General features: G+C 38.9%; 2 protein-coding genes across 6 annotated transcripts; one reads left to right on the top strand and one right to left on the bottom strand.

The window, feature by feature from the left end:
- The first annotated feature begins 34,049 nt into the window (after positions 1-34,049).
- Positions 34,050-54,926, top strand: LOC107830101 (uncharacterized). 5 transcript variants are annotated; one of them, XM_016657593.2, is made up of 5 exons: positions 34,050-36,058; positions 36,374-36,481; positions 39,654-39,763; positions 39,829-39,908; positions 51,834-52,136. In XM_016657593.2, exon 1 carries the CDS (start codon positions 34,504-34,506, stop codon positions 36,037-36,039), a length of 1,536 nt encoding a protein of 511 aa, XP_016513079.2. In that variant the 5' UTR covers positions 34,050-34,503; the 3' UTR covers positions 36,040-36,058; positions 36,374-36,481; positions 39,654-39,763; positions 39,829-39,908; positions 51,834-52,136. The 5 variants fall into 5 exon arrangements, with proteins under 5 accessions (XP_016513079.2, XP_075082759.1, XP_075082757.1 ...); XM_075226658.1 differs by having other exon boundaries at positions 39,818-39,908; XM_075226656.1 differs by lacking the exons at positions 39,829-39,908; positions 51,834-52,136 and adding an exon at positions 54,320-54,926.
- A 4,477-nt stretch (positions 54,927-59,403) lies between these two features.
- Positions 59,404-61,337, bottom strand: LOC107830087 (proteasome subunit beta type-7-B-like). Its single transcript, XM_016657579.1, has 8 exons — positions 61,314-61,337; positions 60,848-60,989; positions 60,633-60,729; positions 60,468-60,537; positions 60,271-60,375; positions 60,079-60,177; positions 59,887-59,971; positions 59,404-59,670 (listed from the first exon to the last, which is right to left on the bottom strand). Exons 1-8 carry the CDS (start codon positions 61,320-61,322, stop codon positions 59,594-59,596), a joined length of 684 nt encoding a protein of 227 aa, XP_016513065.1. The 5' UTR covers positions 61,323-61,337; the 3' UTR covers positions 59,404-59,593.
- Positions 61,338-72,089: the final 10,752 nt, after the last annotated feature.

Raw genomic sequence — 72,089 nt, 5'->3', positions numbered from 1 at the left:
GATACTAACTCCACTCTCTCGATATAGTAAGTAAAATAGTTGTCCGGCCCTATAAGGCTCGGTACGTGTAACTACTCGACCGTAGCAGGCTCGCTCATAGGCGCTCAACCATACTAGGCCCGGTATCTCGGCCATGCTAGGCTCGCTCATAGGCTCTCGGCCATAGTAGGCTTGGTATATAACTTACCATGTGATCATAGGTTGCCCAATAAGGGCCTACCCACCGATTATAGCTCGATGGTGGTGAAAATAGTGTAATACTGTATATATATATATATATATATATATATATAGACCCTCTACTCTCTTGACCGGAAGAAGATAATACTTAACTGAATATAAAGTCCGAATAAGGGAGAATACTGTAACTTATGAGACTAGGATAATGTACGTAAATTCAAGAATACGAACTTCTCTTTATGTCTCATTATCAAACACATGTAGTTACGGGATCATGCCAAAATGAAGAAAAGGTTAAGCCTTAACATACCTTATCACAATCTTTCCAATAAGCACATTGAACTCGTCTCTTCATATCTTAATCTATAACAACGATAATAATACTATCATTGAGTTACGAAAGGTACAACTATCGCACAACGAACGACAAACTTCGGGCAGCATCTCCTCTATAATCTTTACTTCCTCCTAATTAGAGATAACACCAACAACACAAGAACACAACAATAACAACATATATACATTAATTTCCAACCTTATATACACCACAAAATACTACAAAACAGCCCAACACACCCCAATCTCTTTATACACAAAACGACTATCATAATAGTGTCAAACAGCCTGAAAATGTTACGATGAATGACCAGCCCACCACCCTACATTTATGTGGTATTTCTCCACACCCTTTATCCTCCAAAACTCCCTAAAATAGTATCAAAATACGCAATCCAATAGCAACACGAAATAGCCCACAAAATAGTCCACTACAAGTTGAATAACTCGAACTCACGGCTTCCGATCACCGTCTCGTGAGTACTTACAATTATAGAACGACTTTCCATACATTTCCACAAGAAAAAATGGATGAAAGAGAGCATTATAATTACCTTATTTGTTGAATATATCATCTCCTATCTTGGTTCTTCAAACCCTAGGTTTTCCTCTAACTAGAACTTGAAAAGAAGAGAAAATCAATTAGGGTTTATGTTCAATTTTTGGGAGGATTTTTGCGGGGGCTTATCTCTGGTTGTTTTGCTATATAATGAGTGTAATATTTGCAGGAGATAAGACCTTAAAAGGGCTCTTTGGACGACCCTAAATAGCCCCTTTTGGACATATTTAGTCCTCTCATTTAAGCAAGTAGGTGACACACCTACTTGTCACTTAGTAGCTTGCGCAGTCTCGCAAAGACGCATATATCTCTCTACTCCGATGTCTTATTGACAAACGGTTTAATGCATTAGAAAATAAATCATAGATCTTCAATTTGATGGGTGAATCACCCCCTAACTCTAAGTACATTGGGAGAAAATCGCAGTGACATTTGACTCAAATTTCAGTAAAACTTATGAACGTAACTTGTGATGACTTTCATCGACTTTTGTTCCACAACTAGCTTGACCTCAAAACATAGAACATGACTATCATAAGACGAAAATAAATCATAACATAACCATCTTATCATGTTATAACCCTAGTTTTACCCCAAAGGTACGGGTTATAACATTCTCATCTTGTCGACTTTCGGCGAAATATTATTTTCTTCAATTCCTTTAGCTTCTGAACCTTCCAACCCTCTTTGTACTTATTGTTCATGATCTTCAATATTTGTAACCGCCGAGGTGACATAATTACTAGGGGTGGGTATATTTCGGTCAGAACCGAAGAAACCGACTGAATCGAAAATATTTTTATTTCGGTTTCGGTTATTCGGTTTTTTCGGTCGATTTCGATTTAAAATTTTAAAATTTCAGTTTTTCGGTTCGGTTTTCGGTTATTAATTTATTTAGTTTGGTTAACCGAAAAACTGAATTATTAGCATATAGATTCTTTAAGTTATATATAGGCTAAACCCATAGGTAATAAATTAATACTATTAGGACCAATCCATCAAAGACCCAACCCAATTAAGTAAGTCCATTATCTACCCAATCTTAAAGATTTTCACTCTATTAAAACTTCCATAGCATAGTCATTTATGAAAGTTGTGCATTTGCTCATTTCGTGTCGTATAGATCATGCCAAAAGGAAAGAAGGGATAGCCTTAACATATCTGAGTCGATTCTCTTGACAATCCCTCTAACACACATCAATTGCGACAACACGTAACGGCAAGATCAGAGTAGGGAAAAATCTGTATGATGTTCTTAGAAAAGGTTGCACAGTACTCCTTTAGAACCGCAAAATTTTACGTTACTATGATTTTAAAAATTCTCGTTGGATTCCTTTTGGTTGCAAGAATTCATGTTGCTTAATGTAAGGGTTAGAATCTGATTTGGAGTGTTTGAAAATGAGAATTTGAAAATTTGTAGGAATTGACAAAAATGGCTAACGTTCTTATCTATTCACAACTTATAAAAATTGCTAATGAAATGTGTCTCTTCTTTATTTAATGAGTATGACTCATGCTCTTTAAGTCTTTCCACATAATCATAGTGACTTATGAGTCACAATCTTTAGATGGGTTTGCTGCCACGTTATGGATTTTGTCCAATAATTAACCACCAATTATCTTAATTAATTTGTTAATCTCCCATTAACCAATTACCCACATAATTAAGAATTATCTCAAATTACTTAAAATACTACTCATGTTAACAGACCTTATACATCAAACCATCGTGGTCATGTGGTACCTTATATGGTACTAGTCCATAAATACCGAGTATTTTAGCTCGGGCCATATTTTATCCCACATGTCAAACTTGGACGAAATTCATTTACTTTGACATGCTTCCCCTCTCACCTTTACGAATTTACTCATCACTTGTTTGCAATAGCATAATGCTTATAATCTCATAATAATCCCATTCCCGAACTTACGTTGATTAACTTACGATGAAATTTTAATGTACGAAAATGCGGGATGTAATATCTCATTCCCGAGCTTTCACCAATTTGCTTATGGCGTACTTTTACGTACGAAAATATGGGGTGTAATAAAACCGAAATTAAAAAACCGAACTGAACCGAACTTATTTCAGTTCGGTTTCGGTTACTACCTTTACAAAACTGAAAACCAAATAACCGAACCAAATTTCTTCAAACCGAACTGAACCGACCGAATGCCCACCCTTAATGATAACTTACTTTATATACTTTTAAAGATGATCTCATTTTTAGTCTTACATTAGTTTGCTTACGACGCACTTTTACGTACAAAAATATGGGATGTAACACAACGCTCCCTCAACCACCTCGCTTTCCTTCTTTGGATTCAATTCTTGACCACTTTCCTTCCACGTCACACCAAAACAACAATACCCCAACTTCAGTCCCCACCACTCAAGTCATACCTCCAGTAACCCCCGCAAACCCACCAAATCCCCCTATCCACACTCCCTACATACCACAGTACGTTTAAACACCACAAAACCTGCCTATCACCACCAACACAACTCACACCCCTCCTCGTGACGGAGTCACTTTTACCACTCACCCAAATTAGCACATACTTGTGGCACATACCTCCGCCCATGAGCGATATGTTCCTCTTGTATATGTAATTCCTGAACCTACCTTTATAGTGCATGTCACGGTCAGGGTGCCTTATGAGATTGACCAATACGCCGAGATGAAGAGGAAAGCTAGGCGAAAGGAAGAGGAGTCAGTATCTGAGAAGCTACAAATCTTAAGAAAACAAATGAAGAACCTCCAAGTCACCAGGGGAAGTGAAAGTTTGGACAACGAGGATCTGTGTATCCATCTGGATGTGGATATGCCAGTGGGATATAAGCCTCCAAAGTTCGATATCTTCGACGGGACGGGTGATCCCCACGCATATTTGAGGGCATATTGTGACAAGTTAGTCGGAGTGGGAAGGAACGAGAAGCTAAGAATGAAATTGTTCATAAGGATCCTAATGGGAGAAGCACTTACCTGGTATACTCGACAAGATATGCGAAACTGGAGAACCTGGCAAGATATGGTGGAAGCTTTTATGAATCATTTTTGATTCAACATAGAGATCACTCTCGATAGGTTCCCACTGGTAAACATGCAGAAAAATTCATCCAAGCCATTCCAAGAACATGCACGTTGGTAGAGGTCAGAAGCCGCCAGGGCACAACCTCCACTGCACGACAGTGAATTAACCAAGTATTTCATCAAGGCCCAGGAAGGGATATACTTTGAAACAATGATGGGAATGATGGGGTAGAAATTCCCCAAGTTGGTCAAGATGGGAGATTTCTTAGAAAAGGGTATAAAATCTGGTAAAGTACAATCCATGATTGCACTGCAAGCGGCCAACAAGGCAATCAAATCAGGGTCAATCGGTAGCCGAAAGAAGAAGAAAGAAGAGGTCTCAGTAGTCGTCTCTTACTATCAACCGAACCCACGTCACGGAAACACTTCCTATTCCCCGAACAACCATTCTCCACCACACTCTACAAATCAAGCTCTCTCAACAAACAGAGACATTTTCTCAGTGCAAAGCTCTACCAACAAGCGAAGATGCACTCTACAAGTCAAGCTCTCCCAACAAGCGGAGACACTTTTCAATGCTCCGATAGCTGAGGAACGGTACACAGCCCGGCTAACAAATCGAGTCAAGTTCAAGTATTCCATCATCCCGATCCCAAATAACGGCTCGTCGGCAACCATGCATCATCATTCTTGCATCATTTACTTTACATCTTAATATATTCTGCATTACAATATATGGTATGTGTTTATTTCATTTTTGCAGGAACAAATATCGCAACGTGGAACTCCTTTCTAAGTAGCAGACCAAACTACAATGCTTTGAGGGACAACAAACTCATTAGCGGGCCAAGGATCCGGGTTCAAGTTCGAAATGACCAGTGGAACTCCAAATCTTCAAATCCTTCAAGTCAAGCCGCAAAAGTCAAGCTATCGTGAGTGCCCAATCCTCCGTCTCGCCGTATCATCATAATACGATACTGGGGCACTTCCTGTGAGTATCACTTCCTCAAAATCCTCACTCCAAAACTATATGAGGTCTGATTCTCGTTAATCCCGAGGTATGTAAGCAATTCAAAGCTAGAATTCGGCCCAACTTCCCAAAATCTTCGCGAAATTTTCCTTAACTCTCCGTAAATCATGCAATCCGTAATCTTCCTTAAATCCATATGCCATCCCGGCAATATATGCCTAAAGTCGGGACAAAATTGGCTTTGGTTCAATTTCTTTGCCCGAAAACTCTTTCATCGTCTCCGGTCAAAGAGGGGCAGTTGTTGACGGCCAATTTTGACCCTCCCTTTTTAAATTAATCTTTTTATACTTTGATATTTACAATAAATGTTTTGAAAGTATTTTCTATCAATAAATACCTATTTTATAAAATTAACTAAGTATTAGTTCTAAAATTAATAACCTAGCATTAGCAATATCACAAATATACTTACTATTTTAATATTTTTAAATAACTTTTAAAATATATCACATAGGCGTTATAATTCAATGGACTATTCCTTAATTCCTAATTAGTTAGGTTGCTATGTTGATAATTCAAAATTAGTGTTGTAATTTAGAAAACAAAGCATTTTATAAATAAATAATTACAATAGTTAGTAGTGTATTTGATAATTATAATTCTACTACATTTTATTGGAAATTCATTATGTTTATTTAATTTAATTTCAAAAGGGATTAAAAGGCTAAAAGGCTACAATTGCAATTCTGTAATTAACACAAATTGGCTACCTTTTAAATTAATTCTAGCCCAATACCAAGCCCAATCCAGAAAATACCCAGTCCAATAGCCCCTCATTTTCCACCTTGGCGATCCACGACCATCTCTGTGAACCAATCTGCTCGCGCCACATCGCTCATCTCCCATACTCACATAAGATACACACACGCATCTGAGCTGTAGATTCATCCGATCAATGGTCCATAATTTAACCTTGATTTCCCTTTATTTTTAAACGCCTCTCAGTTCTAATCTCAGCCTTTAAAACACATGGATCTGACAGCCTACATATTTTCTTGATTAAAATCCGTTAATACCCAAATTATCAGGGTCGTTGATCAAATGATCTAACGGCCCAGATCTCTTCCTCCCGTTTTAATCCAGAGACCAATTGGTTTCACCCCAGCAACCCTAATCATTTTCACTTTCGCCTCAGCCACCCCCTTTCCTCTTTCTTCTTCCTTCTCTCAGATCACCATGAACAATCAATAAACCAAAACCTTGCACAAATCTGTGCAAGGTCATGAATATCTTATCAAATTGTCCTCTTCTGCTCCCTATCCAAGAATCCCGCTATTATTTTTCCTTTGTTCACTAAATCTGCGTCGTCAGATTCTAATCCTTAAGATTGAAACATCATTCCGTCTTTGCTCTCAAATTCAACTACAGAGTCAAGTCTCTTTGGGGCTATGAAGTCTGAGATCATATTTCCAATCTCGTTGGTGGAGATTCAAAACCCCCAAATCTGAAACCCTAGACCAAATAGGACAAAGTCAAATCTCTGAAATCCGCATCTGCCTTGTTAAATCTATGGCATGCATGAACATTTCTCGGGGTTATCATGATTATTCTTGGTCCAAAGGTCAAGTGAATCGACCTCTAGACATTAAGGCTTTTACCTGATGGTTTTTGCCCTCAACGGTCAATTTCTCTCCTTTTAGGTAAAATCCTACTGATTTCCCCTATGTTTCTTAGATTTTTTCACTCGATCTTGCTTGCATCACTTGGTAATTATCACTCTCCACTATTGAGTTTGAATCTGTGAAACCCTAATGCTTTAATGACCACTATAAATAGGGCTTTCAATGCTCTCACCAACCAGACCTAACAGACCAACAAGAATTAAGAAACCCTAATACGAGTCTCAAAACTATCGAGATTTCAAAAGCTAAGGCTCTCTCTCTCTCTCTCTCTCTCTCTCTGATTAATTTCTGTTTCTTTTGTTTCCGAGTTCTCACTGCTCAAAGCTTGAAGCTTTGGTAATTACATGACTGAGTTGAACCTTCGTTTGGTCTGCTGCACCAAAGGAGGTCAGTACACCTCTACCTCTTCTCTTTTAATTATCTTGTTCGAAGTTATGAATGCACTATTGTATTTCTATTAATTGCTTTCGTTTATAATGTTTGTCACTAGTTTATGACTGTTCGTTCTAGCTCATAATGATTTGTTACTAATTCATGGATGACTATTATGCTCTTATGAATCTCGAGTCAGTTTGGTTGAGTTATTATATGACTTTGATTACTACTACCATGAATCAAATAGCCCGTATAATTATGTCCCTTAATATGTCTTTATAGCTTCCTATGCTTGCCCTGATTTCAAACTTCTCTGATGTTTTGTTATGATCTTCATGCCTACCACACTAGCCGTTTAGTGTAGTTTGTTATTATGTGCTTGAAGTTGGTATTTGATGAGTTTAACTAAGATGGATATAAAATGTTCAAGGTTTAATCTATCATTGCTTAGTTGAAGTATGTTAAGTTTAATTGTTTAAGGTGTTTTCTTTCTTCACATGAGCATGTGTTAATCTGAAGCAACCTCTGAGTAATTACTATGAAAGTCTTGTGTTTATATTAACTGATAATTATATATGTGAGCTTTGTTATATGAAATAGTTTCATTAAAGTAATTAGGTAAACTCTTTGATAAACCCCAATAATAATTCTTGTATGTATTCTGTCATGACCAAGTTGTCTCTTTTGAACTAGGCTAATATCATATATGTTGCATCTGAGTATCAGTTATTATGTTAGTAAGTTGAATAGGACCCCCTCCCCCCCCCCATGTCCTAACATTTATATCCAATCTGTACATCTGATTTAAACCCACTTAACATGAAGTTTCTCGTGTTTTGAACATCATTCATCACTCATATTGGTTCTTTTAATCTAATGGAGTATAATTCCATTTTGGACAAGGATCAGATTGCTGGTGTATTAGTTATGATCCTTGAGTCCACTCTCATCTGTTTATGTATCTCTATGATTCTAATGATTGCTTGATTAAACTCATAACTTATATGTAAGCACATATTGTGTAACGATCCCGGCCGATTATTTTGAGAGTTGTAGCCCCGTTTCCCCATTTACTGCTTATTCTGTGCTAAATTGTTTTATGTGACTTACCGGTGTAGTAGGTTCAGTTTCGGGGATATTTCGGAATGAATTAGGACACATAGTCCCAAGGTTAGAAGCTTAAGTTGAAAGAGTTTACCGGATATTGACTTATGAGTAAATGAATCCGGAATGAAGTTTTGATGGTTTTGATAGCTCCGTACGGTAATTTTAGACTTAGGAGTGTGTTCGGATATTGATTTGGAGGTCCGTAGGTGATTTTGGCTTGAAATGGCAAAAATTGAAAAAAATGGACGTTTGGAAAGTTGAGAAGTTTGACCGAGAGTTGACTTTCTAGTTATCGGGCTCGAATTTTAGTTTTGAAAGTTGGAATAGGTCTGTTGTATCATTTATGACTTGTGTGCAAAACTAGAGGTCAATCAGAGTTGGTTTGGTATGTTTCGGCATTAGTTTTGAAAGTTAGAAGTTCATAAGTTCATTAGGCTTGAATCGATGCACGATTCATGGTTTTTGTATTGTTTGATGTGATTTGATGCTTCGAGCAAGTTCGTATGATATTTTAGGACTTGTTGGTATGTTTGGTTGAGGTCCCTGGGGCCTCAGGTGTGATTCGGACCATGTTCGGCGCATTTCGGAACTTGAAGACTACAAATTTTTGCTAGTGTTGGTTTCCTTATATGCGATCGTGAGTGGAGGATCGCGATCGCGAAGAGTATTTTGGTCAGCTGGGGATTTTGTTCTATGCGATCGCAAGATAAGGTCTACGATCGCGGATCTTTGGCTTTCAGTGCATCGCGAACGCGTGATGGAGGTCGTGTCCGCAAAGAAGGAAAGGAGGAGACTAGGGTTCACACGAATTGTTCTTCGCGATCGCGTGAAGATGTTCGCGATCGCGTAGGTCTGGGAGTCTTGGATTCGCATTCGCATGGGTTTATTCGCGTTCGCGGAGATTAATTTTTGGCAGCTTAAGGATTTGTGCTTCGCGATCGCGAAACATTTCCCGCGATCGCAAAGAAGAGCATCTGGGCAGACTCTTAAATATAAAAAATGAGGGTTTGAGTTATATTTCATAATTTGATTTTGGAAGCTCGGATTGAGACGATTCTTGGAGGGATTTTCAAGAAAGTGATTGGAGTAAGTGATTCTAACTCGGATTCGATTAAATTACATGAATCTATCATTGTTTTCATCATTTAATTAGTATTTTGGGTTGGAAAAATTAGGAAAAATTGTAGAAACTTCATAGGCTTAAATTTGAGGATTTGAAGGTCGAGTTATGATCGGAATTGAGTAATTTTGGTATGGTTCGACTCATGGTTGAATGGGTGTTCAGATTTTGTTAATTTTGTCGGATTTCAAGATGTGGGCTCGGGGTTGACTTTTTGAGTTGACTTTTTGACTTTTGCTTAAGAACTTAGCTTTATCATATTGAATTGATTCCTATAGCTTGTGATGATTGTATCGAGTTGTTTGTGGCTAGATTTGAGTCGTTCAGAGGCCGCTTTGTGAGGCAAAGGGTTTGTTGGAGTAGATATTTGCACGGTTTGAGGTAAGTAACACTTCTAAACTTGGTTCTAAGCGTATGAATACCTGAATTACGTGTTATGTGGTTGGTGTTGAGGTGACACACATGCTAGGTGACGGGCGTGTGGGCGTGCACCGTAAGAATTGTGATTCGGTCGATTTCGTGAAACTCTGTAGTCAAATAATCTTGTTATTATTCATATATTCTCCATGTGTTGAGAAACTGAGATGTGATTCATGATAGAAATCATGCATAGGCTATATGTTGGTACTGTTTGGGCCCACAGAGGTCGTGTTGCTATTGAATTACTTGTTTAATTTGCAAATTTTTTACTCAATCATATCTATCATTTGCATATCGTATCTCAGTCTCTGTTGCCATATATTGATACATAATATCATCATTGTTTGGGCTGATTGTCATGATATTTGTGAGCCCGAGAGACAGAGATATTGATGACTGAGTGAGGTCGAGGGCCTGATTGTGAGGATATTTATGGGATCGGGTTGCACGCCACAGCAGGCTTTATTGATTCATGCCATGATTGGCTTATTTTTGTGCTTGGGAAGGATCCGCCCCTCCAGAGTCTGATTTACTGGTAGTGAGCGCAGGTACCTACTAAGTGCGAGTGTCGAGCGGGAGTGACGAGCGATTGAGAGGACTAAGTGACTGTGAGAACTGCGTGACTGTGAGGATTGAGTGACTGTGAGGATTGAGTGAATGAGAGGACTGAGTGAATTGATACTCCGAGAGTATGCATATGATTTTTATCACTATTGCATTACAGTTGGCATGCATAATTGTCACGCCCCAAACCTAGGAGCGAGACAAGCACCCGGTGCCTCACCTAACCTGGCATACCAAATTGCGACTAAGGGACTCGGAACATATAATGTCATACTTTGGCCATGGGGCCACCTTGCAAGATAATTTGCGAAGCAAAATATAAAACTGAATGGAAACTAGCGCTAACTAAACATCAATATAAAGCTAGGCCGACAAGGCCGTCATAGCTACTACAGCTGACAAACCATCAAATATACGTACCAGGCCTACAAACCCAACATACTGCACTAACCAACAGGATATGTCTACAAGCCTCTACTGATAGATATAGTGTGATCGGAACAGGGCCCCGACCTACCCATATTATATATATAAATACATACATAATATGCACACAAAAACTTAGACCCGATAACTCCGAAGGATGTGGAGCTTACCGATCAGGCTAAACTCTGGAAACACCTACTAAGGAGGTCTACTCGTCTGTCTATCTGAACCTGCATGCATGAAATGCAGCGTCCCCGGAAAAGGGACGTCAGTACGAAATAATGTACCGAGTATATAAGGCGATAACATAACTGAAAGTTGAAACTGAACTGATAATACAATAACTGAAAATAATTGGGAGTCAAAGATGATCTGGAGATATACTTACCTGTTGATACTGACTCAACTCCTTCAATATAGTAAGTAAAATAATTGTACGGCCTTATAAGGCTCGGTATATATAACTGCCCTGCCGTAGTAGGCTCGCTCATTGGCGCTCGGCCATACTAGGCTATGTATCTCGACCATGCTGGGCTCGCTCATAGGCACTCAGCCACAGTAGGCTCGGTATATAACTTTCCATCTGATCAGAGGTTGCCCAATAGGGGCCTGCCCATCGATTATAGCTCGATGGTAATGAAAATACTGTAATACTGTATATATAGACTTGCTGCTCTCTTGACTGGAAGAAGACAATACTAAATTGAATATAGAGTCTCGATAAGGAATAATATTGTAACTTATGAGACTAGAATAGTGTGAATAAATTCATGAATATGAACTTCTCTTTTGTCTCATTACTAACACATGTAGCTACGAGATCATGCCAAAATGAAGGAAGGCTTAGCCTTACCATACCTTATCACAATCTTTCCAATCACCAAGTTGAACTCACCTCTTCGCACCTTAATCTACAAGAATGATAATAATACTATCATTAAGTTACGAAAGTTACAACTATCGCACAACGAACGACAAACTTATTTTGTATTAAAACGGGCAGCATCTCCCCTATAATCCTTACTTCCTCCAAATTCAAGATAACACCAACAATACAAGAACAGAACAATGACAACATATATACATCATTTTCCAGCCCTATTTACACCATCAAATACTACAAAACAGCCCAACACACCCCAATCTCTTCATACACAAAATGACCACCGTAGTAGTGTCAAACGACCCGAAAATGTTATGACGAACGACCAGCCAACCACCCTACATTTATATGGTGTTTCTAAACCCCCTTCCTCCTCCAAAACTCCACAAAATAGTAGTAAAACATGCAGCCCAACAGCAACACAAAACAGTCCACAAAACAGTCCGCTACAAGTGAATAACTCGAACTCACGGCTTTCGATCACCGTCACGTAAGTTCTTACAAGTATAGAACGACTTACCATGAATTTACAGAAGAAAAATTGGATGAAAAAGAGCATTAAACTCACCTTATTTGTTGTATAACTCAGCTCTTATCTTGGTTCTTCAAATTCTAGGTTTTACCTCCAATTAGAACTTGAAAGGGAGAGAAAATCAATTAGGGTTTGTGGGAAATTTTTGGGAGGATTCTTTGCAGAGCTTATGTCTGGTTATTATGCTCTATTTTAAGTCTAATATATGAAGAAAATAGGCCTTTAAAAGTCCTCTTTGGACGACCCGAAATGGCCCATTTTTGGGCTTTCATTTAAGCAAGTAGGTGACACACCTACTTGTCACCTAGCAGCTTGCGCAGTATCGCAAAAATGCCCATATCTCACTACTCCGATGTCGTATTGACAAACGGTTTAATGCATTGGAAAATAGACTCATAGATCTTTAATTTGATGGGTGGAACACCCCATAAATCTAAGTATATTGGGAGAAAATTGCAGTTAGATTTGACCCAAAGTTTCAGTAAAACTTATGAGTGTAACTTGTGATGACTTTCATCGACTTTTGTTCCACAACTCGCTTGACATTAAAACATAACACACGGATATCATACGACTAATATAAATCATAACATAATCTCCTTATCATGTTAATCACCCTAGTCTCACCCCAAAGGTACATGTTATAACATTCCCAACTTGTCGACTTTCGACGAAACATTGTTTTATTCAATTGCTTTAGCTTCTGAAATGTCCAACCCTCTTTGTACTTGTTGTTCATGATCTTCAATATTTGTAACCTCATAGGTAACATGATTAACTTACTTTATATACTTTTAAATATTATCTCATTTTTGGTCCTACATTAGTTTGCTTACGACGCATTTTTATGTACAAAAATATAGGGTGTAACAATAATTAATATGTAGATATAGAGATGTATCATTCCTCATTTTAGTCACACTTGGCATAATTTATCCATTTTGAGCTTAAACTATTGACTTGAAAGCACATCTACGTTCCTGTACTGTTAAATTTTGTATTTGAACTGTACCTATTGAGCTCGTCAATGCTTTTAGCCCAAGGTTAGTCTTGTTATTATTGAGTACATTGGGTCGGTTGTACTCATACTACACTCTGCACTTCTTGTGCAGATCCAGGTACTTCCGAGTAAGGCGACTGCTAGCTTTTGGAGCTTTATCTGTTGGAGACTATCAAGGTAGATGCTTTGGCGTCCGCAGACCTTGACTCTCCTTCTTTTCATTTACTTGTATTGTTATATTTTTCTAGACAATATTTTTAGCAGTCAGACAATGTTGTCATTTAGATGCTCATGTACTCAATGACACTCGAATTTTGGGGGAATATTGTGTAACACCTCGGAAAATTTTGAAGCACTTAAGTGTAAAGCCCGGTAAATTTTGCAAAGAAAATAATGTTTCATGGTGCCGGACTAGGATTACGTGTTTGAGGATTGTAGAAATTCTTCGCGGTGAGCTTGCGAGTCGCGGCTCGGACTTTTTGGGTTGAATAATATACCGGAAAGTAAAGGAATATTTTTGGCGGAAAAGCATGTTTTTGCGGTCAATTATGCGACCGCATAATCACTCTGCGGGCCGCATAATGGCCGCAGAAGTGAGCAGGAGAGGGCCAAATCTGGCAGCAGCTATGCGGTCGACTATGCGACCGCATAACTATTATGCGGTGCATTATGCGACCGCATAACAGTTATGCGGACCACATAGTGACCGCATACACAGACAAATTTTTGATCATTTTTGTCAGCAATTATGCGACTGATATGCGGTCGCATATGCGACCGCAGAACTTGTTCCGGAGCTCCATTTTTGGGTTTTTAAAACCCGACCCTACTTCGTTAAATACACGCTTTGGGTCATTTTTGAGCAAAAATCTGATATTTTAGAGAGAAGGGAGAGTGTTTTAGAGAGAGAGGAAACCCTAGGCTAATTATTCATCAAGTCTTGCTCAGATCTTGGAAGATTAACAAGGAAAACCCACAAGATCTTCATCTAAAAGGTAAGGTTCCATACCCTAGTTTTCAATTTCGAATTTGGGTGAAAGAAGGTTGAATTAGAGTGTGATTCTTGGGTATAAGAGTATTATTTGTACATACTTGTACTAATAGGGTTTGTGGGAAGATTCTTGAGCTCAAATAAGTAAAGATTGGGTTGTGGAGTGAAGAAAATCTTGTAGAAACCTTGTAGTTAAATTTGCACACCTAGTGTTTGATAAAATGCTCAAATGAACCGAGATCATGAATATCTTCCTAATAATAGTTCAATTTTGTTATGTCTCAAAATAGATTAGGATTGCTAGAATTTTCGGAACGTTATAGTAATTTAAGGAAAGCTCAAAGCAAGGTATGTTGGCTAAACCTTCTCTCTTGGAATCGAACTCCCTAATGTTCCCGTGAGTTTCAAAGTATGGATTACGTATTAAAATGTTGTGGCTTGGAATCGTATTTCAAATGAAAGCTAGTATGCCAAATTGTGTAAGAAAATCTCAATATTCTGAAGACTCGAAATTGCTCATATGTGTAACTAAAGTCTGGATTGAAAATGTATTATTGTTGATAACCTATAAAGGTGGTTGGAAATGAAATAACTGAATTGGAGATATAAAGTGTGGCAAACGTGCCAATAGTGAAAGTTATACTTGAGGCCAATGGTGCCAATGAAATGAATTAAATGTGAGAAAGATTATGAAATGAGCTTTGACTCAACTATTCCAAAAATTGACTTCGATAATATAATTGGCTAAAAGCTTATGAACTCAAGTGATACACATATGTGGCTGTTTCAGCTAATGCTATGCTTGTAAGTATTTTTCAATGTGTTTTGCGTTCTTACATATTCGTGAGTGAAAATTGTGTATGATTTTAACTTGTGCTTCGATTGCCAATTATTTTACTCCATTTATTGGAAGGGAATCTATTGTGTTTAAAGCCTTCATTACTAATGAACTTAAAGTTGTGATCTCCGGAATATTCTACTTGTTGATAATTATGATGATGATCTATGAAAGGGGAGAAATAAAAGTGTGGAATATGAAATGCGGTCATTGCGCCATGAATAAAGAATTATATGTATGGCCAAGAGAGCCAATAAAATAATAATGTTGTATGTGGTTGAAAGTACGGATTAAGTGATATGTGGTGTGAAAGGTTTTGAGATGTACATATTTGTACTTTTGCTTCCAATGTGATATGAAATCCTGTGGACGGTCTTTGAAACGCATAGGTATATTGTGTTATGAAATCCTATGAACGGTCTATGAAACGCATAGGTATAATGTGTTATGAAATCTTGTGAACGGTCTGTGAAACGCATAGGTATATTGTGTTATGAAATCCAGTGAACGGTCTATGAAACTGTTACACCCTATATTTTCGTACGTAAAAATGCGTCGTAAGCAAACTAATGTAGGACCAAAAATGAGATAATATTTAAAAGTATATAAAGTAAGTTAATCATGTTACCTCTGAGGTTACAAATATTGAAGATCATGAACAACAAGTATAAAGAGGGTTGGACAGTTCAGAAGCTAAAGCAATTAAATAAAACAATGTTTCGTCGAAAGTCGACAAGTTGAGAATGTTATAACATGTACCTTTGGGGTGAGACTAGGGTGATTAACATGATAAGGAGATTATGTTATGATTTATATTAGTCGTATGACATCCGTGTATTATGTTTTGAAGTCAAGCGAGTTGTGGAACAAAAGTCGATGAAAGTCATCACAAGTTACATTCATAAGTTTTACTGAAACTTTGGGTCAAATGTAACTGCAATTTTCTCCCAATATACTTAGAGTTATGGGGTGTTCCACCCATAAAATTAAAGATCTATGAGTCTATTTTCCAATGCATTAAACCGTTTGTCAATACGACATCGGAGTAGAGAGATATGGGCATTTTTGCGATACTGCACAAGCTGCTAGGTGACAAGTAGGTGTGTCACCTACTTGCTTAAATGAAAGCCCAAAAATGGGCCATTTCGGGTCGTCCAAAGAGGCCTTTTAAAGGCCTATTTTCTTCATATATTAGACTTAAAATAGAGCATAATAACCAAACATAAGCTCTGCAAAGAATCCTCCTAAATATTTCCCACAAACCCTAATTGATTTTCTCTCCCTTTCAAGTTCTAATTGGAGGTAAAACCTAGAGTTTGAAGAACCAAGATAGGAGCTGAGTTATCCAACAAATAAGGTGAGTTTACTGATCTCTTTCATCCATTTTTTCTGCTGTAAATTCATGGTAAGTCGTTCTATACTTGTAAGAACTCACGGGACGGTGATCGGAAGCCGTGAGTTCGAGTTATTCACTTGTAGCGGACTGTTTTGTGGACTGTTTTGTGTTGCTGTTGGGCTGCATGTTTTACTACTGTTTTGTGGAGTTTTGGAGGAGGAAGGGGGTGTAGAAACACCATATAAATGTAGGGTGGTTGGCTGGTCATTCGTCATAACATTTTCGGGTCGTTTGACACTACTACGGTGGTCGTTTTGTGTATGAAGAGATTGGGGTGTGTTGGGCTGTTTTGTAGTATTTGATGGCGTATATAGGGCTGAAAAATGGTGTATATATGTTGTTATTGTTCTGTTCTTGTATTGTTGGTATTATCTTGAATTTGGAGGAAGTAAGGATTATAGGGGAGATGCTACCCGTTTTAATACAAAATAAGTTTGTCGTTCGTTGTGCGATAGTTGTACCTTTCGTAACTTAACGATAGTATTATTATCATTCTTGTAGATTAAGGTGCGAAGAGGTGAGTTCAACTTGGTGATTGGAAAGATTGTGATAAGGTATGTTAAGGCTAAGCCCTTCGTTCATTTTGGCATGATTTTTATCTACATGTGTTAATAATGAGACATAAAGAGAAGTTCGTATTCATGAATTTATTCACATTATTCTAGTCTCATAAGTTACAATATTATTCCTTATCGAGACTTCATATTCAGTTTAGTTTTGTCTTTATTCAGTCAAGAGAGCAGAGGGTCTATATATATATATATACAGTATTACACTATTTTCACCACCATCGAGCTATAATCGGTGGGCAGGCCCCTATTGGGCAACCTCTGATCAGATGGTAAGTTATATATACCGAGCCTACTGTGGCCGAGCGCCTATGAGCGAGCCCAGGATGGCCGAGGTACAGAGCCCAGTATGGCCGAGCGCCTATGAGCGAGCCTACTACGGCCGAGCAGTTACACGTACCGAGCCTTATAGGGCCGGACATTTATTTTACTTACTATATTGAAGGAGTTTAGTCACTATCAGCAGGTAAGTATATCTCCAGACCATCTTTGACTCCCAGTTAATTTCAGTTATCATATTATCAGTTCAGTTTTAGATTTCAGTTATTTTATTGCCTTACATACTCGGTACATTATTTTGTACTGACGTCCCTTTTCTGGGGGCGCTGCATTTCATGCGTGCAGGTTTAGACAGACAGACAGACGGGTAGACCTCCTCAGTAGGTGCTTCCCGAGTTCAGCCTGATCGGTAAGCTCCACGTCTTTCGGAGTTGCCAGGTCTAGAGTTTTGTGTACATCTTATGTATATCTGTATATATGTTATGGGTAGGTCGGGGCCCTGTTCCGATCACAATATATCTATCAGCAGAGGCTTGTAGACATATCCTGTTGGTTAGTGCAGTATGTTGGGTTTGTAGGCCTGGTATGTATATTTGATGGTTTGTCAGCTGTAGTAGCTATGACGGCCTTGTCGGCCTAGCTATATATTGATGTTTAGTTAGCGCTAGTTTCTATTCAGTTTTATATTTTGCTTCACAAATTGTCTTGCAAGGTGGCCCCATGGCCAAAGTATGACATTATATGTTTAGAGTCCCTTAGTCGCAATTTGGTACGCTAGGTTAGGTGAGGCACCGGGTGCTGGTCTCGCTCCTAGGTTCGGGGCGTGACAAACTTGGTATCAGAGCAGTTCTGTCCTAGGGAGTCTACAAGCCGTGTCTAGTAGGGTCTTGTTTATAGATGTGTTGTGCACCACATTATATAAGTAGGGAACTACAGGGCATTTAGGAGTTGGTTACCCTTCTTTGAAATCTAAATCATGCTATAGAACTGAGTTATAGGAAATTTGAATTAAACTTATGTGTTGGTGTTTGCATGCACAGATGACGGTGACTAGGAAGACTACGGCTAGCCAGAGGAGAGATACAGCAGTAGGTGAGGGGACCAGCAGGGTACCCCCAGTAGATGGGGCCCAGTCTGAGGCTCAAGGTGAGACCCCTACTCAGCCATTACCGGCTCCTCCACCAACTACGGAGATTCCTAGGGAAACCGCACATCCAGTTCCCCCTCCACTTCCATCAGATCAGGACTTAAGGAGTGCGGTGCATTTGTTGACACAGTTGGTAGCTACCCAGCAACATGCTAGGGCATCAGCTAGTGCAGGAACTTCTGAGGGGTCTGGGAGTTTAAGGGTCCGAGAGTTTATTGCTTTGAGTCCCCCAGAGTTCACGGGGACAGATCAGAGGGAGGACCCGCAGGATTTCATAGATCAGCTTCACAGGATCTTTCGTGTTATGCATGCCACGGAGAAAGAGGCAGTTGAGCTAGCAGCTTTTCGACTCCGAGATATAGCCATCCTTTGGTACGAGGGATGGGAGAGGTCCAGGGGACGTGATGCACCTCCAGCTATTTGGGAGAATTTTTCAGATGCCTTCCTTGACCAGTACTTACCGCGGGAGATCCGACAGGCTCGAGTCGATCAGTTTCTAGCCCTCAAGCAGGGTAATATGAGTGTTCGAGAGTATAGTCTCCGTTTTGACTCATTGGCCAGATATGCACCATCCATAGTTGCTACTATGCGGGACAGGATTCACAGGTTTATAGCAGGGTTAGCCCCAGAGTTAACCGAGGCATGTGCCACCGCTGCATTGCAGGATAGTATGGATATCTCCCGGATTCAGGCATTCGCCCAGAATATAGAAAGGGGTAGGCGTCGGCAGCAAGGTACAGAGAGGGCTGAGTAAGGGCAACGTAAGAGGATGAGATTTCCCAGGTCTCAGGAGCAATCTCAAGGTAGTTATAGGACCCAGTACTTCGGACGGCCACCTAGGCCTCCGCCACCTCAGTTACAGGGTTACAGGTATGACCGCTATACTCAGTCAGGACCAGGTGAGAGCTCACGGGCGTCGGGTTTGCAGCGACAGCGAGGTTCTGCGCAGACATGGTCATTTCCTCCACGGTGTGACATCTGTGGTAGAGGACACTTAGGCCAATGCCAAGCAGGTTCTGATGCTTGTTATACATGTGGGCGTCCGGGGCATATGATGCGAGATTGCCCAAATAGAGATTCTCGGGGAATGGCACAACCAGCGAGTTCAGCAACAGGATCATCTATGTCTGTGCATCCTTCAGGGCGCGAGTCTCAGTCTTCGGCTCGTAGAGGTCGAGGCAGAGGTAGAGGTTCCAGTTCAGGTGGTAATCAGAACCGAATCTATGCTTTAGCGGGTCGACAGGACCAGGAGTCTTCACCAGACGTTGTGACAGGTATATTAACCATTTTCTCTCACGATGCTTATGCTTTGATAGACCCAGGATCTACTTTATCGTATATTACCCCATTTGTCGCGAGGAAGTTTGGTATAGTGCCTGAAATACTAAGTGATCCTTTTGCGGTATCTATACCGGTCGGAGAATCGATTATTGCTAGACGGGTTTACCGAGGTTGTACGGTGACAATTTGTAGTCGTCAGACCTCAGCTGACCTAGTTGAGCTAGAGATGATGGATTTTGATGCTATCATGGGCATGGACTGGTTGGCAGCTTGCTATGCCACAGTTGATTGCCGAGCAAAGGCAGTCAGATTTCATTTTTCGGGTGAGCCAGTCCTTGAATGGGTAGGTAATACAGCAACACCTAGAGGTAGGTTTATTTCCTATCTGAAGGCGAGGAAAATGATTGCAAAAGGGTGCATTTATCATATTGTGCGAGTTAGAGATGCAGATGCTGAGATACCTACACTTCAGTCTATTCCCGTAGTCAAAGAGTATGCAGATGTGTTTCCAGATGAGCTTTCAGGTATTCCTCCAGAGCGAGAGATTGATTTTAGCATCGATTTGCTTCCAGGAACTCAACCAATATCCGTCCCTCCGTATAGAATAGCACCTGCCGAATTGAAGGAGTTGAAGGAGCAGTTAAAAGATTTGCTGGAGAAAGGTTACATCAGGCCCAGTACCTCACCTTGGGGTGCACCGGTACTATTTGTGCGGAAGAAAGACGGCTCGCTGAGGATGTGTATCGATTATAGGCAGCTGAACAAGGTAACTATTAAGAATAAGTATCCACTTCCAAGGATCGATGACTTGTTTGATCAGTTGCAGGGGCTAGATGCTTTTCAAAGATAGATTTGAGGTCGGGGTACCACCAGGTCAGAGTTCGGGAAAAAGATATTCCGAAGACAGCCTTCAGGACCCGATATGGCCACTTCGAGTTCCTTGTCATGTCCTTCGGGTTGACTAATACACCCGCCATATTTATGGACTTGATGAATAGCCTATTCCGGCCATTTTTAGATCTGTTCGTGATAGTATTTATTGATGATATTCTGGTTTATTCCCGTTCAGAGGATGAGCATGCGGACCACCTGCGAGCGGTACTCCAAACCCTCCGTGATCGTAAGTTGTATGCTAAGTTTTCTAAATGTGAGTTCTGGTTGAAGTCTGTAGCATTCTTGGGGCATATTGTATCAGATGAAGGTATAAAGGTGGACACTCAGAAGATTGAGGCCGTGAAATCTTGGCCTAGACCTACCACTCCGACAGAGGTTCGTAGCTTTCTAGGCTTAGCAGGATACTATCGGAGGTTCGTAGAGGGTTTTTCTTCCCTTTCGGCACCATTGACGAAGTTGACACAGAAAGAAACTAAGTTTCAATGGACAGAGGCTTGTGAGCGGAGTTTCCAAGAGCTTTAGAACAGGTTGACCTCAGCTCCAGTTCTAACACTTCCAGAGGGTCTAGAGGGTTATGCCGTGTATTGTGATGCATCAGGTGTCGGGTTAGGATGTGTCCTGATGCAACATGGGAAGGTAATTGCGTATGCTTCAAGGCAGTTGAGGAAGCACGGGAGGAATTATCTGACCCACGACCTCGAGTTAGCTGCGGTTGTCCATGCACTTAAGATATGGCGGCATTATTTATATGGTGTTCATGTTGATGTATTTACTGATCATAAAAGCCTACAATATATCTTCAAGCAGAAAGAGTTGAATTTGCGACAGAGGCGATGGCTTGAGTTATTGAAAGATTACGATGTTAACATTCTCTACCATCCAGGGAAAGCTAATGTTGTAGCAGATGCCTTAAGTCGCCGATCTATGGGTAGCTTAGCACATGTAGAGCCCGAGAAAAGACAATTAGCTAGAGAGATTCATCAATTGGCTTCGTTGGGGGTTCGGTTAGTAGATTCTGAGGATGGTGGAGTTGTACTCCAAAACACTGCAAAATCATCCCTCATAGCTGAAGTCAAGGAAAGGCAGTACGAGGACCCAGAGTTGGTCGAGTTGAGAGAGCGAGTTCCGCAGCAGAAGAAGCCATTGTTAGAGCTCAAGGGAGATGGGGTTCTCAGATACAGGGGTCGTTTGTGTGTTCCAGATGTAGCAAGGCTACGAGACAAGATTATGTCAGAGGCACATTATTCATGGTATTCCATCCATCCTGGATCGACGAAGATGTATCATGACATTAAGGATATGTACTGGTGGAATGATATGAAGAAGAACATTGCTGAGTTTGTCGCCCAATGTACTAGTTGCCAGCAAGTGAAGGTAGAGCACCAGAAGCCCGGAGGGCTAATGCAGACTATAGAGATCCCGACATGGAAATGGGAGGCGATAAACATGGACTTTATCACGGGTTTACCTCGTTCTAATTGTAAGTTTGATTCCATATGGGTGATAGTCGATAGGCTCACAAAATCAGCTCACTTCCTACCGGTCAGATCTACATATACAGCAGAAGATTATGCAAAGTTATATATTAAGGAGATAGTGCGGCTACACGGAGTACCGGTTTCTATTATATCTGACCGTGGGGCTCAGTTTACAGCACATTTTTGGAGGTCATTTCAGAGAGGTCTAGGGACTCAGGTGAATCTCAGCACAGCTTTTCCTCCACAGACTAATGGACAAGCCGAGCGCACAATTCAGACGCTCGAGGATATGTTACGAGTATGTGTGTTGGATTTTAAAAGAAGTTGGGATGAACATCTACCTCTTATCGAGTTTGCATATAATAACAATTACCACTCCAGTATCCAGATGGCTCCGTACGAGGCTTTGTATGGGCGTAAGTGCAGATCTCCTATAGGGTGGTTTGATGTTGGAGAATCTGGGTTACATGGGCCAGACCTGGTTCAGCAGGCCATAGAGAAAGTAAAGCTTATCCGGGAGCGACTGTTGACAGCTCAGAGTCGTCAGAAGTCATATTCTGACGTGCGGCGACGAGACTTAGAGTTCAGGATTAATGACTGGGTATTCTTAAAGATATCACCTATGAAGGGCGTGATGAGGTTTGGCAAGAAAGGCAAGCTTAGCCCACGGTATATTGGGCCTTATAGGATCATTCGGAGAGTGGGCCAAGTAGCTTATGAGTTAGAGTTGCCCTTAGAATTGGAGTTTGTCCATCCGGTTTTTCACGTATCTATGCTACGGAAGTGCATTGGCGATCCTACCCGAGGGGTGCCCACGGATGATGTACAGATTACAGAGGACTTGTCATACGAGGAAATTCCAGTTGCCATCCTAGACCGACAAATCCGCAAGCTACGAAATAAGGAGGTAGCTTCCGTGAAGGTTTTATGGAGGAGCAAGAATGTAGAAGAGATGACGTAGGAATAGGAGGGAGAAATGAAGTCTAAATACCCCCACCTATTTCAAACTGAAGATATGGTTCGAGATGGGACGCTACAACATAGCTCTATGTAGGCTAGCAGGTCATCAGGTAAGCTTTTATTTTTCACTTTCAATATTTATGATTTACGGTCGGTGAGGCAAATTGCTGCTATTTATAAAGATTGGCCATGTGTAGCATGCATAGTATGTTTTCTGGCTGCGTGCAGGTTGGTTTTAACCTAGTGTACGAAGGATACTCTGGCAAAATTTTCCAAAGTCTCTAAGAGTAAACATTCGAGGACGAATGTTCCCAAGGGGGGAGTGATGTTACACCCTATATTTTCGTACGTAAAAATGCGTCGTAAGCAAACTAATGTAGGACCAAAAATGAGATAATATTTAAAAGTATATAAAGTAAGTTAATCATGTTACCTCTGAGGTTACAAATATTGAAGATCATGAACAACAAGTATAAAGAGGGTTGGACAGTTCAGAAGCTAAAGCAATTAAATAAAACAATGTTTCATCGAAAGTCGACAAGTTGGGAATGTTATAACATGTACCTTTGGGGTGAGACTAGGGTGATTAACATGATAAGGAGATTATGTTATGATTTATATTAGTCGTATGACATCCGTGTATTATGTTTTGAAGTCAAGCGAGTTGTGGAACAAAAGTCGATGAAAGTCATCACAAGTTACATTCATAAGTTTTACTGAAACTTTGGGTCAAATGTAACTGCAATTTTCTCCCAATATACTTAGAGTTATGGGGTGTTCCACCCATAAAATTAAAGATCTATGAGTCTATTTTCCAACGCATTAAACCGTTTGTCAATACGACATCGGAGTAGAGAGATATGGGCATTTTTGCGATACTGCACAAGCTGCTAGGTGACAAGTAGGTGTGTCACCTACTTGCTTAAATGAAAGCCCAAAAATGGGCCATTTCGGGTCGTCCAAAGAGGCCTTTTAAAGGCCTATTTTCTTCATATATTAGACTTAAAATAGATCATAATAACCAGACATAAACTCTACAAAGAATCCTCCCAAATATTTCCCACAAACCCTAATTAATTTTCTCTCCCTTTCAAGTTCTAATTGGAGGTAAAACCTAGAGTTTGAAGAACCAAGATAGGAGCTGAGTTATCCAACAAATAAGGTGAGTTTACTGATCTCTTTCATCCATTTTTTCTGCTGTAAATTCATGGTAAGTTGTTCTATACTTGTAAGAACTCGGGACGGTGATCGGAAGCCGTGAGTTCGAGTTATTCACTTGTAGCAGACTGTTTTGTAGACTGTTTTGTGTTGCTGTTGGGCTGCGTGTTTTACTACTGTTTTGTGGAGTTTTGGAGGAGGAAGGGGGTGTAGAAACACCATATAAATATAGGGTGGTTGGCTGGTCGTTCGTCATAATATTTTTGGGTCGTTTGACACTACTACGGTGGTCGTTTTGTGTATGAAGAGATTGGGGGTGTGTTGGGCTGTTTTGTAGTATTTGATGGCATATATAGGGCTGAAAAATGGTGTATATATGTTGTTATTGTTCTGTTCTTGTATTGTTGGTGTTATCTTGAATTTGGAGGAAGTCAGGATTATAGGGGAGATGCTGCCCGTTTTAATACAAAATAAGTTTGTCGTTCGTTGTGCGATAGTTGTACCTTTCGTAACTGAAGACGTGAGTTCAACTTGGTGATTTGAAAGATTGTGATAAGGTATGTTAAGGCTAAGCCCTTCCTTCATTTTGGCATGATCTCGTAGCTACATGTGTTAATAATGAGACATAAAGAGAAGTTCGTATTCATGAATTTATTCACATTATTCTAGTCTCATAAGTTACAATATTATTCCTTATCGAGACTTCATATTCAGTTTAGTTTTGTCTTTATTCAGTCAAGAGAGCAGAGGGTCTATATATATATACAGTATTATACTATTTTCACCACCATCGAGCTATAATCGGTGGGCAGGCCCCTATTGGGCAACCTCTGATCAGATGGTAAGTTATATATACCGAGCCTACTGTGGCCGAGCGCCTATGAGCGAGCCCAGGATGGCCGAGGTACAGATGCCCAGTATGGCCGAGCGCCTATGAGCGAGCCTACTACGGCCGAGCAGTTACACGTACCGAGCCTTATAGGGCCGGACATTTATTTTACTTACTATATTGAAGGAGTTTAGTCACTATCAGTAGGTAAGTATATCTCCAGACCATCTTTGACTCCCAGTTAATTTCAGTTATCATATTATCAGTTCAGTTTTAGATTTCAGTTATTTTATTGCCTTACATACTCGGTACATTATTTCATACTGACGTCCCTTTTCTGGGGGTGCTGCATTTCATGCGTGCAGGTTCAGACAGACAGACAGACGGGTAGACCTCCTCAGTAGGTGTTTCCCGATTTCAGCCTGATCGGTAAGCTCCACGTCTTTCGGAGTTGCCAGGTCTAGAATTTTGTGTACATCTTACGTATATCTGTGTATATGTTATGGGTAGGTCGGGGCCCTGTTCCGATCACAATATATCTAACAGTAGAGGCTTGTAGACATATCATGTTGGTTAGTGCAGTATGTTGGGTTTGTAGGCCTGGTATGTATATTTGATGGTTTGTCAACTATAGTAGCTATGACGGCCTTGTCGGCCTAGCTTTATATTGATGTTTAGTTAGCGCTAGTTTCCATTCAGTTTTATATTTTGCTTCGCAAATTGTCTTGCAAGGTGGCCCCATAGCCAAAGTATGACATTATATGTTCAGAGTCCCTTAATCACAATTTGGTACGCCAGGTTAGGTGAGGCACCGGGTGCTGGTCTCGCTCCTAGGTTCGGGGCGTGACAGAAACGCATAAGTATATTGTGTTATGAAATCCTATGAACGGTCTATGAAACGCATAGGTATATTGTGTTATGAAATCCTGTGGACGGTCTATGAAAGGCATAGGTATATTGTGTTATGAAATCCTGTGGACGGTCTATGAAATGCATAGGTACATTATGTTATGAAATCTTGTGAACGGTCTGTGAAACGCATAGGTATATTGTGTTATGAAATCCTGTGGATGGTCTATGAAACGCATAGGTATATTATGTTATGAAATCCTATGGACGGCCTATGAAACGCATAGGTATATTGTGTTATGAAATCATGTGGATTGTCTATGAAACGCATAGGTATATTGTGTTATGAAATCCTGTGGACGGTCTATGAAACGCATAAGTACATTATGTTATGAAATCTTGTGAACGGTCTGTGAAACGCATAGGTATATTGTGTTATGAAATCCTGTGGATGGTCTATGAAACGCATAGGTATATTGTGTTATGAAATCCTATGGACGGCCTATAAAATGCATAGGTATATTGTGTTATGAAATCCTGTGGACTGTCTATGAAACGCATAGGTATATTGTGTTATGAAATCCTATGGACGGTCTATGAAACATATAAGTATATTGTGTTATGAAATCCTTTGGACGGTCTATAAAACGCATAGGTATATTGTGTTATGAAATCCTGTGGACGGTCTATGAAACGCATAGGTATATTGTGTTATGAAATCTTGTGGACGGTTTATGAAACGCATAGGTGCATGGTGTGTGATAAGTATAGGTGTACGGTATGAGTAAACACTATGGACGGTCTATGAAACGCATAAGTGTATAATATGATATGTGAAAACTAAGGATGGTCTAATGAGACATATTATTAATGCAGACAATAGGTGCCACTTTCGTGTCCTTGTTTGTACAGGTTATTTTAATTACATTATATTATGTGTTTCGCGTATAGATCATATGAGTATTCTATTTTGAAAGAGGATTTCTAGCTATACATACTAGTGATATTCGACAGTACTAACATCCCTTTTGCCGGGGGCGCTGCATCTTTAATGGATGCAAGTGGTTCTATAGCAGGTGGCATTGATCAGTGATAACAGTCGCTCTTTTCAGCCGATTGGGTAAGCCCCAGGTCATTTCGGGGTCATGTATCTTTTATTTCTCATGTACTTTGTGGTTGAGGTATAGCCGAGGTTTTGTTGCCGGCATTTCCTTATTACTCTTCAGTTGTACTTAGAGGCTTTGTAGATAGGTTGTGGGTGGTATTCGATGTTGGGAATTAGATTAGAACTGTTGGTATTTGGCAACATATTTTTCATTAAATCTATAAACTCGTACTATTTTGGAAATATTGAATGATGCTGTTAATGGGAATGAAATGGAAGCGGTGAATGAAATCTCTTCAGTATTTGATTAACCGAGTACATCTCATTCACGGATGAATTTGGGTAGAATCTAACAAGCTTGCTCAGTCGGGTTCACTCGGTTGAGTGCCGGTCGCGCTCCTCGGTTTTGGGGCGTGACATATTGTATTGGGTTGAGGTATTTTTTGTATCAGTATTTATGAGATTTTACTCTTAAGCTTATTTTGTTATGTTTTCAAACTTAAAGATGCGTGGTTTATTATGATTGTCGGCTTGCCTAGTTTTGCGATAGGCACCATCACGACATATGAGATTTGGTTCGTGATAAGTTGAGTATTCATCCAGTGTTTCATGTTTCCATGCTCCGGAAGTATGTCGATGATCCGTCTCATATTTTGGACTTCAGCACGATTCAGTTGGATGGTGATTTGACTTATGATGTGGAGCTGGTGGCCATTTTAGATCGGAAGGTTCGAAAGTTGAGGTCAAAGAACATAGCTTTAGTGAAGGTGCAATGGAGGGGTCAGCCAGTCAAGAAGGATACTTGGGAGACCGAGCGGGAGATGCGAAGCAGATATCCATGCCTATTTGACTCTAGGTATGATTCTCGACCCGTTCGAGGATGAACATTTGTTTAAGAGGAGGGGATGTAACGACCCGGTCGGTCATTTTGAGTGTTGTAGTCCCGTTGCCCCATTTACTGCTTATTTTGTGCTAAATTGTTGTTATGTTACTTGTCGGGGTGGTTGGTTTGGTTCCGGGGATGTTTCGGAATGAATTAGGATACTTAGTCCCAAGGTTGAAAGCTTAAGTTGAAAGAGTTGACCAGATGTTGAACTTATGTGTAAATGACTCCGGAATGGAGTTTTGATAGTTCTGATAACTCCATAGGGTGATTTTGGACTTAGGAGTATGTTCGGATATTGGTTTGGAGATCCGTAGGTGATTTTGGCTTGAAATAGCGAAAGTTGGAAAAAATGGAAGTTTCGAGAGTTGAGAAGTTTGGCCGAGAGTTGACTTTGTGATTAACGAGCTCGGATTTTGGTTTTGGAAGATGGAATAGTTCCGTTGTGTTATTTATGACTTGTGTGAAAAAATTAAGGTCAATCGGAGTTGGTTTGGTATATTTCAGCATTAGTTTTGAAAGATAGAAGTTCATAAGTTCATTAGGCTTGAATCGATGTGCGAATCATAGTTTTATTGTTGTTTGATGTGATTTGATGCTTCAAGCGAGTTCTTATGATGTTTTAGGACTTATTGGTATGTTTGGTTGAGGTCCCGGGGGCCTCGGGTGTGATTCAGACCATGTTCGGCGCATTTCGGAACTTGAAGACTGCTGATATTTGCTGGTGTTGGTTTCCTTATATGCGATCGCGAGTGGAGGATCGCGATCGCGAAGAGTATTTTGGGCAGCTGGGGATTTTTTTCTATATGATCGCGAGATGAGGTCTGCGATCGCGGAGCTTTGGCTTTCAGTGCATCGCGAACACGTGATGGGGGTCGCGTCCGCGAAGAATTAAAGGAGGATACTGGGTTCACACGAATTATTCTTCGCGATCGCGTGAAGAGGTTCACGATCGCGTAGGTCTGGAAGTCTTGGAGTCGCGTTCACGTGGGTTTATTCGCATTCGAGGAGAGTAATTTTTGGCAGCTTAAGGATTTGTGCTTCGCGATCGCGAAGAAGGGCATCCAGGCAGACTCTTAAATATCAAAAACGAGGGTTTGAGTTATATTTCATAATTTTATTTTGGGAGCTCGAATTGAGGCGATTCTTGGAGGGATTTTCAAGGAAGTGATTGGAGTAAGTGATTCTAACTCGGATTTGGTTAAATTACATGAATCTATCATTGTTTTTATTATTTAATTGGTATTTTGGGTTGAAAAAATTGGGAAAAATTGTAGAAACTTCGTAGGCTTAAATTTGAGGATTTGAAGGTCGAGTTATGATTGGAATTGAGTAATTTTGGGTTGGACTCGTGGTTGAATGGGTGTTTGTCTTTTGTTGACTTTTGCTTAAGAACTTAGCTTTATCATATGAAATTGATTCATATAGCTTGTGTTGATTGTATCGAGTTGTTTGTGGCTATATTCGAGTCATTCAGAGGTCGATTCGCAAGGCAAGGGCTTGTTGGAATAGAGATTTGCACGGTTTGAGGTAAGTAACACTTCTAAACTTGGTTCTAAAGGTATGAATCCCTGAATTACGTGTTATGTGGTTGGTGTTGAGGTGACGCACATGCTAGGTGACGGGCGTGTGGGCGTGCACCGTACGAATTGTGACTCAATCAATTTCGTGGAACTGTGTAGTCAAATAATCTTGTTATTATCCATATATTCTCCATGTGTTAGAGAAATTGAGCTGTGATTCATGTTAGAAATCATGCTTAGGCTATATGTTGGTACTGTTGGGACCCACAAAGGTCGTGTTGTTGCTGAATTACTTGTTTAATTTGAAAATTTTATACTCAGTCACATCTATAATTCGCATATCATATCACAATCTCTATTGCCACTATTACCTCGCCGAGATTAGTTATGATACTTGCTGATTACATGGGGTCGGTTGTACTCATACTACACTTTTGCACCTTGTGTTCAGATCTTGGAGATGATGTTGCTGTGAATGGGGGGAGCTGGCATTTAAGATGTACCTACTTTTCGGATATAGATACAACTTGTTCTTGTTAGTTTTAGATTCGTATTCTGTTTATGTATGTTCCAAACAGATGTATTTATTTGCATACCAACTTTGTAAATCTAAGTCTTAGTGGCTCATGACTTATACCACCAATCATTGGGTTATTGTATAGAATTCAGGTAATTCACTCATTGATTACTTGTTATTTTCATTAGGATTTTGGGTCATGACATAAGTGATCCGAAACACATCTAAAACACACTTGAGTCCCCCCCGAGACCCCGTCAAATCATGGCAACAAGTCCCAATACCTTATCCAAACTTTTTCAAGGGCTCGAAACACCATAAATAACATCAAAACCAAGAATCGCCAATCAAGATCAATCTCTTAAGTTCATAAACTTCCAACTTTAAACCAAGCGTCCGTTCAAGCCTAACTAATCCGGAATGAACCCAAACTTTGCATATTAGTTCTAAATAAAAAACGGACCTATTTCAATTTCCGGAACAACTAACTAAATCTGATAGCCTCAAAGTCAAATCCCGGTCAAACTTATGAACTCTTCAAATCCTACAAATTACCAACTTTCGGGAAATAACGCCAAAATATCCTAGGAACCTCCAAATTCAATTTTGAATATATTCCAAGTCCAAAATCACCATACGGACCTATTAGAACCATCAAAATATCAATCCGAGACCGTCTACTCAAAAGTCAAACCTAGGTCAACTCTTACAATTTAGGCTTCCCAAAATGAGACTAAGTGTCTCAATTCACTCTCAAGCATTCCCGAAGCCAAACTAACCAACCACGTAAGTCACAAAATAATAAACACACATACGAAAATCATCAAATAGAAAAATGGGGCTCAAATACACAAAACTACTGGTCGGGTCGTTACAGCCCATCCAATAAATTTCAAAAATAATTTGTACATAATTTATGTCCTGCCCGTCAAAACTTGTGAACAAGGCAATTTTGCAAACCCGACAAAACTTGTGAATATTTAAAAGATAGGTCGATTAAAATAGAGTTTTGGACTAAAATCTCCTTATAGTTTCACCATAACTTTCACTACATCCTTATAATATCCCACTTAACATGAAACATCCTTTAAATTTCCCAAAGTTAATCAAAAATATCCCTCAGTTAAATTTTCATCCACCTCTAACAAAATCTTTATTTCTCACATGACCTCTTCTTCTGACTTTCCTATTTTTCCACAAAATCTTCTCTCCATTTTTTCTATGAAGAATTCTTTTGAAGCTTGAGAAAAAAGTATATTTGTACTACGTGTTATTGGGTAACGCTTATTTCTTTGCCCCATTTCCTGGACATTATATGAAAAATTGCTCATAATTTGTATGCAAATCTACAAGACAAGCTTGACTCAGATGAGGCAGTAAACAATTCAAAGAGAGTTTCTTTTGTTATTTCAAATATAATTTTGCGGGCAGTCATTCTTGTTGGAATATTTGTTGTTTTTCCCCTTATTTTTGTGTTTTCTATCAAAGAATTTAAATGAAAAAAAAATACATGATCCTTTTACAATCAAGAATATCATATGAAACATGTCTCTATCCAAAATAGTCAAATTACACGTAAAAAATATAAGAAATAAATTATCCTACATAAGCTACAAGACCCAATCTACAATTCTAAAAATAAGTCCTAGACAAGTATTCAAGATTCAAACTTGAATACAAAAAAAACAAATATGAGGAGTAGCTGAATAACTAAAATCAAAGAGAAAGAAAATGCAGGTAAGAGAGATTGGGGAATAGGGTTTGCAGATACTTTGTTTTTGCCTGAAATTCTCATAATTTTGTTGCAGGAGTTTAGGAAAGCTAGAAAGACATTGAAATATGCCGCTTTCACATTAAAATTAAAGAGACATGAACCATTCTTCATGCTGGGGGAACAAAAGCATCATATTACAACCCAAATAGAAAAAAATATTGAAATCAATTTGAAGATTTACATTCTGCAAAAGTAGTAAGAAAAAGGAATTACAGTTTTGATTAATTAGTTATGAAAAATCTGAGAGAGAGGAAAATAGGAAAAAGAAACACATTACATAACAAGAACTTAAAATTGAACTCCGGTGAGTAATAGATGGAAAACGAAATAGACGGAAAGACATACAATATCTTTTGAAAAGTGAAGGAGCTGGCGCTGGAACTGAAGACGTTTCTGTAAGAGAAAAGGATAAAAGGTTATGTGAGAAATAAAAATTCTATTAGAAGTGGATGAAAAATTTAAGGGATATTTCTTATTAAGTGAAATATTACAAGAATACAGTGAAAGTTATATGAAAATATAAGGATGATTTTGGTCAAAACTTGTGAACAAAGTTTTCCATTCTTCGGGATGTGTAATACCAAGGCTATATCTGTAAAAGTCTTAAACGGGACAAAATTTAAATTTCGGCTTTAAATGATCCAATTTTTGCAGGGATATTTGCATCTATACTCAGTTTTGGAGTCACCATTGAAGTTATACCCACCTTGCACAAAAATTTACAAGTCTACCCGCTTTAGGATCTACTTCAATGCACTTATGGCTAATTAAGGTTTGAAGTGTAACAAATATTTTCATGCACTTCAGGTCAAATAGGTTGGAAGTGAAAAAATTGCATTTAAGATGCACTTAAGGCCAAATAAGTCTGAAGTGCAACCAATATTTTCATGCACTTAAGGCCAATTAGGTCTAAAGTGCAAATTAACCAGAAATAGAAACTTGTTCTTCGAATTTTAACAATCCAACACACGATTCAATACCTAGATGGCTAGATCTACTATAAATTAGCTCAAATTTGAAACATAACCTCCACATATCATAAAGAACAAACCCCAATCATTAATTTATCAAAACAACGATAAATCTAACAAACCCATTTTGCAATTAAGAAGAAAAAGAAATCCTAAGCAGTAGTAAAGAAAGGAGCGCCACATCAGCTCACTACTATAAAATACCATAAATCACCTTAAAATCTGCTCACAAATATCATGTACATCCACCGTCACTTTTGTTTTCACAGTGACGACGACGACGACGACGACGAAGAAGAAGAAGAAGAAGAAGAAGAAAGAAGAAGAAGAAGAAGAAGAGGAGGAGGAGGAGCAGGAAGAAGAGAAGGAGAGAAGGAGTAGAAGGAAACGACCTGAAGTTATCTGTACTTTGGATACTATTTAAGCTTTTCTAGAAAAATGGGTATAAGTTAAATGGAGGACGACCAAATAGAGCGCCCCATAAATTTATTACATTTTTACAAATCACACCCATGCTAGAGAAGCATAAAGCCCACATCAAAGTCCATTATAGAAAATTGATCCTTTGCCACTATAGTTAAAGTTTTGAACTCGTCGTCTTTCGTCTCCAGAATTTGGACTTTGGATTTGGGCCCCCAAATCCCTTTCTCCCCTGCCAATCTTTTCCGTCGCTGAAACCTCATTCCCCCACTTTGCACAAAAAATTACAAGTCTACCCTATTTAGGATCAACTTCGGACTTATCATCTGAAGTTGATGATTTTTTTTTTTTGCCTGAAGTGCAATGCAATTAAAGCCAATTAAGGTATGAAGTAAAACAAATATTTTTATGCACTTAAGACTAAATAGGTATGAAGTGAAAAAGTTACATTTAGGATGCACTTAAGGCCAAATAGGTTTGAAGTGCAACCAATATGTTTTTGCACTTAAGGCAAAATAAGTCTAAAGTACAAATTAACCAGAAACAAAAACGTGTTCTTCGAATTTCAATAATCCAACAGACGATTTAATACCTAGATCTACTCCAGATTAGCTTAAATTTGAAACATAACCTCCAAATATCATAAAGAACAAATCACAATCATCAATTTGTCAAAACAACAACAAATCTAATAAATCCATTTTGCAATTAAGAAGAAGAAGAAGAAACCCTAAGGAGTAGTAAAGAACGGAGCGCCACATCAGCTCACTACTATAAAATACCATAAACCACCTTAAAATCTGCTTACAAACATCATTTACATCCACTGTCACTTTTGTTTTCACAGCGACGACGACGACGACGGAGAAGAAGAAGAAGAAGAAGGAGGAGGAGGAGAAGGAGAAAGAGGAGAAAGAAACGACTTGTAGTTGTCTGTACTTTGGATACCAATTAAACTTTTTTTTAAAAGTGAGTACAAGTTAAACGAGTACGACCGCGTCCCGTGAAATTTTTAGATTTTTGCAAATCACACCCATGCTAGAGAAGCATAAAGCCTACATCAAAGCCCATTATAGAAAATTGATCCTTTGCTATGCACTGTAGTTAAAATTTTGAACTCGTCGTCTTTCGTCTCAGAATTTGGACTTTGGATTTGGGCCCCCAAATCCTTTCTCCCCTGCCAATCTTCTCCGTCGCCGAAACCTCCTTCCCCCGCTCCCCCCCCCCCCCTCTCTTCCCTTTAAGCACAAAGCGCATGAATTTACTTCGCTGTAATCTGTACTTTTGTCCATCCTGAAGCTTCCCCGTTAACCTTATCATCATCATCCTGTACCATTTACTTATAACTAATGTATACACTTCTATGTCAAGCCAATATTTCAACATATATTGGCGCCTTTGAGCTCAGAAGCAGCGATGCTATGCTGTCGCTTCTGAGGAATCCACATTGATATGTATAGAACTCTTGGTAAGCATCGACTCATATACCGTGCCCGCATGTCAAATTATGTGAAGACCGGGCTAGTGAACCAAGCACTCCAGGTGTTCGACGAAATGACTCAGTCAGACTGCAGAGTTTTCAGCATTGATTACAACAGAATAATTGGCGTTTTGATTCGTAACTCGCGTTTTGATTTAGCAGAATGCTACTATCATGAAATGAAGCCTATGGGGTTTTCCTTAAATTCATTGACATATTCAAGATTCATTTGTGGTTTGTGTAAAGTTAAGAACTTTGATCTTATTCATAGGCTTCTTAATGACATGGATATGGTTGGTATAGTCCCTGATTTTTGGGCTTATAATACGTATTTGAATCTTTTGTGCAGTGAACATTTGGTTGAAATTGCTTTGGAGTTGTTTAGAGTAATGGGAGCGAAAGGGAAAGAGCCTGATGTTGTGAGTTATACCATTCTTATTAGTGGGCTGTGTAGGATTGGACGCTTCGATAATGCTGTTGAAATGTGGCATACAATGATTAGGAAAGGATTAATTCCAGACAATAAGGCTTGTAAAGCTCTTGTTTTCGGCTTGTGTGGGAGTGGTAAGGTTGATTTGGCTTATGAGCTGACTTTGGGTATTCTAAGGGGTCAAGTCAAATTCAACACGGAAATATACAATGTGCTGATACATGGGTTTTGTGGAGCTGGTAGGATTGACAAAGCACAAGCAATTAAAACGTTCATGAGGAGAAACAGGTGTGAACCAGATTTAGTTACTTATAATGTGTTCTTGAATTATTGTTGTAAGGAGCTTATGCTGGAAGAGGCGGAGAAGTTGATAGAGAAGATGGAAGGAAATGGGTTGGAACCTGATTGTTACAGCTATAACCAGCTTCTTAAAGGTTTCTGCAAAGCCAATAGATTGGATAAGGCATATAAGCTAATGACCCACAAGATGGAGGCCAATGGCTTGGTAGATGTTGTATCTTATAATACTATTATTAGAGCGCTCTGCAAGACAGACTGTAGTAAGAGGGCATACAATCTCTTCGAGGAGATGGAGCAAAAAGGAATTGTTCCTGATGTTGTAACTTTTACAATTCTTATAGAAGCTTCTCTAAAGGAAGGCAATTCCAGTGTAGCCAAGGCACTTTTTGATCAGATGATCAGCATGGGCCTTTTTCCAGATCGTGTACTCTACACTTCTATTATTGATAACCTATGCAAGACAGGTAAAATAGGGATGGCTCAGAGCATTTTCCATGATATGGTGGAACAGGGTGTTGGGGCTGATGTTATCTCGTATAATGCACTAATCAACGGATTTTGCAAGGCTTTTAGAGTAAATGAAGCTTTGCGTCTTTATGAAGATATGCAAGCTAGAGCTTTGGATCCAGATGAAATCACCTTCAAATTGATTATTGGAGGCCTCGTACAGGAGAAGAACTTCTCAGTGGCTTGTGCAATTTGGGATCAAATGATGGAGAAGGGTTTTACACTTGACAGAGATTTATCGCAGACTCTAATTAATGCAATCAACTCATAGGTTGCACCGTATAGGAATGGTTTGTATCTCCGAACACCCATCTGGTTATGTCTTTTTGCATGTTTCGGATAGAACACCTATGTGTTGACATCTTTCTTATATGTTTCTGACATTTATTTGCATATTGGGGAGTGCTTATTTGTCAAATATGAGTATTTGTATAATTAATTCTGTATCATCAACATTCTAAATTAAATAGTTGAGATTGCAAAATGTGTCCTGGAAAATAAAAATATTCTGCATCTGCTCCAAACAAACATAATCCGAGGAACTAATGATTGCCTTTTAAATTATTTTGATTTAAAGATGGTTTACTTGGAAGTTGGAATTTCAGGTTGACTTGCTCTGAATCCTTCCCATGGGAAAATTTCTATTGGATTTGCAGCTCTCGGAACTCAGTAGACCTTCTGTTCTTCTCAAGGAAATGCCTAAGTCACCCAAGGTTTGCGTGCTTCTTCTCCGGAAACTTTTTATTGACTAGCAACATTTATCCACTGATATGGATTTGAAAATTAATGATTAAAATCATAAGACAAAAAAGGAAAAATACCATTTTCGTTCTCTCTCCGTCCATCCATCATCCATCTCTCTCTCTCTCTCTCTCTCTCTCTCTCTCTCTCTCTCTCTCTCTCTCTCTCTCTCTCTCTCTCTCTCTCCCCCCCCTCTTAGACGCACACACATTCCGTTTGGTTGCAGTTAGTTTGAGTATTGAAAATATTTTGTATTAATTGTGCATCAGCAAGAAACTAAAAGTGGAACCTGGAGTTTCACTCTGTTAAAAATGTTGTTGACACGGACCTTGCTCTTTTCGCCTCACAGCTCAAATGAAAAGAAAGCCATGAAATGAGAATATGTTAATATTTTTAATCCCCAGTTGTGTGCGTGTGGGGAAACAGTTGCAATTTGTAAAGAAGTGATGCTTATGAAACAGTAGGTCAAACTATCATTAGGTAATGATCTTAGGACTTAGGAGTTCCAATTCTGACAGTAGAATGATAGAGGCAGTATTTATCAAAAATTGGTTAAAGTTTAGTATAAGTGTATCACTCCAGATTTTAGTCAGAGCCTCTACTGCAGAGGAAAGTTGATTACTGAAGGCACTTTAAGTTGTTTCCTTATTTGTTTTTTTGATCAGTAAATTAGAGGTTTCCTGATGTGAATTGCTTCCCTTGAGCCGATGGTCTATCGGAAACAGCCTCTCTACCTCGCGAGGGAGGGGTAAGGTCTACATACGCATTACCCTCCCCAGACCCCACATTGTGGGAATATACTGGGTATATTGTTGCTGTTTTTGTTGTAAATTAGAGGTTTCATTGATAGTGCATCCAGTTGATGCAAAAATTACATCAGTGAGCAAAACATTGGTCAGCTTCTTTACACTGAATCTCCTATATGCATTCTAAGGAGCTAACAAAGTCGCAAAAACTCATTAAAACTATTTAGAGAATGAAGATTACTCCAACAAAAAAGTTCAAGATGCATCTAGTATTAAGCTGATGGAAAGGGGTTAATACTCCTTCAAAACGTCTATTTCTTATTAATCCATATGCAGCAAAAAATGCATGCTACTATCTGCCAAAGTTCCCAAATTGATTTGTTTACTTTCCAGTTTCCCCAGACCCCACATTGTGATATATTGTTGCTGTTTTTGTTGTAAATTAGAGGTTTCATTGATAGTGCATCCAGTTGATGCAAAAATTACATCAGTGAGCAAAAAATTGGTCAGCTTCTTTACACTGAATCTCCTATATGCATTCTAAGGAGCTAACAAAGTCGCAAAAACTCATTAAAACTATTTAGAGAATGAAGATTACTCCAACATAAAAGTTCAAGATGCATCTAGTATTAAGCTGATGGAAAGGGGTTAAGACTCCTTCAAAACGTCTATTTCTTATTAATCCCTATGCAGCAAAAAATGCATGCTACAATCTGCCAAAGTTCCCTAATTGATTTGTTTACTTTCTAGTTTCCACTCTCCTCAGCACCTGTATGCATCTCTAACACCGTAAGGCATCACGGTGTTGTCAAAGGCTCATTTAAAGCACGCTTAAGCCTTGAAGCTCAGAGAAGCTCAGGGTAGGCACTTCGCTTCACTTAGGTTGCATTTCAATGTAGGCAAGGCACTACAATGTGTGTCTCATTGCCCATAATTTCTATCTTGAAGATGTGGTACTAAACAATAAATGTGATTTGCAAAAAGATACATTAATTGTTAAGGAAATCATTGCGGATGAATTTTTTCTCTACTACGCATATATTTTTATTTTTTTCTTTTTGAGCCTTTTTTAACTAAAACCCACACTTTGATTGCGCTTTGTGCTTAAAAGCCCCAATAGACCTGGACCGCTTCTTAACACTTTTTGCCTTTGACAACACTGCCATTGCCAAGTGCACCCCAAGAAGGCTGTAGAACATGCTCCATGTCGCTTGCTGTGTGGCACTGTAAAAAAAGATGGCAAATATCCTCAGAGTGTTGGAGACACTTGTAGCATGCTGGTTAGATAGAATCCTCTATTAGCTAGGATTTCATGTAAGGCAACCTCCTGTTAGTGTCACCCAGCTAAAACAGCCTAATTTAGTTGGAATCTTGACTGTGCTCATCCACTCATGCTACTGTAAGGCAATGCAGAGAAGGAAATACCTGGAACCTATCTTTCAGAAGAAACTTCCACGACGAGAGGTTGGGGAGTTAGTGAACCTTTATATTAAACTCGAAGGGTGGCAATGGATCCACTTGCAAAGGATAAACTTATATGGAATCTCAGTGGTAATGGCATGTTTTCCGTGAGTCATGCTACCTTAAGTTAGTGAACAGCAGCATTATAATAGACAAATGGCTCCCAGTGTTTGCTTCATTTAATTGCTTATCCAAGTGTCATGATTTTATTGATCATTATGTGAATATATAGTTGCTAAAATGTATAACAAAACGAAGAAACATCATTATCAATTGACTGTATTGTCTCCGTATTGCTAACATATGTTTTTAGCACAATTATCGCTAAGGAACTACATATAATCTTGCCATTAGAACCTTTAGTATAAGTGTATTCACTTGATCGTTTAATTATGATAATGGCACACAAATCTTCTGCTGATGCCTTAAATCTAGGAACATAAATGGATATGTCTATAGCACCTCAAATGAAAACCATGTGGTGCAACAATTTTGTGGCTTGTACATGCCTCTCTATAGGTTTTTAACCCATATTTTCCCAATCAAGTACGTATCTTGCGGATGATACAGGCCTCGTGTGAGATTGAGCTTGGTGTTATAGGGATTACACCCTTTTTTTGTTATTTGGTTCTGCAGTGATGTTGAAAATGTCTTAAAGTGTGATGGTTGTCATGCTAGTTTTGTTGCTGTATTTGAACTCATCTAAAGCAGTCAATAGTCATATGTTTGTCAATATTCTACTTAGGATGCACTCTGATACATTTTTGGTTTTGATATCGCCAGAATCCAAAGTCTGATCTTCATCTTCTTTGTTAATTCTTGTTATGCGACTTTCAATGGTGTGAATATCCCTCTTTTTGGCTTTTTTCTGAATTAGGTCTCCTTAATGTAATTGGCCACCAATTTTTGTTGAAGGAGGTTGAATTTTCATATACAGGTCACAATGGTAAACAAACTGGCCAAGCTTCTTGGAAAAAAGAGGAAAGTATATAATGGATTCTTTTCACCATGCTAGCAGGAAATACTATTCAAGAGCTTGTGGAGAAGGTAAGCCTGTTATTTGCTTTCAGTTTTTAACTTTTCAGTCCTGAGAAAATATAGCTCTGTTACAGGAAAGTGTGGGTAGGACAATTGTTTAAGACCCGGCGTGTCATCAACTGACATTGGTAGTTTCTAATTGAAAAAGGAGAAGGTAAATCAGGGTAAATTTCACTAGTTCTTCTCTTTAACAGGACTTCAGTATCTCAAATTAATGAAGGAATGAAGATAAAAAATCAACGTGAGTCCCTTTTATTGACTTGAAGTGGTGAATCCTATTAAATAGAGGAATGAGCTTTTGAACTTACGTCATAAAAAATGTTAACTAGAAAACAATTCTTACCGTGAAATTATACCGATTGACTTAGTAGCTCACATGCAGGCTGTTACTTCACTACTGAACAACAACTACGCCTCAATCATGACTAAGTTGGCATCAACTATGTGAATCTTCGCTATTGAGATCTTTTAAAACCTTTCTTTGTTGAATTCAGTAAAAAAGTCAAACTATTTTCTCATTGGTTTCGTAAATTTCCATCTATAATTCAAAACTGAAGTCCCTTCCCTTTTAAAGCTTCCATTTCCATATTCTATTTAACATCTGATTACCCTTACTCTTCTTAGTAGTCTTGCTTCTCTCATATTCAAACTAGTAAAGATAACCATGATCATTTAGCTGCGATCCTTCAAAAAAGGGTTGCTTGGTTAAATTGATTGTTAAGTGGAAATAAAAGTTTTTTTGATCGGGTAAAGGTAGATTTCATTTGCCTCCCGACATAGGTTCAAGTGCCAAGACTAAGGAACTAGAATCATAGGTTCGAGCCTTGTGCTGTGCGAACTAAGTCTGGTATTTAAGTGAAGAAGGGTAGAGGCGCGGGCCCATTACCCTCGAGTTTCAAAGGCTGCAGCTGATCCTAAGGGTTGGCCCAGATGGATTTCTTGGTCATATAAAAAGAAAGTAAAGGTAGATTTCATTCGTTCAGAGTCCAGAAGATGCACAATAATTACTGTTAGTTTACAGATATGTACATAATGTAGTCTTGTCCCACATTGGAATAGGAGTAATATGTCCTTAGTATAACTATAAATAAGGACCTCTTGTATTGTATTGAGTATCTTATATCAATAATATATTTTCTCCCGTGCTTTCTAACATGGTATCAGAGCAATCGTGAGAGATTTATTGCTGTGCATAAATTCCAGCGACCCCGAGAAGAGAAATTAGTCAACCGGAAGTCTTTTTTCCAGCAAACACAGGTCTGTTGCAGTAAAAAAAAAAGTTATTTTTCGTCAGTGTTGTGCAAAAACCAACACCACCACGAAGTAGATCGGCCTCCGGCGACCAACCCATAAAAATATCTCCGTCAGAAGACCCTCCACGCGCTCCCACGCGCCGCCGGAAGAAATTTTTCCGGCGAAGTTCCGACGTCACGCGCCGGCGCGTGGGGCCCTTTCCGGTCATTTTTTTGAAAAGTTTCTTTGGGACAAATTGTTCGCAAGGGAATTCCGAGCCTACCCATCCAGGTTATACACCAAATTCCGACCACTTTTATATTTTTTCGGCGTGAACAATGTTTTTTTCTTGTAGCTACAGTAAGATTCCGACGACTACAATATTTCCTTACTCTGTTTCAGTGGATTACAATTGATTCTTTCTTTTACTTGGTAATAATTTGCAACGATGTCTTTGGGATTTGATGTTTTTGAGTCTAGAAACATGAGTTCTGGAAGCTCTAGTGTTATGATTACCTCGGAACCTTTAATGGGGAGTTCAAACTACTTAGCTTGGGCTTCATCTGTCGAGTTGTGGTATAAAGGTCAAGGTGTTCATGATCATCTAATCAAACAGTCTAGCGAAGGAGATGAAAATGCGATAGCACTTTGGGCAAAGATCGATGCTAAGTTATATAGCATCTTGTGGCAATCTATTGATTCCAAGTTGATGCCCTTGTTTCGTCCATTCTAGACATGTTATTTGGTTTGGGCAAAGGCTCGTACCTTATACACTAATGACATATCTCGTTTCTATGATGTGATATCGCGGATGACAAACTTAAAGAAGCAGGAATTAGATGTCATACTTGGGTCAAGTACACGCAGTCACAGAGGAATTTGAGAAGTTGATGCCAGTTTCTGCTAGTGTTGAAAAACAACAAGAGCAGCGACAGAAGATGTTTCTAGTTCTTACCCTCGCTGGACTTCCTAATGATCTTGATTCAGTACACGACCAGATTTTGGCTAGTCCGACTGTCCCCACAGTTGATGAATTATTCTTTCGATTACTCCGCCTTGCTGCAGCATCAAGTCACCCAGTGATCTCATCACAGATACTTGATTCCTCTGTTCTCGTATCCCAGACAGTGGATGTTCGGGCGTCTCAAACTATGGAGAATAGACGAGGAGGAGGTCGTTTTGGAAGATCTAGACCCAAATGTTCTTATTGTCACAAACTTGGACACACTCGTGAAATGTGCTATTCCTTACATGGTCGTCCACCCAAAAAAGCTTACATTGCTCAGATCAAGACTACAGGTAACCAGGGATTTTCTTTATCTAAAGAAGAATATAATGAGCTCCTTCAGTATCGAGCAAGTAAGCAGACATCTCCACAAGTAGCCTCGGTTGCTCAGACTGATGCTTCTGTTGTTGGTAATTTTTTTGCTTGTGTTTTCCAGTCTAGTACTCTTGGACCATGGACTCGGGCGCTTCTGATCACATCTCTGGTAATATATACTTTTGTCGAATATTGTATATTCACAGTCTCTTCCCACTGTTACTTTAGCCAATGGATGTCAAACTAAGGCAAAAGGAGTTGGACAAGCTAATCCCTTGTCTTCTATCACCCTAGATTCCGTTCTTTATGTCCCTGGCTGTCCTTTTAGTCTTGCATCTGTTAGTCGTTTGACTCGTGCCCTCCATTGTGGTATATATTTTATTGACGATTCTTTTATTATGCAGGACCGCAGTACGGGACAGACAATTGGTACATGACGTGAATCAGAAGGCCTTTACTACCTTAACTCACTCAGTCCTTCCACAACATGTCTAGTTACAGATCCTCCAGACCTAATCCACAGACGATTAGGACATCCGAGTTTATCCAAACTTCAGAAGATGGTGCCTAGTTTATCTAGTTTGTCTACATTAGATTGTGAGTCGTGTCAGCTTGGGAAACATACCCGAGCCTCCTTTCCGCGTAGTGTTGAGAGTCATGCAGAGTCTGTTTTCTCCTTAGTTCATTCTGATATATGGGGTCCTAGTAGAGTCAGTTCAACCTTGAGATTTCGTGATTTTATTAGTTTTATTGATGATTATTCAAGATGTATTCGGCTTTTCTTAATGAAAGATCGCTCTGAGTTATTTGCTATATTCCAGAGTTTCTGTGCCGAAATCAAAAACCCATTTGGTGTTTCTATTCGCATTTTTCGTAGTGATAATGCCTTAGACTATTTATCTTCTCAGTTTCAGCAATTTATGACTTCTCAAGGAATTATTCATCATACATCTTGTCCTTATACCCCTCAGCAAAATGGGGTTGCAAAGAGAAAGAATAGACACCTTATTGAGACTGCTCGCACACTTCTAATTGAATCTCGTGTTCCGTTGCGTTTTTGGGGAGATGCAGTTCTCACAACTTGTTATTTGATTAATCAGATGCCTTCATCTCCCATCAAGGATTAGATTCCGCATTCAGTATTGTTTCCCCAGTCACCGTTATACTCTCTTCCACCTCGTATTTTTGGGAGCATGTGTTTTGTTCATAACTTAATCCCTGGGAAAGATAAGTTAGCTCCTCGTGCTCTCAAGTGTGTCTTCCTTGGTTATTCTCGTGTTCAGAAGGGATATCGTTGTTATTCCCCTGATCTTCGTAGGTACCTTATGTCAGTTGACGTTACATTTTTTGAGTCTAAACCTTTCTTTACCTCTGCTGACCATCATGATATACCTTTGAGGAGTTTACTATAGCTCCTCCTCCACCTTCGACCACAGAAGTTTCACCCACACCAACCGTTGAGGAGTCTAGTGTTGTTCCTCCTAGATCCCCAGCCACAGGAACACCACTCTTGACTTACATCGTCGTCCGCGCCCTGCATCAGGCCCAACTGGTTCTCGTCCTGCACCTGACCCTGCTGCTACTGCGGACTTGTGTCTTCCCAGTACACCGATTGCACTTCGGAAAGGTATACGGACCACACTTAATCCTAATCCCCATTATGTCGGTTTAAGTTATCATCGTCTGTCATCTCCCTATTATGCTTTTATATCTTCTTTGTCCTCAGTTTCCATCCCTAAGTCTACAGGTGAAGCATTGTCTCATCCAGGATGACGACAGGCTATGAGTGACGAGATGCCTGCTTTACATACAAGTGGTACTTGGGAGCTTGTTCCTCTTCCTTCAGGTAAATCTACTGTTGGTTGTCGTTGGGTTTATGTAGTCAAAGTTGGTCCCGATGGCCAGGTTGATCAACTTAAGGCTCGTCTTGATGCCAAAGGATATACTCAGATATTTGGGCTCGATTACAGTGATACCTCCTCTCCGGTGGCTAAAGTAGCATCAGTCCGCCTTTTTCTATCCATGGCTGCGGTTCGTCATTGACCTCTCTATCAGCTGGACATTAAGAATGCCTTTCTTCAAGGTGATCTTGAGGATGAGGTTTATATGGAGCAACCACCTGGTTTTGTTGCTCAGAGGAAGTCTCATGACTTTGTATGTCGCTTGCGTCGGTCACTTTATGGTCTAAAACAGTCTCCTCAAGCCTGGTTTAGTAAGTTCAACATGGTTATCCAGGAGTTTGGCATGACTCGTAGTGAAGCTGATCTCTCTGTGTTTTATTGGCACTCTGCTTCAAGTCTCTGTATTTATCTGGTAGTCTATGTTGATGATATTGTTGTTACTGGCAATGATCAGGATGGTATTACCAATCTGAAGCAGCATCTCTTCCAACACTTCCAAACTAATCTAGGCAAATTGAAGTACTTTCTAGGTATTGAGGTTGCTCAGTCTAGCTCAGGTATTGTTCTTTCTCAAAGAAAATATGCTTTAGAGATTCTTGAGGAGACATGGATGATAGGTTGCAGACCTGTTGACACTCTGATGGATCCGAATTCTAAACTTCTGCCAGGACAGGGGGAGCGATCCTGCAAGCTATAGACTGGTAAATTAAATTATCTCACAGTGACTAGACCCGACATTTCTTATCCTGTGAGTGTTGTAAGTCAGTTTATGAATTCTCCCTGTGATAGTCATTGGGATGCAGTTGTCCGCATTATTCGGTATATAAAATTGGCTCCAGGAAAAGGGTTACTGCTTGAGGATCGAGGTCATGAGCAGATCGTTGGATACTCAGATACTGATTGGGCAGGATCACCTTCTGATAGATGTTCTACGTCTGGATATTGTGTTTTAGTAGGAGGAAATTTGGTATCTTGGAAGAGCAAGAAACAGAATGTAGTTTCTCGGTCTAGTGCAGATGCAGAATATCGAGCAATGGCTATGGCAACATGTGAGCTAGTCTGGACCAAACAATTGCTCAAGGAGTTGAAATTTGGTGAAATCAGTTGGATGGAACCTGTGTGCGATAATCAAGCTGCCCTTCATATTGCATCAAATCCGGTGTTCCATGAGAGAACTAAACACATTGAGATTGATTGTCACTTCGTCAGAGAAAAGATACTTTCAGGAGAGATTGCTACAAAGTTGTGAGATCGAATGATCAACTTGCAGATATCGAAATTTGGTAAAATCAGTCGGATGGAACTTGTGTGCGATAATCAAGTTGCCCTTCATATTGCATCAAATCCGGTGTTCTATGAGAGAACTAAACACATTGAGATTGATTGTCACTTCGTCAGAGAAAAGATACTTTCAGGAGAGATTGCTACAAAGTTTGTAAGGTCGAATGATCAACTTGCAGATATTTTCACCAAGTCCCTCACTGGTCCTCGCATTGGTTATATATGTAACAAGCTCGGTACATATGATTTGTATGCACCGGCTTGAGGGGGAGTGTTAGTTTATAAATATGTACATAATGTAGTCTTGTGCCACATTGGAATAGGAATAATATGTCCTTGTAGAGTATAGCTATAAATAAGGACCTCTTGTATTGTATTGAGTATTTAATATCAATAATATATTTTCTCCCGTGCTTTCTCACACAAAAGAAGTCAACTTCTAGACAATGTCAGATGACCCTAGCAAAAATTTGAAGGAGCTTACAAAATCCAAAAAAGTCAATACTATTTCATTACGAGGTTTACTCCATGAAAAGATGCATCAAAACTCTAGCCTTCAGAATAGGAGTTGGAGTTAAAGTTCCATCAAAACAATTGATTTCTTTCTTTCCAAATGCACCATATGATCACTGCAGGAACCATCTTCCACAAGTTGATGATGGATGTTAAGTGAAATAAAGTTTCTAGCGACATCTAATATTGGGAACTTCTTTTTAGAGCATAGTTGATTAAAAAAGGAAAATAAACAAGTTTAATCCCAAGACTAGTATGTGGTTTATTACGTTCTTAAAACCAACCTTAGCAACATATCAAAAGGTTTACCCAAGATGACCCTGTTCAATCTACAGACTCATTGTGTGGATTGAAGCTCCGACGCTAGATAGATATGTCCGGCAAGATGAAGAAGAAGCCGGACCCTCTAGACTTTGCATAGGTTCAGAGGAGAGGTCTGAGATAACAGAGCAGACGGGAAAGGTGGAAGCTTTAAAGCGCAATTCAAATTTTGAATTAAGTGGTTATGTCTCATGTGCGGCACGTGGGGAGTTTTCAAATAGGGTGGGGCTGGACAAAGCAAAGACTTCTTTATTGGGCCTATCTAAACAGCCCAAAAATTTCTATATGAAAGGAATTGACTCAGAGGGCCTAACCCGTAGCAGCTCCACATTTTTTTGACCCTCTTTTAGTCGATATTGATGCTAATATTCTCTCGAAAGAAAATTTCTCTCAAGACAATTCACTCTCCTCGACGGTAATAGAGGAACAGAGAGCAGAGCTTATTCCCAGCCTTAGACCTCTACAATTCTCAGGAAACCCACATATAGGAAAGGAAGCAATTTTTATCTTACAACACGAGGATGATGCAATTTTTCTATCAGATTGTTGAATTCAATAAATCATGGCTTGGGGAAGTGCAAAGCTTGCATGATGAAGAGGACGATGCAATGATAATGGTGAATGGAAACGAAATTATCCCTCTCTTTCAGGAGGGCGATTCTGAGCAGCAGATTACTTCGTCTGTTGATGAAGCAATCTCTCTGGAAAATCAAATGGAGATGAATGAAATGGATACGTCATTATGGGTTCATAAAGATGTGATGAAGATGAGCAAAACTTATGGGGTAGATTTTCACGGCTGTGAGAAGGAAGCTCTAGCTTTGTTTCTAAAGATGGACAGGAGTCGACAAATAAAGAGAATTAAGACACTAATTTGTAGGACTCCGAGACCAAAAGGGATACAGGAGGTTAAAAACTTGATTTGCTATGGTAATCCGGGGCAGTTGGGACCGGGACTAGGGGGAAGGCTGTTAGCAACGTTTCAACATGAAGCTAAACCTGATTTCATGGAATGTTAGGGGATAGAATGACATGGCTAAAAGAATGATAGTGAAGTCCTTATCAAAAAAAAAAAAAAAGAATGATAGTGAAGTCTATGGTGCAGGAATGGAAAGCAGATATAAGGAATTAAAGCTGGAAAGGGGACCGGAAAGTATTGTTAAACAATTATGGGCAAATAGATGAGGTACAATATGGCTGTTTAGAATCATGTGGTAGAAGCGGGGGAATTATAATGATGTGGGACAGCAGAGTCTGTAGAGGGAAAGTGATTAATTCAGGGAGCTACACAGTCACATGTAAATTTACATCAGTCGTGCAAAACTTCTCCTGGCACCTTATATGTGCCTATGCCCCAAATGATCTAGTGGTAAGACAACATTTTTGGTGGGAGATTGCAGCTTCTAGAGGGATTTGTGCAGGACCGTGGTAGTTTGTGGAGACTTCAACACCACAAGGTATATATGGGAGAGAAGGAATTGTAACAGATTAACACGAGCCATGCTTGAATTTTCAGAGTTTATTAATGATCTATAACTCATTGATCCTCATCTCAATGGGGGATAGTTCACTTGGACCTAAGGAGATAATCTGGAAGTCTCTTCAAGGTTGAACAGATTTTTGTTCTCTACAGAATGGGACGGAGAGTTCAGGAATATAAATCAATCAGTTCTTCCAAAAGTAATCTCTGAACATACTCCCATATCTCTATAATGTGGGGACTGGGAAAACTCTAGGTCATACTTCTAGTTCGAGAATTGATGGATAGGAACTGAGGGGTTTTGTGACAAGGTGAAAGAGTAGTGGTCTATTTTTGAAGTACAGGGTAGGCCAGATTATAATCTTGCATGCAAGTTGAAGATGCTGAAAGGAAAACGGAAGGAATGGAGCAAGCCAAACAATAGGAATTTGGGGATAAAGAAGACTGAAATTTTGAATAATTTGACTGAATTGGATGCTATCCAGAAACAGAGATTGCTGAACGAGGAGTTATTATTAAAGGCAGGCCTAACCATGGAGTTTGAGCAGATTGTAAAAAATGAGGAAATTGCTTGGAGGCAGAGATCAAGAGTTCAATGGCTCAAACAGGGGGACAAAAATATGAAGTTCTTCCAAAGGATTTGCTAATGCTCACAGGAGAAATAATAAAATTGGCAAGCTGAATATCGATGGAACAACAGTGGAGGGTCCAGTAATGATCAAAAGGGAAATCCTGGACTTTTACCAGAGGTTATATAGTGAAGCTGAGGAATGGAGATCTGAATTTACTTTCAGGGATTGTGCTAAACTTAGTGAAGAGGAGAAGCTTTGGCTACAGAGATCTTTTGATGAGCAAGAAGTTCTGGAAGGTGTTAAAGCATGTGCATCAGACAAAGCTCCGAGGCCAGGTGGGTAAACAATGGGCTTCTTTCACACCTGTTGGGATATTGTTAAGGAGGATATTTTGGAAACATTGAAGAATTTCTATTCTCATGAATATTTTGGTAAGAGTTTTAATGCAACCTATGTTGCTTTAACTCCTAAAATGATTGGGTCCATGGAATTGAGAGACTTCAGACCAATAACCTTGATTGGTAGTGTTTATAAAATCATATCCAAAGTTCTGATAGAGGATATAGAAGGTGATACACAAATTGGTTGATCAACAACAAATGACTTTCACTAAAGGAAGACAAATAATGGATGCATCCTTGATAGCTAATGAAAGTGTGGACTCTAGAATAAAAGGGAAGCTGCCAATGATATTGTATAAGCTGGACATTGGAAAAGCTTACGACCATGTTAATTGGAGATTTCTATTCAAGGTGCTAAGAGATATGGGGTTTGGAAACAAATGGATTAGATGTATTTTCTTTTGTATAAGCAATGTCAGATTTTCTGTTTTGATCAATGGCTCTCAGGAAGGTTTCTTTCCATCTCATAGGGGATTGAGACAGGGAGAGCCACTATCTCCTTTTCTATTTATCATTGCAATGGAAGGTCTTAACAACATGATTAAAGTGGCAAATCAGAATGGATGGCTTAGGGGTTTCAAGGTGCTTAATAATGCAACAAGTACCATGGAGGTTACACATTCATTAATTTTCTGTGATGCCAAAGTGGAGACATCTCAGATTAATCCTCACTATTTTTGAGGTTGTCTCAGGCCTTCATGTGAATTGGATAAAAAGTTTGTTGTTTCCAGTAAATGAAGTCCTACACATTCACTCTCTGGCAGGTACTTTAGGATGTGAAGTGAGTTGATGCCTTTGGGATCAAGGAACAAGTCACAAGAGATGTGGAATGGGGTGCTTGAAAGATGTGAGAAAAAATTGGCTACATGGAAAAGTCAATATTTATCATTGTGTGTGTGTGGGGGGGGGGGGGGGTGATTTTGGTAAACAACATGCTTGATTCTCTTCCCACTTACATGATGTCCTTATTCCCACTACCAGCTAACATTGAAAAGAGAATCAATGCTCTAAGAAGGAACTTTATATGGCGTGGCAACAGAGAAAAGAAAGGTTGGTTAAGTGGAAAACTTTCACCATCAGCAAGAAAGAAGGGGCGCTTGGGCATAAGAAATCTCAGGTATCATAATAGGAGCTTACTCATGAAATGGCTTTGGAGATTCAGCTGGGAGGAACAGGCTTTATGGAGAAGGGTTGTCAATGAAAAATATGGGAATGAGGGACACTGGTGCTCCAAAGTAGCTACCCTATGGTGTTAGTGTATGGAGATCTATTAGAACTTTATGGCCTTACCTAATTATTAATGTATGAATTAAGGTGGGAAATGGGGTGAAGACCTCCTTCTGGAATGACAACTGGATTGGGCATAACCTTTTAAAGAGGTTTTCCCTGATGTTTACAACCTGGTTCATCAACAAAATGTAACAGTTGCTGAAATCTAGAGTCTATAGGGCTGGAATTTAAGCTTCACAAGGTTTATCAATGACGGAGAGATTAATAGGCTTGCAAAATTTTACAAGACTTTGGAGCAATTTCATGGTATAACAGATCAAGAAGACAGATTGGTATGGCTAAAGCACTGCAAAGGAACTTTCACAGTGAAATCTGCATACACAACTTTGAACCATAGTGGTCACCAGGCTAGATTGTGGCATTGGAAACACATCTGGAAGGTGAAAATACCATACAGAGTGACATGTTTTGTTTGGCTGGTTCTGAAGAATGCTTGTCTAACACAAGAGATCTGAAGAGAAGGGGAATGCAGCTTCATTCTAGATGCTACTTATGTTGACGGGAAGCTGAGAGTAATATCCATTTTTTCTTTTTTTGCATTGTCGGATCATAGATCAACTTTGGCAAATCTTTTTGAATATAAAAGGGTTGAAATGGATCATGCCTAAATCAACTGGAGAGCTCCTGGCTTGCTGGAATAATTGTGAAGGAGTGGTCAGACAAGAAATGGTGGAGTGGCTGTTCCAGCTTGTGTTTGGTGGACCATCTGGAAAGAAAGAAACTCAAGATGTTTTGAAGATATAGGCAACAATATCCGGAAGATTAAGATGAATTGCTTGCTTCTATTTCACTTTTGGTGTAAGGAGGAGTTGATAGAAGAAGTAGAATCACTGTTAAACATCATAGAATCCCTGTAAGATTAACTAGATAACTTTTTGTGCTCTTTGTGAATTTTAAATATGGCTCTTGCACTGCCTTTGTGCTAATGGAATATAGTTTGTTATCTTTCTCAAAAAAGACGACCCTGTTCAATCGTGTTTGCACTTTTTGTTAAAGAACAAGGTTAGCCGGACTTGTTATGGCCTTTTGGATGGAAGATCTAAAGTCATACAGTACAATAGCTTCACTTCCTTTTTGGCCCAACTTGTTTCACCAGCTTTCTAACCATAATAAACTTAACACACATGCCGTTACTGCTAGTTTTGTTAAGTACTATCATTAGGTGGCGTATCCTCATCGTTTGAACTTTTGGTCAGTGTAGCATTGCTCTTACAATATTTGCCATGTAGTTCTTTGTTGTTGTTGCAATCAAAAGTAGTGTCTTTCTCTTGATTGATCAGTGTCTGGTCGGATGTCCTAACAATCAGCACACTCAAGAATTTTGAATAGGACCCAACATCCTACCAGCCACTGCTCAATAAGTAGAAATGCTCTACCTTTTGCTTTCTTTAAAAACACACATGGCAAATACTGTAAGAGCAGTGCTACAATGACCAAAAGTTCAAATGATGTGGCTATGCCACCTAATTAAAAGTGGCTGACCAGAAGTATCAAAAGCAGAGCTACTGTTATGATCAATCCTTTCCCAACTTATCATTTTGGGATTGCATGGATTTAGGTAGAAATAAAATGCAGCAGGTTGCAACATTTTTAATTAGTGGATTGCATGATACTTGGTTAAATTGGACAAAGAATATAGTAAATTGTCTTCATTGAGGTGTTGATATTGCACACTCACAGTCTGTGGACAAACATAGAAACGTTAAGGCTAGCTCTAGCCACAAGATTAAGTCTAATTGTGTAGCTTTATATTGCTTTTGGTGTAGATTGGAGCATGTAAATGAAGCTGAAATAGTTCTTGAGGTGCTAGAATCATTACAGGATTAATTTTTGGGCCTCTGCAAAGTTTTAAGGGAAAACCAATGGTGTGTCTAACTCTCATTTATCAAGGCTAAATTGGAGAGTTCCGTCTGTTAAAAGTTGTTGAAAGCTGGAGGCTCTTAACAGAATGACTTATTTTCTATTGTGAACATTTGTACTGTAATATGTTACTCAACATACTTAAGTGCTGAGATGTAGCTTACAGTGTTTGTCTCCATTATCTAAGATAAAGATAAAGCTTCTTGGCCTGATAATAGCTGTTGAGTCCTCTGAGACTATTTCATTCCATTCACCATTTTATTGCAGAGCTTGTTGACAATCTTGTTGTCCACCTTCTACGAATTTTGTTGGAGTCAAATGTGCCATCATGAAAGAGCAAGAATTTATGCATTTCCTTGGACCAAGGGATTAGTTGTGCTTTGATATATTGAATGGAAACTGATCTCTGCACTCCAGTTTTTTATATTCCACACATAAAACCAAAGTACTTATTATGTCCTTCAATTTCAAAAATTTGAAGGAGAGAATGATGGGAATATTAATCAGTCCCACTTATGATCTGCACATCCTGTCACTTCCAATCTCTGTCATTGTCCTTTACAGCCCCCCCAAAAAGTTTGTACACTCCTCTTTAAATGAATATACCCTTCATTGTTGACTCAACTGCAGCACCCCATTACTCGAAGATGGTCATGCATGGTTGTTCCTAACAATTATAACATCAAGCTTGCCACCATTTTGCTCGTTTGGTACTTCATGCTCGGATCAATGACATCAAAACAATCTTTTTAACAAATTATAAATTAAAAGCTAAGCAGACTTCCTGAGTTTGTAGTGGTAAAATCAAGAGCTGATAACGTACTCAAACATAGGAGAGTATTTTGTTTATCCAATTTTTTATTTTATGTTTTAAAATATTAATAGAGTAAATAAACTTTCTGATTGGTTATTTAAGAATGTTTGTTTTACACTTCGGAGATGGCGTAACAGAGAAGATGGCAGCTGGTAAGTGCAAGAATGGAGGAAGCAATGTGGTCTGAAAAGGGTTTTCTTGATAAAAAATGAAAAAAGGTTTTGAGAGCAGAAAATGTACTTAACTGGGACAATTATCATAGTATATTGTAAGTATGAAGACCCAGGTCAAAGTTAAAAGACTAAAATGGTCATATAAAGCTAAATGACTAGTCTGCCCTTCAACTGAACATTACTCCTTTAATATTGATATACAAAATTGTAAAAATACTTCATAATAAATACGACATTATCAAGAATCATAAAATAATGGAATTAACCTCTTCTACTACCTATCATTATTAGACGTTTAACTCATAACATCAACATGGATTAGAACAACATGTTAAGTGAATCTAAATTATAGTGCAAATAAAAAGACACTGCTATAATTATCTCATTATGTTCTTGGGGTTAATATAAGCCATTGTAGATACATATCAGTACTCACATCAAAACATAGCAAATATCTTATTCAGAACATCATGTATCCTATGTATCATACCCAAGTCGAAAACTAAGGATTTGCATGGAATTAAAAAGAAAGTTGGGGACAAAGATAGCAGAAGCAAAAGGCCAGATCAAGAATGATGAGAGAGCATACGTAGAAATGAAAGAAATAATAATATTATCGGTGTCAGGAGTCCAAAATTAGATCTCCCAACCAAAATATCATAATTACACTACTGCCTCAAGCAAAAGAATTCTGAAGGCTTAATAAACCATGTTCCAGGGAAAGAGAGCGCAATTGTTAATTATGCCCAATGGAGAGGGTTGCAAAACGATTTCAAGCGTGTCCCTTTAGCTTGTGGGAATGTATCCTTAAGATGGATATCTTATTATAAATATTATGATTCGAGTTTTGAGAATACTAGTGAATTTTATTTGAATACTTTAGTATGCATTTATTTTATTGGTTAAATATGCTCGTTTTAGTTCAACAAATATTAAGCATGTTGTGACGCTCTACAAAAGAGTTCATATTTCATTGTGATCTTTTCTGTCAATTATTGCAAAAATTCCTACTTGAATTAAAATTTTATATGTACTTTTAAATTCATTATTTTGGCATACAATTTCACTATTACTTCTCTCGTTGTCAAGTTAGTTAAATAAGATCAACATTCATCGTTTAAATTTTTTGCATGTTGTTAGTTAAGTTTAGTTGATAACTCAAACATAATTCTTAATATAATTTACGTGAGTTTTAAATTTTATGTACTTATTGATAAAGGGTGCACACACAACGCGCATGCTCAAAAACTAGTGTAACTATAAAGAGTAACAATCAATTCTCCTTATATGGATATGTAACATTACATTCTCTCTCTCTCATTCGGTCTGTTTCTCTCTCTCGCACACGCCCTTAGAAATCTAAACATTGACTGGTTTTTCATTTTCTTGGTGCTTCCCTTCTCAGGTGAGTGTTTTCTGAACTTCGTCAACACAAGCACATGGTGGACGCTATTGTTTGCTAGAAAATTGACAGTAAAGGATACAGGTGGATTTTCCTTTAGTATTCTTCTCGAATAACTGGTTGAATAGGTGGAAATGTTCTTCAAATTCTAGCCGTGCTACTGAAGGAGCGATCGCTGTCCCTCCAGGGCGAGAGAAAAGAAAAGTCAGAGACAGGAAAAACTCTGAAAGTAAAGCAAGCCCATTTCTTTTGCTCATTATACGGATTGAGGCATGAAAGGTGGAAAGCTGGTTTAAGAGATTTACTGCTGATTTTAGTTAGTCTTTTGTTTGTCATATTATTCTGTAGTGAAGAGTAGTAGATTGATTAAGAGAGTTAAGGATGAAATGAGGATGAATGAGAACAGTATTCTTCTTAGTTAAAACCAGCATGTGGCGTGTACATGGGAGGATCTGGAAAGGAACAATTTTGATGACAAAGCTGTTCCTGATCTTTGAGTACCTGCTCTTACCATCCTGTATGAGTGTTGGAGATTTGTGGGCACAAATAGAATTTTGGAATCACTATCTTATGGATTAAGGTTTCTCGGACATCAAAATCATCGACATGCTTCTTTGACGAGGATGTGCTACTGCGTTGCTTTCATTTATTCTGTTACACCCTATATTTTCGTACGTAAAAGTGTGTCGTAAGAAAACTAATGTAGGACCAAAAAAATGAGATAATATTTGAAAGTATATAAACTAATTTGATCATGAACAACAAGTACAAAGAGAGTTGGAAGGTTCAAAAGTTAAAGGAATTGAAGAAAACAATATTTCGTCGAAAGTCGACAAGTTGAGAATGTTATAACATGTACTTTTGGGGTGAGACTAGGGTGCTTAACATGATAAGGAGATTATGTTATGATTTATATTAGTCGTATGACAGCCGTGTGTTATGTTTTGAAGTCAAGCGAGTTGTGGAACAAAAGTCAATGAAAGTCATCACAAGTTACGTTCATAAGTTTTACTGAAAATTTTGGTCAAATGTAACTGCGCTTTTCTCCCAATATACTTAGAGTTACGGGGTGTTCCACCCATCAAATTGAAGATCTATGAGTATACTTTCTAATGCATTAAACGGTTTGTCAATACGACATCGGAGTAGAGAGATATGGGTATTTTTGCGAGACTGAAAATAGGGCATAATAACCCGACATAAGCTCTGCAAAAATCCTCTCAAAAATTTCCCACAAACCTTAATTGATTTTCTCTCCCTTTCAAGTTCTAATTGGAGGTAAAACCTAGAGTTTGAAGAACCAAGATAGGAGCTGAGTTATCTAACAAATAAGGTGAGTTTACTGCTCTCTTTCATCCATTTTTTCTGCTGTAAATTCATGGTAAGTCTTTCTATACTTGTAAGAACTCAGGTGATCGGAAGCCGTGAGATCGAGTTATTCACTTGTAGCGGACTATTTTGTGGACTGTTTTGTATTGCTGTTGGGCTGCGTGTTTTACTGTTTTGTGGGGTTTTGGAGGAGGAAGGCGGTGGAGAAATACCATATAAATATAGGGTGGTGGGTTGGTCGTTCGTCATAACATTTCCGGATCCTTTGACACTACTACGGTGGTCGTTTTGTGTATGAAGAGATTAAGGTGTGTTGGGCTGTTTTGTAGTATTTGATGGTGTATATAAGGCTGAAAAATAATGTATATATATTGTTATAGTTGTGTTCTTGTATTATTGGCGTTATCTTGAATTTGGAGGAACTAAGGATTATGGGGGAGATGCTACTCGTTTTAATATAAAATAAGCTTGTCGTTCGTTATGCGATAGTTGTACCTTTCGTAACTTAATGATAGTATTATTATCGTTGTTGTAGATTAAGGCGCGAAGAGGTGAGTTCAACTTGGTGATTGGAAAGATTGTGATAAGGTATGTTAAGGCTAAGCTCTTCCTTCATTTTGGTATGATCTCGTAATTACATGTGTTTGATAACGAGGCATAAAGAGAAGTTCATACTCCCGAATTTATATACACTATCCCAGTCTCATAAGTTACAGTATTCTCCCTTATCAGGACTTCATATTCAGTTTAGTTTTGTCTTTATTCAGTCAAGAAAGAAGAGGGTATATATATATATATATACAATATTACAGTATTTTCACCACCATCGAGCTATAATCGTTGGGCAGGCCCCTATTGGGCAACCTTTGATCAGATGGTAAGTTATATACCGAGCCTACTGTGGCCGAGCGCCTATGAGCGAGCCCAGAATGGCCGAGAAACATAGCCTAGTATGGCCGAGCGCCTATGGGCGAGCCTACTACGGCAGAGCAGTTACACGTTCCGAGCCTTATAGGGCCAGACATTTATTTTACTTACTATATTGAGAGAGTTGAGTCAGTATCAGCAAGTAAGTATATCTCCAGATCATCTTTGACTCCCAGTTACTTTCAGTTATCATATTATCTGTTCAATTTCAACTTTCAGTTATTTTATTGCCTTACATACTCGGTACATTATTTCGTACTAACGTCCCTTTTCTGGGGGCGCTGCATTTCATGTGTGCAGGTTCAGACAGACAGACGGGTGGACCTCCTCAGTAGGTGTTGCCCGAGTTCAGCCTGATCGGTAAGCTCCACGTCCTTCGGAGTTTCCGGGTCTAGAGTTTTGTGTACATCTTATGTAATATGTTATGGGTAGGTCGAGGTCCTGTTCCGATCACAGTACATCCATCAGTAGAGGCTTGTAGACATATCCTGTCAGTTAGTGCAGTATGTTGGGCTTGTATGTATATTTTGTTGGTTTGTCAGCTGTAGTAGTTATGATGGCCTTGTCGGCCCAGCGTTATATTGATGTTTAGTCAACGTTAGTTTCCGTTCAGTTTTATATTTTGCTTGGCAAATTGTCTTGCAATGTAACCCCATGGCCAAAGTATGACATTATATGTTCAGAGTCCCTTAGTCGCAAGTTGGTACGCAAGGTTAGGTGAGACACCGGGTGCCGGTCTCGCGGGGCGTGACATATTCAACCATACATGTGACTGAATTGTGGCGTTTGCCTTAACAATTAGAATCCATTCTCATGCGCTGTCGGCAGGCATGAAAAGAGTACTATTATAAGTTTTTGATGTTTGGTGTCCAAGAATAAGTGTGTTCCTGTTGCCCCCCCAAAAAAGTATATTTCAATTGAAGTAAAGTTATTCGATATCAAGGTTTCGGTTATACATAGATTGAGAAGTAGGATGTAAAAGTGTCTATGTAGTGACAACTGAGGGTTTATTTCTTGAGCAAATTATACAAAATACGCATTGAACATAAAATACAACATTTACCTACTCAATTAAAAGTAATTACCTGACCTACCCACCCATCCCAATTAATTACCTTTTTACCTTGGCTTAGCTTACTTGTCTTGGCGTGACTTGGCTTAATTTTACTTGATTTGGCTTGGCTTTTATCCGCTGGACAGCTCTCTTGATTTTCCAAGGTACTGCTACCAAGTCGTCCATTATATTAATCTGTAAACAAAATTTTACAGCTTGCATCTCTCATGATGTTCCAACCTCCCACATTACACTGCTTAAATTTGATTTAGTGCTGGCTTGGCGCTTGCCGTTTGACCATAATAGATCTCATTGGAGCTGAAATTTTGAAGATAATCTATCAATTCATGCCATCTTCCAAACTGATAAAAGAATTTCTTGATCAGTTTATTTGTGGATAATCCTTCTTCACTATACTTTTGCACACATCTTCCAAACTTTCCATGTGGTATTATTGGAATAACTCAGTAATAAAGTTTTCATAATGCAATTTGAGGAACATTCTAACCACTATTTCATACATATAAGCTTGAAAGGAAGCGAGAAGAGATACTTGTAAGCAGTTGTTCCCATAGCAGCTGTAGCACTTTGAAGACGGTGTGTTTGGCTTACAAAAGAGAGCTGATTTTCCAGAAACTTAGTTGGCCAAGTTGGGTTATAGAAATGTTTTCCAATAAAAAGTTTTATTTTTGAATCAAACAAGATTATTTTTGGGTTTCCTAAATCTTTCCCGAAAATACATTCCTTAAAAACAACAATAGTAAGGAGGCACGAGTGACGCAATTATTTGGGAATGGTTTGGTTTGGCAAAAGGACTAAAATCCTGTTTGGCTAATGAGAAAGATAAGCAAACAAACCATTCTAATAATACCAGGGATTACTGACTACAGTAATTTTGGAGCACACACAAGCGCAGGAGGGCGGATTGGGGAACTTTTTTACCAGCTTTGCTATTTGTTTTCTTTTTCCTTTTTTAGCCGCTCTGTTTCAATTCAAATAACACTCTTTTTTTATTAGTCCGTTAAAAAAAAAATAATACATTTCTACAATTGAAAATAATTTAACTTTAAACTCTTCATTTTATCCATTTTACCCTTAATGAGAAACTTTTATAACCAACCACACAAATGTCATGGCCCCACAATGCTTTTATCCTTAACTTTTAAGACCATAACTTTCAAAAGACCTTTTTTTTTTCTTAAACTTCATGCGAGTCAAACTATCTCATTTAAATTGAAACGGAGGGAGCACTATCTTCGATGTTCGAACTACTATATTTGTACATTTGTTAGCTTCACCCGCTTTTTTTTAGCAATGCAAAAATACAGCAAGACAACCCGGTACACTAAGCTCCCGCTATGCGCGGGGTCCGGAGAAGGGCCGGACCATAAGAGTCTATTGTGCGCAGCTTTACCCTGCATTTCTTCGAGAGGCTATTTCCACGGCTTGAACCAGTGCAAAATACTGCGGTTTTCACAATAATTTCCGGATATTGCAACTATTTCAGCAGATTTTATCCACCTTATCCAAAATTGGCCAATAACACTTCAAATGTTTTCCTTCTCTGTCATTTTGCTTTCTACATTTGAGAAAATAATTAGGAGATTGTGACCCCAGCAAAGATTGATAGAAAAGCTATATACAGCACCTGGGCAAACATCTTTGTCATTCTCTCTGCCATAATTGACGATAATTATCTTTCTTTCCTTCGCAAACAACCCAAAAACTCGACTTAAACTGCAAGAAAAACTATTGACAGCACTAGGGCAACAAAAAGTACAAAATCCTTCATTTAGACCAAGCCAATCTTTCATTCTCTAGCAACAAATTTGTTTGAAAGCTACGTCTGCTGAAATAGATTTAGTAGGTCATTTGGAAAAACTACAATAGTTCATACTCCTGGAAATAGTTTAAAAATGTAACACTTCTTCAAAGAAATGACAATGGAACTCATCATTGCAATACAGCTATTCTTCCATAGCATCTCCACCTTCAATTACCTCTACCACCTCTCTTAGTGGTGTAATCTTTGTAAGAAGAACTTCTGTAAGCACAACAATTCAACTGACAATATTAGTAAAGCCCAGGCAGAATGCAAAGCATTTGAAAGAAACAAACTTGTACTTTTTAACAAGATATATCTCAGTTGCATTGGAGGTTGACAAGTATGAAAACATTGCAAACAACAATTGCGCCTTAGTCCCAAACAAGTTGGGATCGGCTATGTGATTCTTCACTGACCAAGTATGAGAACACTAACCAGTCCTTTTAGGGAATGAGTAACCCTTCTGTGGATAGGTGCGAGGATTAGGCAACATATGATTCCTCAAGTACTCCGTGTGCCCCTAACAATCACCAGTAGAAGTTTTAAAACGATATGCTAACCAAATATTACATGCTTTATGTATAATAAGCAGAAAATTCTGTCATTGCTTGCTAATGGAGATCAAACCTTTGTTATTATACAGATATCAACGTTGCTTCCACTACCAAGATCATTGAACGCCCCAGACAATATGGCCTCTGCTACTAGCTTTATCCCTTCATCTTTCTGCACCAAAATTCCACAACATTTAATAATTTACAATGTATATATAGAGGCCAAATCCAGTGGACTAAACGTAGCTGCAGGAAATGAGCTTACACTTAACCCTTCCCGGTATTTCGACTCAAAGATTGCCATCGCTGCAAGGGAACCAGAACCCATTGTAGCATATGGCAGAGTATCAGTTGATCCATGTGGATAAATCTGAGAACAGGCAATTGACCAGCAACATTCAGGATTTCTACAATGGGAAAAATAATAATATACTAAAGCGACTCCAACACAAGACCACTCACAGTATGCAGATGTGGTCCTGTGACATCAACCCCACCAAGGACCAAAGCAGCTGAGACGTAGCCCTGGTAGCTGGTTAAGAGTCATAGTTAGGCCTCTGTTTTATCAATTTAATTGCATGCAAAGATGTTATTCTATCACGAAGCAACATTAAAATATAAGCACACCTGAAAAGATGAGTCTTCAAAAGAGTAAGAGCTGTCACAACCCTGGATTCACGACCAGTGTGATACCTATGAAGCTTCAGTTGGGAACTGACCATGTCTATAAAATAGCAGTTGCTACTTAAGGTATGAGAGAGAAATAGAGAGACAAGGATTTGAAACTTGAGAAGAGATGTTATTATTACAAACAGAAATACATGGATATCAAACTCAATTACCAGTCACTGCCTCAGTATCAGCAGCTGTCCCTGCTCCACAGCAATATATGTTAGGGGCCATGTAATGAATCTTCTCACAGTTCTTATCAGCAACAATGGGTCCTTCAGTCGCTCGTGTGTCTGCTCCAAGAATGACACCATCCTGAACACAAAACACTAAGCTGTTAAATAAGAATCACTTCCAAAGTCTGCTGGTACAACATGCAGCAATCGTGGATAATTGTATGAATTGGATACCCCAAAAGGCCATCTTTTCCTGGCAAAAGATTTAAAGAAGTTGATCAAACGTAACTTCATGAGTCTGCTGATCCCCCATGCAGGTTCTTACGAATAATCAATCAGACGAGACATTCATAAAAGCAACATCACCATAAAGGGAAAAAATGACGATGAAGGTATATCAAAAGATACTGTAAAAAGGAGAAAAAGAAAGAAAAACATGTAGGATTGGCAGAGACTTACGGACCAATATCATTCAGCAATGCCGTTAACTATGTATATGGTTCTTAATTTCATATATGGAAGATAGCCCCAAGCCAATAGCTGTTGTATCCCTAAAGGCCGAGGGCGGTGGCTTTCTTGTGGTTGTAATTGCAAAGTCATTCTATTTTGGAATTCTTGTTCCTGCAGCTGAGAAGTCTCAAGCTACACCCTTCTATAACACCTTGCCCCTTAATGATAACATAAGCTCCAGAATTAGCGGATAACCCAGTCCTTTCTTTGCTTGTAGTATGGAATGGAGCTACTTCTGCCGCAAAGTTCAAACTAGACTCAGTGCTTGGCAAGGGGATTTGGTAGGTTTTTGCAATTATGTCTATCATATTAAGAGGGGTTTCATCTCATTTCTTTTTTTAATTAAGTAAAATGGGTTTCGTCTTACTTTTTTAGAGCTACTCGTATAGTGTTCCAATTGGAGAAAAATAATAGTGGAACGAGTTAACAAGGCAAAGTACACAAGCTATAAGTCCCAGACTCCAAATTCCAAACGTTAACGTAGAAACATACTTTATGGTTGATGGCTCTGCTTTTCACAATATGCATGCCATTGCCGGATTGTAATAACGAACCCTGAGTTGTCAAAGATAAAAAGACAAAAGCTCTCCCCACTTTCTTGTTTTCCCCAAATAACAATTTCTTCTTTGTTTTACCTTCTCTGTCACATTATGTCTATATATTGGCCATTGGTAGGCTATGACTCTACCTTCCAAAGAATAGAAAGAAAAAAAATCCTCCAGGCCACCAAATATCTCCTTTCGTATAATACGAGTCTCTTTGCAATTTAGGTTGAAAGATCTATATCCCACCTTACTACATGTAATTAACCGGTTCAGATTTGAAAACTCTACCATTTATGGAAAGGTGATATATAATCTAAACTTTAAAATAAGAGAAAATGCCAAATTTGTCCCTGAACTATGCAAAATGGTCTAGATATGTCCTCCGTTAATAGTTGGGGTCAATTGTGCCCTTGCCGTTACGAAAGTCAACATATATGCCCTTATTGACAACCAGAACATTTGTTGGATCTAACTAGCATCTAAAAACTTTATTTAGCACCCAAGGCTGCCATGTGTTCCCCACTTGGCCAACTAGTAATGGTTGCCATATCTAGACCATTTCGCAAAGTTTAGGGGCAAATTTGATCCTTTTTTATTTTTTTTCACTCACTGTCCTTCATCTTCCAAAAAATCACTTCATACGCCAATCTTCTCAGTTAAAGTTTCTTCTCCGTTGCATAACTAACTCCTCAAACACCTCTTTAAACAAATCCTAATAGAAAAGAAGATGCGGCACCAAACCTCACACTATCTCTTTTTTCAGTCCACCACAATATACCGCAAAAACCTTGGTCCCACAATTTCATTTCACGGCACCACCATAACCTCATTCATCAACCATCAATAGACCTCTGTTGATCCCTCACAAAAAAAAACCTCACTTCAAAACAGCCGAGAGGCCACCAACGACCTTCTTCCATTTGCCTCTGTTCTCCCTTTTCCAAAACCCTTTCCAAAAAGACAGCCACAAAGACCCACTGAAAAAAACTCCACCATGGCAAAAAACCATCATTGCGAACTACTATCACCAACGAAAAACTATTTTTTTTGCCATGTTTCCCTGATAGAACCAGATCAGCGAGAAGCCCAACAGCAACAACCATCGACCACTTTTTCACTATCTTCTTCACCTTCCTCCTCCACTCCAAAAGTACTAAACCTTTCTCACCATCATCATTTTCTCACCTAAAAAATGCCACACCAAGTACCACATCTCACCGCCCTTCCCCACCACACGATGTTCAACGAAAAGACAAAAAATCACCATAATCAACACCTTATCATAACCACAGAACTCACCATAGAAATCTTTTCTCGCCAAAAGCAAACTTCATCAACAAGACACAGAGAGCCATTATAATATCTCATCAAAAATCATCTTTGAATGTGTAAGTTGGAGATGGTTAGAGAAAAGACTCTAGTTAGAAAAATAGGTGTTAGAAATGGAGTGTTTTGAGGAGTTGGTATTGTGATGAAGAAGGATTCTTGGCTAGGATGTGAGGTAGTTTTTCAGGAAGATGAAGGACAACGAGCGAAATGAAAAAGGTCAAATTCGCCCCTAATTTTGCAAAATGGTCTAGATATGCCCACCATTAATATTTTGCAATGTACGAAACACGTGGCAGCCCCAGGTGCTAATAAAAGTGCTTAGATGCTGAATAGATACAACTAATGCTACATCTATCAATAAGGGCATGTGTACCATTTTTGTAACGAAAAGGGCATACCTGAATCCAACTATTAATGGAGGGCATATCTAGAGTTCTAGACCATTTCACATAGTTCAAAGGTAAATCTGAACCTTTTCCTTTAAAATAAGCATAAAAGGATTTTAGTAGTTATTGTGATTTGCACAAGCAGCAAGATCTCCAAAATACAGATTTTGAGGAGCATTATGCCTTGCTATCCATAAACGTTGCATTGTATTTTTAACAACTGATATAGGATTTACTGTCTTAGCATAGATATGCTTACATCTGCTGATGTAGGTTAGGAAGATCAAAAATAATTATTTTTAATAAGGAAAAAATAATAAATGGTCAATTCATGGTTTGAAATTTCACTAACAACTTGGTGAGAGTTTGTCAACCACTCCCTCCAAAGGACCCTAAGGACAGGTATGGCCAAGATCTCCATGGTTGATCTATAAAACATAGCATGAAAATTACGAACTCCATATTTCAAAGCAAAAAAAAAACAAAAGGAAAGACAAGAAGAAAGCTTGGGCCACAAATGCAATATTTTCTTGGTGTACTAAGCAATATTTTCTTCAATCACTCCTCTTCTTTGTGTCCCTCTAAACAAGGCAGTTGGAATCAAATGGAAGAAAATATCTTCCAGCAGTATGTAACATTATGAATCCTTCATTATGAATAGTATACAAAACTCATCTTTCTTTCTTTCTTTCCATTCTTACTCCAAATTTGGCAGAGGATTTTTGATAAAAAGAGACAAGTTTTCGATGGAAAGGTAAAGTTGTTTTGCCCACACAATTTCCTCGTAGAAAAGTCCTATTAACATATGCTGCCAATAGCCAAATGTTAGATACTAGTAGCAGAATATTCAGGCTAAATATATAACCTATGCATGTATATTTTAATAGAGACAAGTTAATATGTATGACTATTTTTACCTTAAGAAACTTCAGAAGCAATGGAGCCACTCTCTCATGTAGTTTGCAAAACAATAAAAATCTTGTCCAAACAAATGAAAGCAAACAACTAGTTAAACAGTCTTTCACCACAACACTCAAATGCCTTTGGCTGAAATGATCCTTTCCCAAGTAAATGATGGGTACTGAAATGCTATCTCCATTTTGAACTTTAGTGCAAAAGATCCAAACCAAATGGCTTTTTTTTGTTCTTCTTAAACTATTTAGCAAAAGGATAAAGCTCCAACATCTAGATGAAAATATAGTACGCAAATGCTAATGCATGTGCCTTGTAACAAAAATAAAAGCACTGCTTTTAATTTTAATTCTTGCAACACGATTGCTCGCACCTAGACTATTCTACCATGAACATCATTCCACCAATATAGGTGTTGGATAGCTCTATCCACCAAAATTTAGATATATGAAGAAAAATAAAGAAAAAAAAACTAATCTTGTTTTACATCTACTAAGATTTGAACCCTGATCTCCCATGGTGTACATTCCATTCTTGCAGTTAATGCACCATTATGGACTTAAGTCTTACTACGAATCTCACTAATGTCTCAAAAATTCTATGTGTTTTGTGTAGTTTCTTCTCATTTGAACGTCTTGAGTTATGTTTTTGTGTGAACAAGCCTAATTTGCATTTATTTTGGAATTAGGTGCAATCGGTATGAGAAGTGATTTTCATCTTGTTAAGTATCAAAAACGCGCTCATTGAGGTTCAAGGGCTCGCACTAAGGGCAAAGGAACTAAGGGCTAGATCAAAATAGACAAGGAAAGAGGAAAAGAGACCACATAAAGGGGATCATGACAGTGTAAAAAATAGGCGTGCACAGTGTTGATGACATGGTTAAATAAATACAAGTATATTCTCTCTAATTTAAACTTTTAGATGAGATAGTCACACAGTTCGACATGGTATCAGAGTAAGCAACGGTCTTGGTTCGAGTTCTCACCGCCACCCATTATCAAAAAGAACTTCTGCATGCTTGGCCCATGAAAAAGAACCAGGCCGCACATAAGGGGCATGTTGAAGACATAATTAAATAAATAAAAGTTTGTTCTTTCTAATAGCTTAAAATTCTAGATGAGATGTCACACAGTTCAACACACAGCACAAAGCGTTACAAGGTGAATAACGAGGAATTTATGTTCAATTGCATGACCTACTGTTCGGAAGCACCCTTTAGGGGCAATTCCATCTTTTAAACTATTTTAACAAGGTATAAATAATTAGGGCTTTTTTGGGAGGGAGATTCAGCCTTTTTGGGAGAAAAAACAAGGGTACAAGAGCAAGGTGCGCGACCATAAGAAGATTACTATAGAGTTTCATATTTTCTCCATTGTTCTCGAGTTTAAGATATGTTTTTTTATTTATTATTGTTCGCGAGATTATGTGCAGCTAGGATCTCTTGATCTAGCGGCATACAATCTGTGAGAATGCACAGGAGAAAAATCTATTTATTAACAATGATACAATGAGCCCTATTTATACGCAAGTTCAGCGGTGTTACCCAGGAAACGAACGGGGATGTGAGGCTTGATACGTAAGTCATCCCCAGGCGAGAGAGTTTCAAATATCTGGGGTCTATAATCCAGAATGATGGGAAAATTGATGAGGATGTCACACATCGTATCGGGGCAAGGTGGATAAAGTGAAGGCTTGCTTCCGGTGTCTTGTGCGATAAGAATGTACCTTTGAGACTTAAGGGTAAGTTCTACAAGGTAGTGATTAGACCGATTATGTTTTATGGGGCAGGGTGTTGGCCAGTCAAGAACTCCCATGTCCAGTAGATGAAAGTAGCTGAAATGAGGATGTTGAGATGGATGTGTGGGCATGCTAGGTTAGATAGAATTAGAAATGAAGTTATTCGGGACAAGGTGAGAGTGGCCCATGTGGAGGATAAGATGCGAGAGGCGAGGCTGAGATGGTTCGGGCATGTTAAGAGGAGAAGCACAGATGCCCCAGTTAGGAGGTGTGAGAGGTTGGCTTTGGGGGGTAAGAAGAAGGGTAGAGGTAGACAAAAAAGCCTTGGGGAGAGGTGATCAGGCGGGACATGGCGCAACTTGGACATGATCCTGGATAGTAGGGCGTGGAGGTTGAGGATTATGGTAGAAAGTTAGTAGGTAGTCGTGTTTTTCCCTTTGTCTTCATTAGTTCGATAGTATTAGTGTTAGTATGGTTACCTTTTATCCTGAGTTTGCTATTATCGCATATCTTGATCTGTTATTACTTGACATCAGTACTTCCTTAGTTTGCTACCAGTGCTCCATTCATATTCTCCATTGCTATCAGACCCTCGGATTTAGTTCTCTCTATATAGTTTCTTGCTATTACTTGCTATCGGTACTTCTTTCATATTCTTTATTGCTATCTTCAATTTAGTTTTATAGATATATTGTCTTGCTATGAATTGCTATTTTTCGCAAAAGTGTAAGACCATGAATCTCTCGTGGAAAGGCCCATTCGCAACAACGCACTCTGGTAGTTCATTCGTTATCATAAATACATGGACCTGGGGCCTTATTATTCAGATTCTCATTCTTCAAACATTATCTCCCATGTAAGCCACAAATTGTCCTTCGTGTCCATTTTATGATTTTTTGGGTGCATTGGCCATCATCTCGATTCAGAATTTTATTTAGAGCTTCCTTCGGCTGGCCTTCTTACGCTGATGAATGCCTCTTTTCTCTTCTCTGAAGTCTACAACAAACGAGTGGGAAAGGCACGATTCGAACCTACGTAGAAAAACTTCTAACAGATTTACAGTCCGCTTTTGACCACTCGGCCACATTGAAGCGAATACGATAATAGAATGCAATGAATGGGTTCCCCCAGCAAAGGTATCTCGACGGCTTCCAAAATCAGGTCATCGACCAGTAATACGACTTGTAGAAGACTCCCTACCAATACCTAGCGGACAACGCTTCTTCCATCATCTTTAGCCGAGGGTCTATCGGAAACAGTCTCTCTGCCCTTCCGGGGTAGGAGTAAGGCTGCGTACATCCTACCCTCCCCAGACCTCACTTGTGGGATTACACTGGGATGTTGTTGTTGTTGTTGATACAATGAGCCCTATATATAATACATATTCTACTCCTATTACATATGGGACTAGGACATATTCTACTCCTACAACATATGGGACTAGGATTATTTACACATAATTATCTAATACTCTCCTTCAAGCCGGTGCATACAAATCATATGTACCGAGCTTGTTACATATGTAGCTAATACAAGGACCAGCGAGGGACTTGGTGAAAATATCTACAAACGGATCATTCGACTTCATTACGAGTCATGTCAAACTCCTAGATAACTGTGCTGAACTTACCAAACCAGACTCGAGAAAACTTCTCTAGACCATAAAGTGACCGGCGCAGCCGACGTACAAGACCACTAGACTCCCCCCGAGCAACAAAACCAGGTGGTTGCTGATAAATAGAAGTTGGCCGAAAAGTCGCCGGAGAAATTAAAAAATAGTGAGACTAAGCCGAATTCCACACTACAAAATAGCTTCTAAAACACCACTAGAAAACAGAAACCTTTTTGAAAATTATTGTTCATGCCAGAATATCACTGTTCACGCTAGAAAAAGTGCATTGTTCACGCCAGAAAAAATAAAAGTTGTCATAATTTGATGTAACTTATATGGGTAGGCTTGAAATCACTAGACGAGTAAGTTGTCCTGAAGAAGTTTCGTCAAAAAGTGGCCGAATGGCTCACACGCGCCGGAAAAGTTACTGTAGCTCGTTGGAACCCTAGTTCTGGCGGCGCGTGGAGACGCGTGACTTTCTGCCGAAGCAATTGAATGGGATTTTGTCGCCTGACTTTTTTGAACAAGATAGCAATGTTGGTTTTCGTACAACACTTACCGATGAGGAGATAACATAAATCAATCTTGAGTCGTCAACCGGAAAGACGCACGGTGACTGACTTTTCTGTTCCGATAGGACTGGATATCTGGGGTTTGGTCGCACAAGAGTTTCGGATCCGATGGTGTTACTGGTATATGCACAGTACCACTGTAGCAGTGATGAACCCTGAGAATAAGACGAAGTTGCCGGAAAATTGCATGGCGACGAGATCTTTCTTCTCGGATGTTGCTGGAATGACGCATGACAATAATTTGCTAACGGAAGCTCTGATACCATGTGAGAATGTACGGGAGAAAAATCTATTTATTAACAATGATACAATGAGCCCTATATATAATACATATTCTACTCCTACTACATATGGGACTAGGATTATTTACGCATAACTATTTAACAATTGCCGTAATGTGATTTTTATATTTATTGCATGAATCATCTATGCAGTTGAGTTACTGATTTAATTGTGTGTTTGATTATTTCATGTCCTTTAACAGTTGGACCCTATTTATGAATCTTATTTATGAATCTTATGTCACGCCCCAAACCTGGGGAGGCGTGGCCTGCACCTTGTGCCTTACTCGGCCCGAGCGTACCACTTTATAACCGTGAACTCTGGATGGTAACCCTCAACTCAGGCCAACGAGGCCTACCTGCAAGCAGATAATACCAACCAAGACCGACAAGGCCGTACACTGAAATTATCTGAAGATAATATCTAACTCACCTGAAGGGTAAACATACCCAAACATATATACATAACTATGCAGGCCAACAAGGCCGCCATAAACGTCTATAACCAGCAATACCAAAATGAAAATGTACACAGGGCCGGCAAGGCCACAATACTAACATACAAAACATACAGGACACAAGCCTCTAGAGATAACATAACTATATCATGGTAGGGCCAGGGTCCCGACCTACCCATCAAGTCTGTATATATAAAATAAACTCCAACGTCCAGACCTGGTAACTACGAGTGAGTGGAGCTTACAAATCAAGCTGATGTCTGGCTCTATCTACTGGAAAGGTCTATCCGGCTGTCTATCAGAATCTTATCACAACCTGTCCAATAACCACGTTGAACTCGTCTCGTCGCACCTTAATCTGGAACTGAGTAGAACCCACGAAGCCTAGGCTCTCTTCATCTGAAATTAGTCCCCCAACGCAGCTACAAAAAGGAGAAAGGGAAACTAGCAAGCAGTTCGGGTTTTTCGGCACTTGAATCCTTTGAAATCACTTAGGGTTTGTGTGAAATTTTTTAGAGTAGTTTGCAGGGGTTTATTCTATGATTTTAGGCTCTAAAGATGAGTTGAATAATGAAAGAAATCAGCGCTTAAAAGGACCCTTATGGCCGACTAAAATAGCCCTTTTTTGGGGACTTATTTGGTCCTTTCATTTAAGCAAGTAGGTGACACCTACTTGTCACCTACGCAATCTGCGCAGTTTCGCAAAAACGCGAATATCTCTCTACTCTGACATTGCATTGACAAACGATTTAATGCGTTGAAAACTAGACTCATAGAGCTTCAATTTAGTGGGTGGATCACCCCGTAACTCGAAGTGTATTAGGAGCTCAGTGACATTAGACCCAAATTTCTATAAAATTATGAACATAACTTGCAATAACTTTTGCCGACTTTTGTTTTACAACTTGTTTGACTTCAAAACTTAACATATAAGATTTAAGTACCTTAAACACGACCTCCTTAGCATATTAAGCACTCCTAGTTTTACCCCAAAAATACGGGTTATAACATCTTTGATTCGTTTAGCCTCCAACCCTCACGATATTTCATTAACACTTGTTTTAACCTATCATTATCTCTGTAAAGATCCTTAAACTCTCCGGCTCATATTGATTCACTTAAGACACATTCTAACATGAAAATACGGGGTGTAACACCTTAGTTGAACATGAGAAAAGGGAATCCATGGTTTCTTTGTGTTAGATAATGTAAGTTCTTAGAACCTAGGTAGTAGGGGCTTGATTTGCAGTAAAATATACATATATTTGCTCTCCTTACGTAGCCAGTCAATTGTGTTAACCTTAATGCATTCTTTCGTCTTTTACCCTTTTGAGCTCAACCTTAATGCATACTTTTTAACTGAAATGGGAAATCTCATATAAATATAGGGAGTTAGTCAATATGAATAGAGAATAGCATACCGAGAGAGTCTTGCTACCATACAATACCCTCAAGGTTAACAGTATAGTGCATAGAACATAACAGAATGAATTGCATTGACAATAGAAGCATCAAGGGAAGCTGTATCTCTACAATCCTTACTATTAGATTATCCGAAAACATGTTTATTGATTGCTTTCTTAGTTCTAAACATTTCCCGGTACCTCTGGTTTTAGACTTTTAGTTCAACCAACAATTCTCCTTTTTATTAGTAGCGATTTAGTCTAAGGGTATCGTTAAACAGAATCCACATTCGCAATCGTGAATGATACTTTGCTTACTGAATATTTCTAGAGCTATCGTGTAGAGAGATAAAGTTCATCAAATTGCAACATTAAGAAACACTAAGCAGTGTAGGTCAGTTAATACCCAAAATAAAAGGACAAAATACTGATATAAATTAGAAATATTTCCAGTCTAAACAGAATTATAATAAAACAAACAACTAGAGGTACCTGAAAAATTAAGCCGACGATGGTAGTACCAGTCTTGAGGAAAGAAGGACCCCGAAGTCCTTTGTTCACAAGCATCTCATTCCTTCTGCACAAATCAAAGCTAAATCCACCATTCATAGGAACATCCGTTGTTGCCTTAGACGCCATTGCTGCTAAAGATAACCTAAAAAAACACAAAATGTGAGAGACTGAAAAAGCAGTCTTGATTGCTGGGACAATAAAACAAAAGGCAACAGAGTATTAGAGATTGTCACCAAAATTAAAAAAAAACCCTCCGATTAAACTTTTTCAGCACCGAGAGAGCTGAGTGATGATATGAAAGAGTCAGGGATGTTGTAAAGAGACCACTAGGATTGGAGAATAAGAAAATAAGCTGGAAGAGGGCCCTAAATTGGGCTGCTGATTTTGTCGAAGGACGGATACCCAATATTAGTAGCACTCTTTAACCTACAGCCAATTTTCAAACATTATTTAACCCAAATAGCAGCTCACCTAATTTACCCTAAAAATCGAGTAACAATTAAACTTATATTGTATTTTTAAGGATATGTAATTTAAATCAGTACCAATTAATTAATAATGAATTAAATAGATAAATTGGACAAAAATAAATCAAACCGGTCCGCAAATAATGCCTCAACCTCGATTTGAGATAGTCTCGAGGTTGGTGAATAAGAACAGTGGAGGATGGACCAAACAGTGATGAACAGTAAGTAAAACAAAGAAAGCAGCGTATGTGTATATTCTTCTAGGTGAATGATGCCCTTACAAATGATTGAAACTCCTCTTTATATATGGTATGTCTCTAATTACAGAAGGAAATCGTATAAACAGCTAGTTAACCGCTTCTGATTGGTCCGTTTCGAGATTCACGCCATGATCCTCGACCAGTCACGGATATCCGTTCCGAGATTCACGCTGTGATCTTCGATCGGTTACTGATATCTCATCATTCCGTTATTATGCTCCCCTCGAAGCCGATCATACTTGGTCTCGATTGTT

The sequence above is a fragment of the Nicotiana tabacum genome, chromosome 12 (genome assembly GCF_000715075.1).
Source record: "Nicotiana tabacum cultivar K326 chromosome 12, ASM71507v2, whole genome shotgun sequence".
NCBI classification, from domain to species: domain Eukaryota; kingdom Viridiplantae; phylum Streptophyta; class Magnoliopsida; order Solanales; family Solanaceae; genus Nicotiana; species Nicotiana tabacum.
This window is presented reverse-complemented; position numbering and strand designations above follow the sequence as displayed.

Excerpts from the sequence above, each read along its gene's own strand:
- LOC107830087 (XM_016657579.1), bottom strand. Across the intron at positions 59,972-60,078 it reads ATATCTGTATAATAACAAAG|GGGCACACGGAGTACTTGAG; the intron begins GTTTGATCTCCA and ends GGTGATTGTTAG. Across the intron at positions 59,671-59,886 it reads CTCATTCCCTAAAAGGACTG|AAGTTCTTCTTACAAAGATT; the intron begins GTTAGTGTTCTC and ends TTGTGCTTACAG.
- LOC107830101 (XM_075226656.1), top strand. The coding sequence starts at position 34,504 with ATGTATAGAACTCTTGGTAAGCATCGACTCATATACCGTGCCCGCATG.